Source organism: Heterodontus francisci, chromosome X (assembly GCF_036365525.1).
Source record: "Heterodontus francisci isolate sHetFra1 chromosome X, sHetFra1.hap1, whole genome shotgun sequence".
Lineage (NCBI taxonomy): Eukaryota > Metazoa > Chordata > Chondrichthyes > Heterodontiformes > Heterodontidae > Heterodontus > Heterodontus francisci.
In genome coordinates this window covers 2203376-2275464 of record NC_090421.1, presented here as the reverse complement: position 1 = coordinate 2275464, position 72089 = coordinate 2203376, and the positions used below count along the sequence as shown (strand labels likewise).

The following is a 72089-nucleotide window of genomic DNA, read 5'->3' as shown; positions in this document are numbered from 1 at the left end:
GGTTACCCTCCCCAAAAGTCTTTGAATTCCTGCTCTTTGTCTGTCCCTGTCTCCACCTCCAACCACCCCCCCCCCCCCCCCACCACTGCCCCCGTTCCCCAGGATGACAACCTGTCAGGATTGTCCTGGAGTCTCCAGGGATTAAGATTAATCTCCTGGATGCTGCTGTGAGCAACACCAGGGAGAAAAATCATCAGGACGTTAAAAGAAAAACTTTTTTTTAATTCTCTTTGAACACTTTTACTTATTAGTGACGAAAAGCATTGAAGGTGGGGAAAGGTTGAGAATCATTCAGTCAGGTAATGAGGAGCCTGCTTCTCAATTGGCTGCGAGAAGGCAGGGCACCGTGACAATGACATTTTGGTAGACCAATAATGGAGGCGGGACAGTGGAAGATCATGTGACAAAATCTCCAGGAATGTGTCCTACTACAGCTCCAATCCTAATCCGCATACTCCCAGCCTTTTTGGGAAGCTCTTTGGGATACTGGCTGCCTTAAAGGTGCAGTATCAGTGTGTTGTTCTTGTTTACAAACATGAGATTTTCTTTTCCTCCAGTTGTTTGTGTCTTCACTATATGGGCAACAAACAGCAATAATGAACGGGGTGCAAAATCAGCATTCTACCTGATCCTGTGGGTTTCCCACCTGCCAAGTTAGGTTAAAATTACCTGCAAAGTGTACATTTGTTTTTTTTTTGAGCTAAGCTCTCCCAGCTCCCCTCATGCTGGCCGCCACACTTCTGTTATAGTGGGCGAGCAGGTGGCTTGCTCCACACCCTCTTCCAATGGTGCTTTATGGGATGGTGGCATCGTCAGATTCATCCCACCCCAGCCCGTGTCTCCCTCTGATGACTCAGTTGAGATTGCGCGTTCACTTTTTTTGGGACGATCGTGGGCATTAACTGCATTCTGATGATCCTAATGTGTCCAATTGGACACCTAATGTGTTATGTCACCAAGCTGCCCTGTGACACGATTTCATTTTGAAATCACTTTACTGGGAGAGGGGGAGTGAAAGCACTTAAAAAAGTGGACTTATACAATAAAAAATAACAGATATCTGGACAGCATAGGTAAAGCAGATCTTCTAGGACATCTTTTTCTACTCTCGTTTCCCCTTCACCCAAAAACCTTCCATTGCTGTTTTTCAGTAAGAACTGCATCATCAGGGTTGTAGACTACTTTGCGCTCAACATTGATCAGATGATGGGGACTGTTCTCCACATGGAAACATGGAAAGTACTGGTCCGGTCAGATATTCCTTCTCCTGCCCCATCCCACCATGCACTGCCAACCTAAAATGTCTTGTCCAGCATTTGGTGAACTGATTAAAAACAAGATGCTGAGGCCAACATCGACTCTGGACCCCATGAAGTCTCATGGCATCAGGTCAAACATGGGCATGAAAGGTAACCTCCTACTGATTACCACCTACCGCCCTCCCTCAGCTGATGACTCAGTACTCCTCCATGTTGAACATCACTTGGAGGAAGCACTGAGGGTGGCAAGGGCCCAAAATGTACTCTGGGTGGGGGACTTCAATGTCCATCACCAAGAGTGGCTCGGTAGCACCACTACTGACCGAGCTGGCCGAGTACTAAAGGACATAGCTGCTAGACTGGGTCTGCGACAGGTGGTGGGGGAACCAACACGAGGGAAAAACATACCTGACCTCATCCTCACCAAGCTGCCTGCCGCAGATGCTTCTGTCCATGACAGTATCGGTAGGAGTGACCACCGCACATCCTTGTGGAGACGAAGTCCCGCCTTCACCTTGAGGATACCGTCCATCGTGTTGTGTGACACTATCACCGTGCTAAATGGGATAGATTTCGAACAGATCTAGCAATGCAAAACTGGGCATCCATGAGGCGCTGTGGGCCATCAGCAGCAGCAGAATTGTACTCAACCACAATCTGTAACCTCATGGCCCGGCATATCCCTCACTCTACCATTACCATCAAGCCAGGAGACCAACCCTGGTTCAATGAAGAGTGCAGGAGGGCATGCCAGGAGCAGCACCAGGCACACCTAAAAATGAGGTGTCAACCTGGTGAAGCTACAACACAGGACTACTTGCATGCCAAACAGCGTAAGCAGCATGTGACAGACAGAGCTAAGCGATCCCATAACCAACGGATCAGATCGAAGCTCTGCAGTCCTGCCACATCCAGCCGTGAGTGGTGGTGGACAATTAAACAACTAACTGGAGGAGGTGGCTCCACAAATATCCCCATCCTCAATGATGGGCGAGCCCAGCACATCAGTGCGAAAGATAAGGCTGAAGCATTTGCAACAATCTTCAGCCAGAAGTGCCAAGTTGATGATCCATCTCGGCCTCCTCCTGAAGTCCCCAGCATCACAGATGCCAGACTTCAGCCAATTTGATTCACTCTGCGTGATCTCAAGAAACGACTGAAGGCACTGGATACCGCAAAAGCTATGGGCCCTAAAAATATACCGGCAATAATACTGAAGACCTGTGCTCCAGAACTTGCCGCGCCCCTAGCCAAGCTGTTCCAGTACAGCTACAACACTGGCATCTACCCTGCAATGTGGAAAATTGCCCAGGTATGTCCTGTTCACAAAAGGCAGGACAAGTCCAACCCAGCCAATTACCGCCCCATCAGCCTACTCTCAATCATCAGTAAAGTGATGGAAGGTGTCATCAACAGTGCCATCAAGCGGCACTTGCTTAGCAATAACCTGCTCAGTGACGCTCAGTTTGGGTTCCGCCAGAGCCACTCAGCTCCTGACTTCATTACAGCCTTGGTTCAAACATGGACAAAAGAGCTGAATTCAAGAGGTGAGGTGAGAGTGACTGCCCTTGACATCAAGGCAGCATTTGACCGAGTATGGCATCAAGGAGCCCTAGCAAAACTGAGGTCAATGGGAATCAGGGGGAAAACCCTCTGCTGGCTGGAGTCATACCTAGCGCAAAGGAAGATGGTTGTGGTTGTTGGAGGTCAATCATCTGAGCTCCAGGACATCACTGCAGGAGTTCCTCAGGGTAGTGTCCTAGGCCCAACCATCAATGACCTTCCTTCAATCATAAGGTCAGAAGTGGGGATGTTCGCTGATGATTGCACAATGTTCAGCACCATTCGTGACTCCTCAGATACTGAAGCGGTCCGTGTAGAAATGCAGCAAGACCTGGACAATATCCAGGCTTGGGCTGATAAGTGGCAAGTAACATCCGCGCCACACAAGTGCCAGGCAATGACCATCTCCATCAAGAGAGAATCTAACCATCTCTCCTTGACATTCAACGGCATTACCATCACTGAATCCCCCACTATCAACATCCTAGGGGCTACCTTTGACCAGAAACTGAACTGGAGTAGCCATATAAATACCGTGGCTACAAGAGCAGGTCAGAGGCTAGGAATCCTGAGGCGAGTAACTCACCTCCTGACTCCCCAAAGCCTGTCCACCATCTACAAGGCACAAGTCAGGAGTGTGATGGAATACTCTCCACTTGCCTGGATGGGTGCAGCTCCAACAACATTCAAGAAGCTCGACACCATCCAGGGCAAAGCAGCCCGCTTGATTGGCACCCCATCTACAAACATTCACTCCCTCCACCACCGACGCACTGTGGCAGCAGTGTGTACCATCTACAAGATGCACTGCAGCAACGCACCAAGGCTCCTTAGACAGCACCTTCCAAACCCGCGACCTCTTCCAACTAGAAGGACAAGGGCAGCAAATACATGGGAACACCACCACCTGCAAGTTCCCCTCCAAGTCACACACCATCCTGACTTGGAACTATATCGCCGTTCCTTCACTGTCGCTGGGTCAAAATCCTGGAACTCCCTCCCTAACAGCACTGTGGGTGTACCTACCTCACATGGACTGCAGAGGTTCAAGAAGGCAGCTCACCACCACCTTCTCAAGGGCAATTAGGGATGGGCAATAAATGCTGGCCTGGCCAGTGACGCCTACATCCCATGAAAGAATTAAAAAAAACAAACAAGGCTGAATGCCAGTCAAGGATGGAATTAAAATATGGAGCACACCTTTGGGATGGGAATCCACCATGTGAGAGTAACAGGAACTTTCTCAGATTTTGTCACTGGAGTTGGTTTGCGTTCAGTCAACTTGCCTTGGAGAAAGTCAATTAATGTATTTTTCCTTTCCACCTGTTGGGAAATGTTCTATTCATTGTGAAATGCAAATCTACGATCACTCACCTAAGTATCAGCTCTTGACACAGAGTAAAGAAAGTGTATTTTGAGATTGAATTGGTTTTTAATGGGTGGCCGTCTCTTGAGTGCTTAAAGGACTCCTCTAGTTCTTGCACCAATGTCCTGTCCTGCTATTGTAAAGCCCCTGATTTAATAGAAAAACAAATTCATAACCAACTGCTGAACCACACACAGCAAACCACCGCACAAGTAAAATTCAAGGGTATTTTTACTGCCTTGCCAGTGGATGGATGGCGTGTTTTAGACCACACTGTGCAAGGAATGGTGATGATATGTAATTGTATATGTGCCTATCAGAGGGAGCTAATTATGAAAGAATGCTGTTATTCAGGAAAATCTTGGCTAATATGTATCAATTAAAAAGATAGAAAACACACTACTTCAGAACCAGAACATACACAGCTGAGGTTTCTTCTGATTTTGTTGGAAAAAGATATTAAGGGATATGGGGCAAAGGCAGATATATGGAGTTAGGTCGCAGATCAGCCATCATCTCATTGAATGAGGGAATAGGCTCAAAGGGCTGAATAGCCTCCTCCTGTTCCTATGTTTCTAAAACACAGCTTTAAACGCAATTATGGGGATAGAATAGCAGATGTGAATTGCCTGCTATTTGCTGCTTCTCCACAGTCTTGGTTTATGATGACTGAGTGGACCTGATTTTACCTGTGCAAGTGGATGGGTTCTGATTGATTTTAAATCTTGCCCAATAAGTCAAATTGTGTTCTTACATGGGACTTTTGGATTCTTGATGGTGTTTTGGAGTTATGTTCCATAATATTTTTGATTTTCTGTGAATACCAGTACTCGAACCGTACAAAACAATAAAGTTCTGTCCACAGTTACGTTGCCACATCAGAAGAGGTGGACTCTAATGATAGTGCAGCACTAATGGAAGGGAGTGTGGGTGTAACTTGAATCTCCTTTGCTTAATATTCCCACAAATTGTCTTGAAAGTTGTAATGGCTAATGAGTCAGACATATGAGGGCTTCTGCAGATTAAGTACATCAAAAAATGCACGTGGAGGTTTCAACAGTCAAACATTGCACCACACGCAAAAACAAGAGTGGACTTTTCAGCTAAGTCCATATTTTCAGTTGCTGTTCTCTTGCCCAGGACAGAGGTCCACATTTTCTAGTTAAATGGATCTGGAATGCATTGCCTGAAAGGGTGGTGGAAGGAGATTTAAAAGTAACTTACAAAAGGGAATGAGATATATACTGAAACAGGAAAATTTTGCAGGGCTATGGGGAAAGAGCAGGGCAGTGGGAACTAATCGGATAGCTCTTTGAGAGCTGGCACAGGCACAACAGGCCGAATGGTCTCTTTCTATGCTGTATGATTCTGTGACTTCTTGTAAACTGAAACATGACCTTATGCACAAAGTGATGTGGGAGGTTTCATGGCTGGGGTGAGCAATGAACCCCTAATGTTGCTGATAAACTCAGTGTGCTCACTATAAATAGTAAAGTTTTGAAGTCTCTTAATCTCTCTCACTGGCAGACAACAAGCATTCTCTGGTTTGGAACTACAAATCAGGTTTTATTAAGGGTTAAAACTAAACCAAAGCAAAAGCAAACTCAGCAGATTTTACGAAATTACAGTAGAAGAATATTTGAGTATTGCTGAAAAAAAGAGACATGCTCTCGAACCTTTTTGTCTTGCACTCATCAGGATAGACGCAAGAATGCCAAATTTCAAAGGGAGCAACAATTTATACTGCAAGAGAAAAGGGTGCTGATTGGTTGGCAAGTCGACTCTGATTGGTTGAATGGAGAATGCACCAGGGAACTGTTGTCCCCTACGCTTTTGTTTAATTCAAAAAAGGCGCAACACCTGGACATGTTCCTTTTGCAGGGGACTGGTCCCTGCGTATGAATATATGTAGCTTCTAGCAAGCGTAAGTGAGCCATATTGCGAGCCCGACTGATAATCTTAAATTGATTGTTAGTGTAATTCTTAGCACACTCGGGATTGTTCAGTAGGTGCTGTTCCATCATGGAATCACATCTAAAGTTAGACATTGTATTATGAGTTTTGTAAGTATGGGCTGGTGAGTATAGTCAGTACTCTGCCTATTGCGAACAGCCAAAGACTGTTGATATGATCTGCCAGTCATTGGGACGTATGGCCTAACTACTTGGCATCACACCGGCACTGGAATTCGTATACCACTTTACTCATTTGTGTGGTAGGCAGAACGTCTTTTTAGCTTGACGGTAGTTCAGGCCCATTTCAAAATAATAAACATGCAACTTCAATCATCCTCATAATTTGAAATACAGGCCTGTGAGGAAAACCTTCTACTTGAATTTGAATATTCATTGCATGGTCCCTCTAGACCCACCTTGTTTAACTTCATTCTGGAGCCCCGATAAGGCCAGCAGTTATGCATTGACATTCCAACTGAGACAAAGGAATATCAAGAGCTTTCTTTCACAATTAAATTCAGCCGACAATGAAAAATGGTTTCAAGGCACACATTCTGTCTGATAGGTTCTCCTGAAACAAAGCAGTTGTCATACAAGGAGTGACAGCTTTCCTCCTAGTAGGCTGAATAGCAATCTCAAGACAATTATCTCCGTCTCCTTTTTGTGGTGATAATATAATTTGTTTCTATCACCTGGGTGACCTTTGCATCAAACACTCATTAACCAGTCCACCTAGATGGAGATGACTCATCCATCTTTGACGTAGGAGGCTGCAAATCAGCCAGTGACATGGATTCATATAAATTCATGTGCACTTCATATGCAAACTGATCCCAGGAAGCAGGAACCAATTTAAAGTGGTCACCAGCTAACTGACTCCCAAATATCCCACGAAGAGTCTTTTAGGATTCAAAACCAGGCCGATTCTTAATCCACCGTAAATGCCACTTATAAAAATATAATAAAGGAAGGTGACACCAGGTGGCACAGTACCTGTTCACCAATAGAATCTGGTTTTGAAAGAAGCCCAGACTATTGGGGTGGATGTCTCCTCTCCACCAGCTGCAAGAGTGTGACATTTCATGAATTTCTGTCAATGCTGGGTATATTTATCCATTAGATTGTTTAGTTTTGTTTAGAGATACAGCACTGAAACAGGCCCTTCGGCCCACCGAGTCTGTGCCGACCATCAACCACCCATTTATATTAATCCTACACTAATTCCATATTTCTACCACATCCCCACCTGTCCCTATATTCCCTACCACCTACCTATACTAGGGGCAATTTATAATGGCCAATTAACCTACCAACCAGCAAGTCTTTGGCATTTGGGAGGAAACCGGAGCACCCAGAGGAAACCCACGCAGACACAGGGAGAACTTGCAAACTTCACACAGGCAACGTTGCTTCTTGGTTTCCGATTTTGATTTGTTTAATTCTCTTGACTTGTACTTCATTGGCTGTAAAGTGCTTTGGGACGTCCTGAGGTTGTGAAAGGCACTATATAATTGTAAGTATTTCTTTCTTATTGAGTTACTCAGTGGAATCTTTACATAGAAGTTGTGACATGGAAACAGGCTGTTCTCATCTCATCTCCCTTTATTCCCCTTTTCTTCAAACACCTATCTAACCTGTTCTTAAATGGTGACATGGAAGTTATTCTCCCCTTCACTGCTTGGCACTAAACTAAGGAACCAGCCTGATTTTCATTTCCATTTTGTGCTTCTGTTGCTTATTCAGTGACACCATACTGGAAAGCGGGCATGTGTGTTATGTGCGAGCAGGATTGGGATGCTCTGCAGGGTCAAAAGGTTTGCTGGCACTCACTGTTTAAATTCACCAGGAGAACAATGGCCACCCAGGAACGCTGCTGGAGAACCTCTGGTGCCCGTGGAACTGTGCTCCAACGTGACTCTGCAATCGCGTCTCCAGGTCTGGTTGGACGTATTCCTGGCGGTTCCATCACGATGTCCCACCTGCAACTGCCCCCACACTTCCGCATTGGTCACCCGACACAGCTATCCTTACAGTATTATCCAACTGGAAAGCAAACAGACTCTTACCCAATTGGATGATTCTTGAGTGTCAGTCAAACAGCCTTCTTTCCCCATTTCTAATATTTTTGTAACGAATCAACTAAAGTGTTTACAGAAAATGGGAAAAAGCACCTTTCTTCAATACCCCTATAATTTTTCTCCTGGGCTTTTGCTCGCAGTAGTGTCTTGGAGTTTAATCTTTAATTCCTGGACACAATCCTGCAGAGTTGGCGACCCTGCTCAGCACCCTCAAGAAGAGGGGACAGAAGAGAACAGTGGAGAGATAAAAGAAACATGAGATTCCAGATATTTGGTAACAGACAAATATAAATTTTCCTCTAATCCCCAAGATTACATCATTTATAAATGGTGCAAGTTGCTACTGGTGTTAAAATCATCCTGCTTCTGATCAGGAGTCTTTGAGGTCTTCAAAGCCTGAGTTCTTAATCCACATATAATGTATGTAAATCCCATTAAAGCCTTCGGTTACAACACAGTCTCATTTTGTCAGTATTTGGCTGCTGGCCTCGACAATGCTCTAAACAATCAAGTTACACACGTCGCAGAAGGAATGTAGCTAGTACCAACCTATGTTGGTTAACATTACGCTGCATGGTCCCTACTAGACGTAGGTTAGTGAGTTACAGTTTCTAAGTTCTGTTTTGCAATGCGATTTGTACATAAGGTAATTATGTATCTATTTTAGGGGATAATTGGTGATACCACTGCCCACACTCCAGTGCAGTACCGAGGGAGTGCTGCACTTTTGGAGGTGCTGACTTTCAGATGAGACATTCAAACGAGACCGTGTGTGCTCTCTCAGATGGACATAAAAGATCCCATGACACTATTGGAAGAAGAGCAGTGCAGTTCTCCTCTGTGTCCTGGCCAATATTTATCCCTCAATCAACATCGCTAAAATAAGTATATCTGGTTATTATCAAGTTCCTGTTTGTGGGAGCTTGCTGTGCACAAATTGGTTACTGTGTTTGCTATATAAGTGACTACACTTCAAAAAGTACTTAATTGGCTGTAGGTTGCTTTGGGGCGTCCTGAGGTCATGAAAGGTGCTATATAAATGCAAATCTTTCTTTCCTTAGGGCTGATTTCTCAAGCTAAATGCAGAGGAAAGGGAGCGAAGAATCATTACACTGCTCTGTGCTGCCTCCATATCTCCAGGGTTCCCCCTACCCCCACAATCAGAGATGGGCATAGTCCTTGTACATGGAGCTGGCAGAAATATTCAAAGGCCAAGCATATGAAGTGGATGTGTCATCAACAGGCTTCCTGTCTCATCTTCCTGGGTCCCTGTTTAGAGGAGGTCAAGTTAAGCTGCCCCTACAATCAGTGGGCTTTAGTCCTTGCAGACTGTCTCCTTCAAATAGGAGCTATCTCTCTGATTTTTACATTAGATTCTCCTGATCAGAGGCATTCACCATCTACTGTTTTTTGTAGCTGTGTCATTTTGACGCCTGATCCTGTCAGCCATGGCTCAGTGGATAGTACGCTTGCCTGAGTCAGAAAATTGTGGGTTCAAGCCCTACTCAAGAGAGTTGAGGTTGACACTCCCAGTGCAGTACTGAGGGAGTGCTGTATTGTCAGAGATGCTGCCTTTTGGATGAGATATTAATCTGAAGCCCTGTTCACGTGAATGTAAAAAATCCCATGGCACTATTCAAAGGAAAGGGGGGAGGTGTCCTGGCAAACACCACTAAAACAGATTAACTGGTCAAGGAGCTGAAATTCTGTCCTTGCGTTGGTCACCTCTCAGATATTGTGCTGCATGGGGAGTTGGGGAGGGGTGGGTGGAGGTAAGAAAATGGGGTGGAACCTGACTTCAGCCCATTGGAGAGGCAGACAGGAAATTCCAGTTGGGGAATTGGTGGGCAGAACTGCTGCCACCCCTTCATCCCTCCTCCTTACACAGGTGTACAGCTGGCAGAGCTCCTAGGCAGCCCCAAGATATTCCACCCAGTACATGCCCTGATAGGCTAAATGGAATCTACGCCTGCTGGGAGATGTAGCAGGCACCATTTTGGGTCTAAAATTGGTCCAAAAATGCCAAAGGAAGCAGGGTTTGATTGCCTTGAAGGGATGGCTTGATAGCTACTTTGGATGTTATGGAGTTGGGGCCCTATAAGGCCCTTCCAAGGCTGCATTTGTTGCTTTGAAGCATTGTGGAGCCACACCCACATTCCAGGCCTCAGTCAGGGCTGGTGGCACTGATGTGCCCACCTCAGCCATGCCAATGATCCGGTCCCTGCGACTTGGGACAGGATTTACGGCCTTCACTTTGGACGGATGTGAATTCTGGCTGACACAGATTGGAATAGGGCACCAAAAGACGACTGTGACCTAGTCTTGCCTGTCACTATTGAAGCATGGAGGAAAAGAATGAAAAGCCTCAGAAGAAGGAAAGTAAGAAACACAGACTTAAATTAGAGCACAAGCCATCAGCCATTCCAGGACATTCTTACAAGCTGAATATCCATCACACTGGGGAAGCGTGCATCATACTGAGGGCAGATTGCAATGATTAGTGTGCAACGCACATAATTTTCTCCAAGGGGATAGCAATCCGTTGCTCAATTCCATGCCAAAGGCTTTCCATGTCTCATTAGTTAAACAAATCGGACAATCTGTGTACTCATATTTTCCTTGTTATCTACTGGTTCTTAGCTGAATTGTGCTGTGTGCGGGAAATAATTCATTTGATGGGTTTATGAAAAATGAAGGGCATTTTACAGAATGTCTCTTATATTCCCAAAGACTGATACATTAATAAGTGATCAGACCCTAATGCCTAAGGCCATGTATATAATATGCCTAGGAGTGCCCAGCATTTTCTTGAACACGACAGCATCTCCTTCAGACACAAGCAATTCTGGAGAGAGTTCGTGACAATTGGCATGAAAACATGTTTGCCAAACCTCCTTTGTTTGTCTGAGGAAGGACAGCCAGGCACCATTTTTGGCACAATGATGTCACGCACAAGTTGCAACACGATTTACACAACTGTATTGTGCAGACAAGCAAGAGTTGCTTCACTAAGCACCGCATCATAAACAATGCCTGCCCTGTTAAATAGCAAGCATTCACCATTTTGGCAAACACTGTGCTCTGATTGGCTTTTGGGGGATCATACTCCACTAAGATCTTTCTTCGATCTTTCTCCTGGCCTCTTGAATGTCATTTTCTGCTAAATCGATGGGTGTGTTGTGTCACTGAGCATTTGCAGTATTGTAAATGAGATGAATGACGAGTTAATCTGTTATGCTGCTGTTGGTTGAAGGATAAATGGTAGCCAGTAATTCTTGCTGGTTCATTTGGGGGTTAGTTGAAATCTCCTGTGATTATTATTGGATGTCTTTTTTGCACATAAATGATGATGTGGAAATACGCTGTCCGCCATACTGATAAAAGCCAGAAAATTGTTGTGCAGTGCCCATGTCTGAAACAGGTTAGATCTTTTGCACATACTGATAAGGAGCCTAAAGCCTCTTTGAGCCCCCTCACCACTGCAAGAGTAGTTTGGCATGAGGGAGCATTCAGGAAAACCTCCCCCTTCCCATCAACCCCACCCCTGCCGATCACTGACACTCATAAGGCCATAAGAAGCTAAAATTCACCGATACTACTCTCAAATATGGAAGCTAAGCTGTTTGGAGGAAGAAGGGCAGTAAAGGCTCCAAAACATACAAATAGGAACTTACATCAAATGTCAGTTCAGTAGGTAGCACTCTCACCTTTGAGTTAGAAGGTTGTGAGTTCAAGTCCCATTTGAGCACAAAAGTCAAGGATGACACTCCCAGTGCTGCACTGTCGGAGGTGCCGTCTTTTGGGTGAGATGTTAGACTGAGGACCTGTCTGCCCTCTCAGGTTGACAAAAGTGATCCCATAGTGCTATTGGAAGAAGAGCAGGAAAGTTCTCCCTGAGGTCCTGGCCAATATTTATCCCTCAATCAACATCACACCAAACCAGATTACATGGTCATTATGACGTTGCTGTTTGTGGGAGCTTGCTGCGCACAAATAGGCTGCTGTGTTTCCTACAATACAACAGTGACTACACTTCAAAAGTACTTCATTGGCTGTAAAGTGCTTTGGGATGTCTTGTGATCGTGAAAGGCACTACATAAATGCAAGTTTTTTTCTAAAAAATCTGCATTGAAGGGAAGTCCGCTAAGTTCACTTAAGCTTGCCGAATACGATACAGCAACTTCATACTTTTTTGAAAATTATGTCTTTATACAAAATACAGACATCGCTATGATAGCACTATGATTAGATTTACTAATAAAACCAAGCTTTTGAATTAAACAGGTCACTGACTTACATTCCATGTCCTTGCACACTGTACTTTGTGTTTTGGCTACAGTACCTAGCCTGATCTGAACTTCACTATCGCCAGGCCCTGTCGTTTCTCGGGAACTATCTGACTGTGAGATTTCATCAGAACAATGTTTGGAAAGATGGGTCGCAGCTTTCGGAGAGCTAAATCTCTCTGGGGTTGAAATTGTCCAATATTGGCACATGAGCATGTTTTCAAATAAATGGGTTAAAGCCTTTGTCATAACAGCAGATCTAGGGAATTAATCCAAACCAGCAGGTTTGTTTGTAGCATTACAGCAACATGCATTTATACAGCACCTTTAACATAGGAAAAAGTCCCAAGGCACTTTATAGGAGTGTAATTAGGCTAAATCGCTAAGTCTGACACCAAGGAGCTGTTAGGAGAGGGAGCAAAAGCTTGTTCCAAGAGGTAAGTCTTAAAGGAGAGAGAAATTGCTTTAAATTTTTTTGCTAGAATAACTTGTTACATTAGCCCCCTCAGTTGTTTGGGAGGCGGGGGGGGGGGGGGGGGGAGGGGAGGGGGGCGAGCTGATAGGATTGTTGGGAGGGGGCCTGGGTAACCCCTTCTCTTCTCTTCCTCCTCTCCCACAGGCAGAGAAACACTGGGATTCCTGTGGGCATGGTGGTTGCCAGAGATGGGCCTGAAAATGGGGCAGGAGGGCACAAGCATCATACCAAGAAGGTGCTCCTACCCACTGACCCTGCAAACTCAGGCAAAGTCAGTGCAGGAAGGCAATGTTGGGTACAATTCTGACATAACCGTTGGGAGAGTAATTTTGGGACCTACCTGTCTCTTTAAGAAGCTGCCCATCAAATATAATTGAACAATAAGTGAAAGGCTGTTTACTGAGTCTTTCTGCCAGTTGTGATCACTCTCCTGGTCACAGGCAGGAAGCAGAAATCTTATGATAACCACAGAATTGATCGGTGATCTTTGGAATTGGAGCTGCACAGATTGATTCAGAGCTGTTAGTTTTCAAGATGAAAACAGATGGCCTTTTCAACATTGTAACTGAAGTTTTTAATATAGCCTTTAGTTACATGGTTTTAATTAAAATCAGTAAAGAATGTACGAGAATAATGAATGCATAGACCCCGAGGTGTAGCACTGAGGCATATCGACCAAGAAGGTTTAAGGTACTATTCCTAGTCTGCACAGAGTTAGCTTATCTCAGCCAAGTCAACACTTGGAGTGCTACTGTTGGCTTCAGTTCCTCTAAGTAAGGGAAAGGGGGGACATAAATCAGCCAGCATTCTCTTTCCTGATTAATATTCAATGACTGCTGCTGAAAGTTCTGCATACGTGGATACTGGCTAACAACAGAAGCAGGCTGAACTGTGATGCCCCCAGTGTTTGAGTACATTGGCTTGAATCATACATGAAAAATAATCAGGTATGTGTGGATTAGTAGGATAATACACACAACCAAAAGAAGCGCAAGGCTACAGTTGCATTGCCCAAAGCTGATCATGGAGTTCTACTCATGATGGAGGTTCCCCATGTTTTATGTCCCACACTGACATCCCACTCATCCAAAAAATCCAGTAGTCCAGCACTGCAACTAGCTTTTTTTTGAAAGAATTATTTTGTATTCATCTAAGTGAGGATATTAGTGCTGCCCCATTTCAGCATCAAGTACAGCCAGGTTCAGATGTAACACAGCCTGTCGCAGAGTGAAGCAACCCTCTACTCTGCCCCCAACAATGTGCCTCAGAAGAGTACCCCTCCCCACCCAACTGGGTATAAAAGCAGCCAACCTCTGGCCTTTCTGTGGTGTTGAATTAAAACGGCCTGAACTTGTCTCACATGGGAATTTCATGCCATCAGTCTGGTCTGCATTTGATTCTAGGTGGCTGAGGTGAAAGGGCAGTGTCTAAACCACGATGCCACTCAGTCTCTGGCTCCTTTTTAAAATTAAATTCTTAGACAAGTGCCTCAACAGAGTAGAGGACTTTATAATGAATAACAATGAGGGTGAGAAGTGAGGAGAAAATTGCAACTGAGTTACACAAATATACAAAAATAGCAGACAGAAGTGAAGGCAACGAAGGTCAGTAACCAGAGGACACAGATTGAAGATGATTGGCAAAAGAAACAGAGAGGAGATGAGGAGAATTTTTTAATGCGACGAGTTGTTATGACCTGGAATGTGTTGCCTGACGGAGCAGTAGATTCAATAGTAACTTTCAAAAGGGAACTGGAGATATACTTGAAATGGAAAAATATTGCAGGGCTTTGGGAAAAGAGCAGTGGAGTGGGATAACTGGATAGCTCTTTCAAAGAGCTGGTACAGGTGTGATGGGCTGAATGGCCTCCTTCTGTGCTGTATGATTCTACATGCTTAGCTTTTTCAGACTGTGTAGCAATTCTCAAATCCATAATCAGTGCTCCAGGCCTGGTCACTGAGATACATGGGAGATATTCAAACCCTGGAGGTGGTGCAGAGAAGAACGACCATGTTAATCCTGAGTCTCAGAGTAACTGAGTTAGAAAGATTGGAGAAACTTGGCCTTTTTAGTCTCGTGCCTTACTTTCTGGGATGAGCAAATAACTGTGACAGACGTCAAAATGATCCATATTTCTTTTAAATTATATTACAACCTATATGTGAAACCAGATGCCAAATTACTGCCAATTGGGAACTCAGGGTCGCAATGTGATGACAAAATGTCACTCTGATTGAGAATTAGTGCAGACTTGACAAAACTCTAATGGCTCTTTTGACAGGGAATCGCTGCCAAGCATGTAACGAGGTCAAGTTAACAAAGTAATTTCCTAATTTCACACATCGCAGACCTCCTAAGTGCATATTGCTGAACTGTGCATTCCATTCATTTTTTTAATATCTGGTGTTGATGAAGTCAATTTAATGGTGAATGTGAATGGAATATTTCCACTCTGCACAGCAGGTGGTGGTGGTGGGGGGAGACGGGGGGGCGGGGGACGTCTGTTGCTGAGTTTTTCTCATTGACTTTGAGGATGGAGAGAGTGGTCCTGGGGAGCAGGGCTCAAACTGAGACCTGCAACCTTAAGATATCAGCTTCTTCCATTTACTTTTCTTCCAGTTAAAGTCTGAGATTTGCAATTCCCAATGCTGAAAGATGTAGAAACCTAGCCACACACTTTTGAAGGAAACTAAAAATTTGTTCAGAAGAATGTATTGTTCTAACCAAGACCTTTACTCTTTTACATAGTTTTGTGTGATTCATTACTCCATTACTAGACTACAGTTCCCATTAAAAGAGTGAAATGTAGTATGTGTGCTCAAATGGAATAAGAACATAAGAAAATTCAAGGATGAGATAAAGTCATTCAGTGCATCCCCTTGGTACATTAACTCTCCCATCCTGAATGTCACATTGAATGGGAAAGAGAATCGTGTGCAAGCAAAATGGTCTACTGAATCTCTATTGGTCATTAGCATGATAATTCAAGACCAATTTCACCCACCCTCCCCCACCCCATTTCAGTTGACGAACAATTTCAGATCCCTCTCTGGCCACTGTCTCTGACTGAATCAGACTGCTCGTGATCTTGGCATCTGAAGCTTAGCTTCTCACCTCCTTTCCTCTCTATCAGTCAACTACCGACTTCCACCTCAACAACAATGCCCACCATTGCCCCTTCTGCTGAAACCCTCCATGCTTTTGCCAACTTCCAATGCTCTTCTGGCCAGCCTCACATTACCCAAGTTCCATAAACCTCAGCTTATCCAAATCTCTGTTGCCCATATCCTATCCCGCACTAAGCCCAGCTTGCCGAGCATTCCTGTCTTTCATTACCAGTCCCCAAATACGCCTCAAATTTAAGATTCTCATCCTCATATTTAAAGGCGTTCTGCCCCTTTCTATTTTTGTAACCTTGTCCAGTCTCACAAGCCTCTTCCCTCAAGCTGTCCCTTCCTCCGACTCTGGCCTCTTGCACATCCCCAACCCCTTCTTCGCCCGACCATTGGGGGCTATGCCTTCAGCTATCGAGGTCCCTAAGCGCTGTAATTCCCTCCCTCAACCAGTCCGTTTCTCTACCTCGATCTGCTTTTTAACCCACCTTTTCGTCACCCCTCCAAATGTCTCCTTTTACATTTTGGCTTTTTTTTTGGTCCGAGTACGTACCTTATTGGTATATTGGCCTTGCAGGGAGTGCAGTGTAGATTTACCAGAATGATACCTGGAATCCAAGCTGAATTCCCTTCTCCTATTCCGAATGTAACAGGCTCGAGGGGACTGAACTCCCTTCCCCTGTTCCTAATGTAACAGGCTCGAGGGGACTGAATTCCCTTCTCCTGTTCCGAATGTAACAGGCTCGAGGGGACTGAATTCCCTTCTCCTGTTCCGAATGTAACAGGCTCGAGGGGACTGAATTCCCTTCTCCTGTTCGTAATGTAACAAGCTCGAGGGGACTGAATTCCCTTCTCCTGTTCCTAATGTAACAGGCTCGAGGGGACTGAATTCCCTTCTCCTATTCCTAATGTAACAGGCTCGAGGAGACTGAATTCCCTTCTCCTATTCCTAATGCAACAGGGTCGAGGAGACTGAATTCCCTTCTCCTATTCCTAATGTAACAGGCTCGAGGGGACTGAATTCCCTTCTCCTACTCGGAATATAACAGGCTCAAGGGGATTGAATTCCCTTCTCCTGTTCCTAATGTAACAGGCTCAAGGGGACTGAATTCCCTTCTCCTGTTCCTAATGTAACAGGCTCGAGGGGACTGAATTCCCTTCTCCGACTCGGAATATAACAGGCTCAAGGGGACTGAATTCCCTTCTCCTGTTCCTAAAGTAACAGGCTCGAGGGCACTGAATTCCCTTCTCCTATTCCTAATGTAACACGCTCGAGGGGACTGAATTCCCTTCTCCTATTCCTAATGTAAAAGGCTCGAGGGGACTGAATTCCCTTCTCCTATTCCCAATGTAACAGGCTCGAGGGGACTCAATTCCCTTCTCCTACTCGGAATATAACAGGCTCGAGGGGACTGAATTCCCTTCTCCTATTCCTATTGTAACACGCTCGAGGAGACTGAATTCCCTTCTCCTATTCCTAATGTAACAGGCTCGAGGGGACTGAATTCCCTTCTCCTATTCCTAATGTAACAGGCTCGAGGGGATTGAATTCCCTTCTCCTACTCGGAATATAACAGGCTCAAGGAGACTGAATTCCCTTCTCCTGTTCCTAATGTAACAGGCTCGAGGGGACTGAATTCCCTTCTCCTACTCGGAATATAACAGGCTCAAGGGGACTGAATTCCCTTCTCCTGTTCCTAATGTAACAGGCTCAAGGGGACTGAATTCCCTTCTCCTGTTCCTAATGTAACAGGCTCGACGGGACTGAATTCCCTTCTCCTACTGGGAATATAACAGGCTCAAGGGGACTGAATTCCCTTCTCCTGTTCCTAAAGTAACAGGCTCGAGGGGACTGAATTCCCTTCTCCTCTTCCTAATGGAACACGCTCGAGGGGACTGAATTCCCTTCTCCTGTTCCTAAAGTAACAGGCTCGAGGGGATTGAATTCCCTTCTCCTGTTCCGAATGTAACAGGCTCGAGGGGACTGAATTCCCTTCTCCTGTTCCTAATGTAACAGGCTCGAGGGGACTGAATTCCCTCCTCCTATTCCTAAAGTAACAGGCTCGAGGGGACTGAATTCCCTTCTCCTGTTCCTAAAGTAACAGGCTCGAGGGGACTGAATTCCCTTCTCCTGTTCCTAAAGTAACAGGCTCGAGGGGACTGAATTCCCTCCTCCTGTTCCTAATGTAACAGGCTCGAGGGGACTGAATTCCCTTCTCCTGTTCCTAATGTAACAGGCTCGAGGGGACTGTATTCCCTCCTCCTATTCCTAAAGTAACAGGCTCGAGGGGACTGAATTCCCTTCTCCTACTCGGAATATAACAGGCTCAAGGGGACTGAATTCCCTCCTCCTGTTCCTAATGTAACAGGCTCGAGGGGACTGTATTGCCTCCTCCTGTTCCTAAAGTAACAGGCTCGAGGGGACTGAATTCCCTTCTCCTGTTCCTAAAGTAACATGCTCGAGGGGACTGAATTCCCTTCTCCTATTCCTAATGTAACAGGCTCGAGGGGACTGTATTCCCTCCTCCTATTCCTAAAGTAACAGGCTCGAGGGGACTGAATTCCCTTCTCCTACTCGGAATATAACAGGCTCAAGGGGACTGAATTCCCTCCTCCTGTTCCTAATGTAACAGGCTCGAGGGGACTGTATTGCCTCCTCCTGTTCCTAAAGTAACAGGCTCGAGGGGACTGAATTCCCTTCTCCTGTTCCTAAAGTAACATGCTCGAGGGAACTGAATTCGCTTCTCCTATTCCTAATGTAACACGCTCGAGGGGACTGAATTCCATTCTCCTGTTCCTAATGTAACAGGCTCGAGGGGACTGAATTCCCTTTCCTATTCCTAATGTAACAGGCTCGAGGGGACTGAATTCGCTCCTCCTGTTCCTAATGTAACAGGCTCGAGGGGACTGAATTCCCTTCTCCTATTCCGAATGTAACAGGCTCGAGGGGACTGAATTCCCTTCTCCTACTCGGAATATAACAGGCTCGAGGGGACTGAATTCCCTTCTCCTATTCCGAATGTAACAGGCTCGAGGGGACTGAATTCCCTTCCCCTGTTCCTTTTGTAACAGGCTCGAGGGGACTGAATTCCCTTCTCCTATTCCGAATGTAACAGGCTCGAGGGGACTGAATTCCCTTCCCCTGTTCCTTTTGTAACACGCTCGAGGGGACTGAATTCCCTTCTCCATTTCTAATGTAACAGGCGTGAGAGGCTGAATTGCCTCCTCCTATTGCTTTGAAGGGCTCCAGGAAAAGGCATTTGATAAAGTGCCACATAACTGGCTTGTCAGCAAAGTTAGATCCCATGGAATAGGGACGTTGGCAGCATGGATACAAAATTGGCTGAGTGACAAGAAACAGAGAGTCGTTGTGAACGGTTTTTCGGACTGGAGGAAGGTATCTAGTGGGGTTCCCCAGCGGTCAGTGTTAGGACCTCTGCTTTTCTTGATATATATTCATGACCTAGACTTGGGTGTACAGGGCATAATTTCAAAATTTGCAGATGACACAAACCTGAAGTATTGTGAACTGTGAGATGCATAGTGATAGACTTCAGGAGGACAGAGGCAGGCTGTGGAATGGGCAGACAAGTGGCAGATGTAATTTAATGCCGAGAAGTGTTGTAATTCATTTTGGTAGGAAGAACGTGGAGAGGCAATACAAGTTAAAGGGTATAATTCTAAAAAAAGGTGTCGGAGCAGAGGGACCTGGGGGAACATGTGCACAAATCATTGAAGGTTGCAGATCAGGTTGAGAAAGCAGTTCATTAAGCATATGGGATCCTGGGCTTTATAATTGGGTATTCGAACAGAAAAACAAGGAAGTTATGATAAACCTATATAAAACAGTGACTTGGCCTCAACTGGAGTATTGTGTCCAGTTCTGGTAACCATACTTTGGAAGAATGTTAAGACATTTGAGGAAATGCAGAGAAGATTCACAAGAATGGTTCCAGGGATGAGGAACTTCAGTTACGTGGATAGACTGGAGAAGCTGTGACTGTTCTCCTTGGAGAAGATTAAGAGGAGATTTGATAGAGGTGTTCAAAATCATGAGGAGTCTGGACAGAGTAGAGAGAAACTGTTCCCATTGGCAGAAGGATCAAGAACCAGAGGACAGCGATTTAAGGTGATTGGCAAAGAAAGCAACAGCGAAATGAGGAAAAACTTTTTACACAGCGTGTGTTTAGGATCTGGAACGCACTGCCTGAGAGTGTGGTGGAGGCAGATTCAATTGTGGTTTTCAAAAGAGAATTGGATCATTTGTGTGAAGAGAAAATATGCAGGGCTACGGGGAAAGGGCGGGGGAGTGGGACGAGCTGAATAGCTCTTCGAGAAAGTCAGCACGGACACGACGGGCCAAACGGTCTCCCTGCGTTGTCACCGTTCTATGTTGAGGACGCTATATAAATGCAAGGGGGTTGTCATGTCGCAATTTGCCCCTAGATTCTTTCAATGTTTACCTAAAAGCTCGACTTACATTGATAGCTGCTCTTCAATAATAATAAATTAGGCTGTAACACATTTTCTTTGAGTTTTGGGTAAATTCCTCAAAATCTCTGAGGTAACAACCAGTGATGATTAACTGACAGGAAAAACGCACGTGACCTGTCCGGCGCTCAGTGATGACGGTTTTTCAATGCGACGTGTTCGTGACTTCATTTTAATTTAACTTTGCTTTTTTCTCTTTCACAGAATTGGTGATCATGGCGGTATCGGCTCCTCAGAAGCGCTTCTACCGGCAGCGAGCTCATTCCAATCCTATGGCAGATCATGTCTTCGACTAGTGAGTGTGGAGGAGGGGCTGGGCGGGAGGATTCACTCACGCTTTTAAAGTTATCCCTCACCGTTTGGGGAATTTTTAATTAAAGCACCGACTTTATTATTGTAAATGAAATGTAGTTTCTTTTTAAATATTAAAATGAAAAAACTTAACTAAATATCTGAGTTTCTGACCATTTGTGCAGATTGTCTGGTTTACCCTGGGGTACTGGACATGTGGAAGGTTGGGGGGGTCACAGTGTCTGTCTGCACTGTTATACTGGGGTTACACTGCAGTCCCTGTCGTGAGACTGGTACCTTTTGCAGACCAGACCAGTGTTATACTGTGAGATGTGAATATCACTTCCCACAGGGAGAAAGTGCCATTGTGCTTTTTCTCTCTCTCTCTCACACACACACGTATCCACTATCTGTAGTGGCTCTTTTTTAATGACATGGGAGCACAGGTTTGTGCGCCCACTTTCTCAACATTAACAAGGCTCAGCAGTAAGTTATAAACGTCCCATAAAATTCTTAATTGGGTATGATTGGAATCTGAATCGCAACGCCTCAATTTAAAAATTCCCGTCCTTGTTTTCAAATCTATCTGTGGCCTCCCTCTTCCCCCTCCTTTTCTCGGTAATCTCCTCCAGCCTCACAACCCTTGAAATTTCTGTGTTCCTCCAATTCTAGTATCTCGCACATTCCCGATTGTCATCACTCCACCATTGGTGGCCCTGCCTTCAGCTACCCAGGCCCTAAGCTCTGGAATTCTCTCCCTAAACCTCTCTCCCATTGAGATGCTCCTTAAAACCTACCTATTCGACCAAGCATTTGGCTATGTTTATATAGCTAGCTAAGGGATTTACAGTGGAAAAATTGACAGAAAACTGTGACAATGGGAAGTAAAGTTTTTTTTAATCAGAAGTGTGCAGACATAAGATTTTCTTCCTTCCAGGTGCAGCTGCCAATCCCTTCTAGCCTGACCCAGGCTTCCCTCTTAATTGTCCATACTACATTGGAATAGGAGTGGGCCATTCAGCCCCTCAACTCTGTGTTTTACCATTCAGTTCGATTGTGGATGATCTATACCACATTTCCATCCACCTACCTTTGATCAATATCCCTTGATACCCTTCCCTAATAAAAATCTATTGATCTCAGACTTGAACGTTCCAATTGACCCCCAGTATCCACAGCCTTTTGGGGAAGAGAATTCTAAATTTCCACTACCCTTTGTGGGCAAAAGGTGCTTCCTGATTTCACTCCTGAATAGCTCCGCTCTAAATTCAAGATTGTACCCTCTTGTTCTGGATTCCCCCACCGGAGGAAATAGCATCTCTCTATCTAATCCATTTATCATTTTAAACACCTTGATTAAATCATCTCTCAAACATCTAAACTCAAAAGTATTACAGCACCCCGCCATCCAAATTTCAAACCTCATGGGGCATTCTCATTTTTTCTTAATCTTGGTTATTATATGATCCTTCAAAGGCCAGAGATGACAGTTCATTGTGATTGTAACTTCTGCTTATTTTTCTGCAGCCCAGTATCGCCTGAAGAAATGGATTGGTCCCAGTATTACCCCGAATACTTCAAACCATGCTCAGAAAATGACCGTCATGATGACGAGAAAGATCTCATTGATAAAACGAAATTGAAGTTTCAGGTGGAATTTGCAGACATTGGCTGTGGATATGGAGGCTTACTAGGTAAGAAAGACTTGGAGCAATCTGGGGTGCATGTGAACAACTTTCTAAATATTCCATGTTAACTTATTCTGATCTTTGTCAGACTAATCTATTCAAACCCAGACGTTGCTGTTGAAATCCTAATCTTCCCTCCATGACTCGGTTGCCTGTCTATTTTCATTTGTGAAGAGCCTTAGGCTGCCTTTTAAGTTGAAGATGCTGTATAAATGCTTGTGGTTGTCACTGAATTTGATCAGGAATAAGCAAGATCCTTTACTTTGCTGATTTAAAAAAATATATATATTTCCTTAAAGCGACACATTCAGGACACTTTTTTTTAGTATTTTTTCCCCCTCATTTTAGAATTTCGAATTTTTTTTTTTACTGTTTCTGTATTAATTCTATGGTTGTTAAGGTGAAGGACTTAAGTGCTGCGGAATGGAGCACATTTCAGGTACCCAGTGTCAACACGAAGTACCCAGGTCAGGTACATGATGAGTTAGATGCAGAATAAGCAATGCACTGATCACACAACATTCCACAAGTGCTATGGGCTGATTGGCTAGCACCTGTGCTGAAATTCTTGGAATGCAAGAAGTTTAAAAACCTTGTTAAACTTTTCATTCTTGTGCAACTACCCGGAGCTCTGCAGCAGGTACACAGTGTTCTTGAGAAGGATAGAGTCATAGAGAGATACAGCACTGAAACAGGCCCTTCGGCCCACCGAGTCTGTGCCGACCATCAACCACCTATTTATACTAATCCTACATTAATCCCATCTTCCCTACCACATCCCCACCTTCCCTCAATTCTCCTACCACCTACCTACACTAGGGGCAATTTACAATGGCCAATTTACCTATCAATCTGCAAGTCTTTGGCTGTGGGAGGAAACCGGAGCACCCGACGGAAACCCACGCGGTCACAGGGAGAACTTGCAAACTCCACACAGGCAGTACCCAGAACCAAACCCGGGTCGATGGAGCTGTGAGGCTGTGGTGCTAACCACTGTGCTGCCCTGCGGCAACTAGAAGGCCAAAGGGAGAACGATGTGAATATATCTTTAGCCACTTGGGTAAATGTTGTAATGGCTATTGAATGAGATGGGGATAAATGGTTGTTGTCAGGTTATTGTACAAGACTGAGTACAAATGTGGACCTGTCTCCAGTTCTGAACCTCCAATACTTTGTAAACTACTTTTCTAAGGTTTTAATACAAACATTTGAGAAGTTCAACTTGACATTGCCTCAAAAATGTTTCCAGGGTATTGTATTCAAACAACTGATTAATCATTGTAATCACATTATGATGTCGAATAGTTGAGGGGTTCTGCTGCATTACCCCAAATGACTCGAGAATCAGAATTATGCAACTCCATAAGTGGGTTATTTGGTGGTTTTGTGAATTGTCAAAATATTCTTACCCAAGGCATGGTGGATAGAATTGTTTAGTATTCTATTATTGCATTAATATTCTGTCACTAGATGGTGCTACTGCTTTATGTGAACAGGAGTTTCAGAATTCTTGTGCTATTGCAATGCAATGAGACACACAACTGTGCCTCCACTAGATTGTGTGACGATGAGCAATATTTTCTAGGTTCGGAAAAATATTTGCTACCATACTGATCAGTGTGCTTACTCAGGATAATAGGAGGTTACAGTGCTGGTCACTTAATAATGAGCTAAGCTTAAAGCTAGTTTTAAGGGTAAAGTATTGGGAGAACATTTATAATGGGGGAATATTTTTTATTTGAAGAGAAAAATAATATCCCATACAATGGAACATTCAGCTGGGTTTTGATTGCTCACTGAGCTTTATTGATAACATTGCAAATAATTGCTGACATCAGACATGTAGCAAACAGCATGCTGCTTGAATGCCTGCAGCTAGCGTTCACATTGTACTTCAGCTCCAACCTCATTGTTCCCCATTTCATTCTCCCTGATCTGTAAGTATCTCTGCATCTATGACTCTATTGCTCCTTTTAGTCAGGTCTTCTGCAATACATTCAAGCCAGCATTTTGGTGCCTCTTTGAGCCTATTAGCCTTAATGTAGCAGAGGTTTTGTGCTACTTTGCACCAGATAGTTAGTAAGACAGTTTTGTATCCTGTTTGGTTTAATTCAGTTTAGATTTAGCCAAATCTACATTATTCCATGAAACTAAGCACCAAAACCAGGTGGTCTTAAGCTGCACACTGCAGCCTCTACTAATGGGGCTTTTTTTTCTTTTTAACAGTTGAGTTATCTGATCTCTTTCCCAATTCATTGATTCTGGGACTAGAAATCAGACTGAAGGTATCTGACTATGTCATAGATCGCATCAAATCCCTAAGAGCTTCCAACCCAGGAAAGTACCAGAACATTGCTTGCATTAGGAGCAATGCCATGAAGTATTTACCAAACTTCTTCAAAAAAGGGCAGGTATAGTGACTGCTTTATTCAATGACTGTGATCCTAAAATACTAGAACAATTGTGCTGAAAATTTCAGAATCCTTTCAGCTGTTTAATCATCATCATCATTTACTGTTTATCCAGCACTTTTAGCACTGTCTCAAAAGTATATTATACTTTGTTTCTATTTGCAGATAAGCAAAATGTTCTTCCTCTTTCCGGATCCACATTTTAAAAAGACAAAACACAAATGGAGAATTATTAGCTCTACTTTGCTGGCTGAATATGCTTATGTACTGCGTGTGGGGGTAAGATCCTTTTCATTCCATATATGGTGTGAAGACACATGTAAGCACCTGATAACAGAGTCTTCAACTTCATTGAGACAAAGCTACAAACATATTTCTGTGTGCAGAATCGTATAGTTTTAATAATTAGTAACAGTGCTATTTCAGCAACTGCAACAGTGTCTTTCTACCCTCCCCACAATATGTAGAAGTTAAGATGCAGATTTTAGCTATCACTGGCTGAACCAGACTGCAGTCATGTTTTTTAAACTCTCAAGCAAACACGAGTCCAGGACATCTCTCTTTGGCCTCACCCCTCCCTATCTCTGTAATCTCCTCCAGCCCCTACAACCCTCAGATCCCTGCTCCTCCAATTCTGGCCTCTCGTGCATCCCGCCCCCCCCCCCCCACCCCGATTTCCATCACTCCACCATTGGCAGTCGTGACTTCAGTTGCCTGGGTCCTAAGCTCTGGATTTTCCTCCCGAAACCTCTCCACCTCTGTCTCCTAATGTTCCCTCAAGCCTAACTTTATATCATCCATCATCTCACTCACTTTACCTGTTCAAACACTCATAGATTCAGGGCTTCCTTGCTCGCAGTTTAGATATGGAAGCTAGAAATCTTATACCAAAGTGTTCATGTTTGTGTTTTTGGAAACAAACTATACTCGTATTTCTAAAAGCAAGATACTGCAGAGGCTGGAAATCTAAATAAAACAGAAAATGCTGGAAATACTCAGCAGATCTGTAGCTTTAATGGAGAGAGAAACATAGTTAATGGGCTGGATTTTACCATAGGCGGATGGGACTTCGCCACTAAAGTAAAAGTCAGTGGTGAACCCGCTTCCGCCTAGCCCGGGGATCCGACCTGCATTTTACGGGTCCCCAGGCTTTAATTGTCCCGAGGTGGGAGTTCCACCCGCTTAAGGGAGGAGGTCCCGCCTCAGTGAGCTGCCGGCCAATCAGTGGGCTGGCAGCTCTTAGTCCCAGCAGCGCTACCGGGAGTGGTGGCCACTGCTGGGACTACAGCCCAGCTGACGACATGGAGCCAGGACCTCAGGTAAGTTGGGCTTGCCTCGCTGGGGGGTTATCGGTTGTGGTGGCGAGGCAAGGGTAGTCGTTAGTGGGGGATGGGGTGTCTTGGGTCCCGGGGGTGGGTTGGGAGGCAGGGGCGGCCCTCAATCTGGCACCCTGTGCCCGGCTGCCATGGCAACCCACCCCCTGGTGCGCGGAAAGGCCAGCAGCTGTCGTAAATTGCCCGTGGAGGCGGGCGAGGGCCGTTAAGTGGCCTTGGGCGGGAGGCCGTTTCCCGCTGACCGCCATAAAGTTGGCCGGAGGCGGGAAGGCCTCCCGGAGCCTCCCGCTCAATTTTACGCTGCCCCCCCACGCTACCATCCGACCTTCTGGGGCGGCGTAAAATTCAGCTCAATGTTTCAGGTTGATGATCTTTCATCAGAACTATACTCCCATTTAGTTTTATGAAGTAACAGTGTTTTTTTGGGTAATAAGGGCAGTATTTAAACCATTTTTCTCTGTTGTTTTAACTATATATTTGCATTTTTTTTCTCAGGGTTTGGTCTATACTATTACTGATGTGCAGGAAGTACATGAGTGGATGGTCAAACACTTCACAGAACACCCATTGTTTGAACATGTCCAACTAGAGGAACTGGTGAGAATGATACATGCATATACATAGACATTACAACACGGCAACACGTATTGTACAACATTGACTACACTTCAAAAGTACTTCATTGGCTGAAAAGTGCTTTGAGACGTCTAATGGGCGTGAAAAGCGCTATATAAATGAAAGTCTTTCTTATAAAGCAAAAAATGCATTTAGAATCCTTTGTGCAGGAGTTTTACCAAAATTCTCCTCTTTTTCATGCCAATTTTGCCAGGGTACAATTCCATGGGTGTTAGCAGTCCTTCGACTTCTCTCCATAGAACCATAGAAAAATTACGGAACAGAAGGAGGCCATTCAGCCCATTGTGGCCGTGCCGGACAAAAAAAAACTAGCTGCCTAATCTAATCTCACCTTCAAGCACTTGGTCCATAGCCTTGCAGGTTACAGCACTTCAGGTGCATGTCCAGGTACCCGGCAGTGAATTCCAGACACCCACCACCCACGGGTGAACAAGTTTTTCCTCATGTTCCCTGTAATCCTTCTACCAATGATCATAAATCTGTGCCCCCTGGTAATTGACCTCTCCGCTAGGGGAAACAGGTCCTTCCTGTCTACTCTATCTAGGCCCCTCATAATTTTGTACACCTCTATTAAGTCACCCCTCAGCCGCCTCTGTTCTAAGGAAAACAACCCTAGCCTATCCAATCTTTCCTCACAGCTGCAACTTTTGAGCTTGGCAACATTCTTGTAAATCTCCTCTGTCCTCTCTCCAGAGCAATTATGTCTTTCCTGTAATGTGGTGACCAGAACTGTACGCAATACTCCAGCTGTGGCCTAACCAGTGTTTTATACAGTTCCAGCATTACATCCCTGCTTTTGTATTCTATACCTCGGCCAATAAAGGAAAGCATTCCATATGCCTTCTTCACTCTATCTACCTGCCCTGCCACCTTCAGGGACCTATGGACATGCACTCCAAGGTCTCTCACCACTTCTACCCCTCTCAATTTCCTTCCATTTATTGTGTATTCGCTCACTTTATTTTCTCTCCCCAAATGCATTACCTCACACTTCTCTGGATTGAACTCCATCTGACACTTTATCCTGTCCCTCAGAATTGATTCTAATAATTTACCCATCACCGAGGTCAGACTGACCGGCCTATAATTATTTGGCCTATCCCTCGCACCCTTTTTAAACAATGGTACAACATTTGCAGACCTCCAATCATCTGGTACCTCGCCTGTATCTAATGAGGTTTTGAAGATGATCCTCAGCGCATCTGCTGTTACCTCCCTGGCTTCCTTTAACAACCTGGGATACAATCCATCCAGCCCTGGTGATTTACCAACTTTCAAGGATGCCAGACCTCTAGTTCCTCTCTTATTATGCTTATCGTATCTAATATTTCACACTCCTCCTCTTTTACTACAATGTCTGCATCAACCTTCTCCTTTGTGAAGGCAGAGACAAAAAACTCATTCAAAACCCACCTCTTCTGCATCCACGCACAAGTTCCCTTGTACATCTCTGATCGGCCCTATCCTTTCCTTAGTTATCCCCCTGCTCTTAATGTACTGATAAAACATCTTTGGGTTTTCCTTGATTTTACCTGCCAATAATTTTTCATGCCCTCTCTTTGCTTTTCTAATTTCCTTTTTTACTTTGCCCCTGCACTTTCTATACTCCTCTAGGCTTTCTAAAGTATTAAGACTTTTGTGATTGTCATAAGCTTTCTTTTTCTGCTTTAACTTACTCTGTAAGCTTCTAGATAACCAAGGGGCTCTAGATTTGACCGTACCACCCTTTATCTCCCAACTTGCTATTCTTCATGTTTGAAACTAAACAGTGAATTTCCGCAACAAAAACAAAATGTACTGGAAATACTCAGCAGGTCTGGCAGCATCTGTGGAAAGAGAAGCAAAGTTAACGTTTCAGGCCTGTGACCTTTCATCTGAACCTGCTGAGTATTTCCAGCACTTCTTGTCTGCAGTATTTTGCTTTTATTTTAGTTAATTTCTACAGCCCGTTTAACCTTGCTCGTCCCTGATCCTGTTGTTGCCCGTTGTTCACATCAGTACACTTTCCAGCTGGAACCTGAAAACCCAGCTGGGTTTTATTTTCCCTGCCCTAACCCAGGGATACTGAGCTACTTGGGCACAATAAAAGACTAGTATTTTATACTTAAATAAGGGCAATTATGAGGGCATGAAAACAGAGCTAGCTAAAGTGAACTGGCAAAGTAGGTTAAGGGATAGGTCAATTGTGATGCAGTGGCAGACATTTAAGGGGATATTTCAGAATATACAGAATAGATACATTTCAACGAGAAAGAAAAATTCCACGGAGAAGACTCAACATCCATGGTTAACTAAAACAGTTAAATATAGTATCAAAATTTAAAGAAAAAGCATATAATTGCACAAAGATGGGTGGCAGGTCAGAAGATTGGACAGAATATAAAACAAAAAAGCAAAGAATGACTAAAAGAGTAATAAGGAGGGAAAAATTAGAGTACGAGAGAAAGCTAGCTAGAAATATAAAAACAGATAGTAAGAGTTTCTATAGGTATTTTAAAAAAGAAGAGTTAACAAAGTGAGCGTTAGTCCTATAGAAAGTGAGTTTGGGGAGTTAATAATGGAAAATAAGGAAATGGCAGATGAATTGAACAGGTATTTTTGCATCGATCTTCACTATTGAGGATACAAGTAACATCCTAGAAATAGCTGTAAATCAGGAAATGGAAGGGAGGGAGGAACTCCAGAAAATTACAATTACCAGGGAAGTGGTACTGAACAAATTATTGGAGCTGCGGCTGACAAGTCCCTGGGGCCTGATGGACTTCATCCTCGGGTGTTAAAAGAAGTGGCTAGTGAGATAGTTGATGCGTTGGATTTAATTTTCCAAAATTCCCTAGATCCGGGGAAGGTTCCATTAAATTGGAACATAGCTGATGTAACTCCTTTATTCAAAAAGGGAGGGAGACAGAAAGCAGGAAACTGCCAGTTGACTTAATATCTGTCATAGGAAAAATTTTAGAAGCTATTATTAAAGATGTTATAGCAGGGCATTTAGAAAAATTCAAGGTAATTAGGCAGAGTCAACATGGTTTTGTGAAAGGGAAATCATGTTTAATCAATTTATTGGAGTTCTTTGAAGAAATAACATGTGCTGTGGATAAAGGGGAACCAGTGGTGGTACTGTACTTAGATTTCCAGAAGGCATTTGCTAAGGTGCCACATCAAAGGTTATTGCAGAAAATAAAAGCTCATGGTGTAGGGGGTAACATATTGGCATTGGTAGAAGATTGGTTAGCTAACAGGAAACAGAGTAGGTATAAATGGGTCATTTTATGTTTGGCAAGATATAACGAGTGGTGTGTTACAGGGATCAGTGCTGGGGACTCAACTTTGTACAATTTATATTATAATCTAATGACTTGGATTAAGGGACTGAAGGTATGGTTGCTAAATTTGCTGATGACACAATGATACGAAAATAAGTTGTGAAGAGGACATAAGGAGGCTACAAAGGGATATAGATAGGTTAAGTGAGTGGGCAAAGACCTGGCAAATGGAGTATAATGTGGGAAAATGTGAAACTGTCCATTTTGGCAGAAAGAATAAAAAAGCATACTATCTAAATGGTGAGAGATTGCAGAGCTCTGAGATGCAGAGGGATCTGAGTGTCCTAGTGCATGAATCGCAAAAGGTTAATAAGCAGGTACAGCAAATAATTAGGAAAACTAATAGAATGTTATCATTTATTGCGAGAGGAGTTGAATACGAACATACGTACTAACGTACGAATTAGGAGCAGACGTAGGTCATTCGGTCCCTCTAGCCTGCTCCGTCATTCAATAAGATCATGGCTGATCTGTTTGTGTCTCAAATTCCACACTCTCATCTACTCCTGATAACCTCTGATTCCCTTGCCTAACAAGAATCTATCTACACCCGCCTTAAAATTATTCAATGACCCGGCCTCCATCACCTTGTAAGGCAGAGAGTTCCAAAGTCACACAACCCTCTGAGGGAAAAAAACTTTTCCTCACCTCTGTCCTAAAAGGGTGCCCCCTAATTTTAAAACCATGCCCCCTAGTTCTGGACTCACCCACAAGAGGAAACATCCTTTCCACATCCACCTTGTCAAGACTGTCCAGGATCTTATATACTTCAATCACGTCTCCCCTCACTCTTCTGAACTCCAGTGAATATAAGCCCAGTCTGTCCAACCTTTCCTCACAAGACAACTTGCTCATTCCAGGTATCAATCTAGTAAACCTCCTCTGAACCGCCTCCAATGCATTCACATCCTTCCTTAAATAAGGAGACCAAAACTGCACGCCATATTCGAGATGTGGTCTCACCAATGACCTGTGTAACTGAAGCATAATATCCTTACTTTTACTTTCAATTCCTCAATTCCTACAAAAGTAGGGAGGTTATGCTTCAGTTATATAGGGCATTGGTGAGACCACATCTGGAGTACTGTGTACAGTATTGGTCTCCTTATTTAAGGAAGGATGTAAATGCATTGGAAGCAGTTTAGAGAAGGTTTATTAGATCAATATCTGGAATGGGCGGATTGTCTTATGAGGAAAGATTGGATAGGCTAGGCTTGTATCCTCTGGAGTTTAGAAGAGTAAGAGGCAACTTGATTGAAACATAGAAGATCCTGAGGGGGTATTGACAGGGTGGATGTGGGAAGGATGTTTCCCCTTGTGGGAGAATCTGGAACTAGGGGTCACTGTTTAAAAATAACGAGTCGCCCATTTAAGACAGAGGAGAAATTTTTTCTCTGAGGGTTGTGAGTCTTTGGAATTCTTTTCCTCAAAAGGCGGTGGAAGCAGCAGAGTCTTTGAATATTTTTAAGGCAGAGGTAGATAGATTCTTGATAAGCAAGGGAGTGAAAGGTTATCGGGGGTAGGCGGGAACGTGGAGTCGAGATTACAATCAGATCAGCCGTGATCTTGTTGAATGGCGGAGCAGGCTCAAAGGGCCAAGTGGCCTATTTGTATGTTCGTATGTATCAGCTGGCAACTAACGCCAAAGGAGTCAGCATATTTGGGCAGGGGGAAAAGTGGCATGAACATTTTGAACTGGTCATGTCTAGTACCAACTTGGATTTTTAGAAAAAAGCACAAAGATTCTGTAATGAGGATTCCTTCTGAGTCTAATGAACTGGAAATTTTTTAGTAAGAAGGTACATAAATGCCAAATTGACTGTTTAGCTTCAATTTGAAGTTGGCTTTCTGTCTCTGTCTCATCTCAGGTTATGGGGCTTTCCTCAGATCTCTTTCCCTTTTTCCTGTCAAAAGTATATATTGTTGCAAGATAGTCTGTTATTTTGCGTTCCTTCACTCTGTTTGGAGGATAAGAAATGAGAGTTGTCCCTGTGCTACTGTTAATGCACCTTCTAGTTCGCCATTCAGAGTACGTCCATGAGGTAGTTGTCCATTCTCTTTTAGCCATTGGTGGAGTTGGAGACTTCTTTTCAAAGAAATGGAGGATACTTTTCTGATGCCTATTTTATTTATTTAAACCAGAAGGAGGATGTCATCATTGACCGTCTTGGCGTATGCACAGAAGAAGGTAAGAAAGTATTAAGGAATGGAGGACAGAATTTTACTGCAGTGTTCCGACGTGTTGAGGATAAAAAACAGAGGCTGAAAATCGAAGAGGAAAAGTCCTGAGAGGTGCACTGCTTGATTTGACTTTACAGAGGAAAATGACTATTGGAAGGCACGTGGCTGAATTGGAACATACTGGACCCACTCTCTTATGGCAGCAGCAACGGGAGTAACTGCATTGAAGCTAGAGTGCCACACATTTAAAAAAATGTATAAATAAACAGAGAATAACCTCAACTTCTGCCTTCAAATACATGGGAAGTGTTGACCACTATACATTCTTGCATGGTGGGTAGGTATTTTGGCATATCAACAGTAGGGTAGAGGGTTTGAAAATCTGTTTCCTAGTGGCATTTTACAAGTGTGTTTATTTTTTAAAGATTATCTAGAACATGAAATAAGGAATATAGCATTGTAAATTATTACCCAATATAGGAAATCCTACTGATAAATTTGTACATCACAAGTTTTCACAGTGACTGCTTTTTATTTTAGCAAGTTCATATCCTTGCTGTGATGGAGAATTGTGTTATCACAGGCCTGATTTTTAGGCCCTGCCAGAGCCAGGAACAGAGCTGGTGCTTAAAAATAGCACCACTGGCCTGCATGCCAGTTCCCCAGCTCCATCCCACCCAGGCCATTTTCCCGGAAGCAGGATGGGGCTTCAGGGCTATCTGCACACCCACGTGCAGCGGATAGTTGATTAAAATAATTAACAGCCTATTGAGGCCTGTTAATGGAGGCCAACTGGGATTTTCCAGTTGGCCTCCAGGTTCCCGGAGGCAGTGGGGGCCAATTTAGAGGCCCTCCCTGCCTGCCTGGGCACAGCAGCAGCCGCAGACCGCCCTGTCAAGGGGTATCCCCTCCCGCCTCAGTGGTGGCCTGGCTGCAAAAGCCATTTTTTATTTTAGATTAGATTAGATTAGAGATACAGCACTGAAACAGGCCCTTCGGCCCACTGAGTCTGTGCCGAACATCAACCACCCATTTATACTAATCCTACACTAATCCCATATTCCTACCAAACATCCCCACCTGTCCCTATATTTCCTTACCACCTACCTATACTAGTGACAGAGCCCTTTCCTATCCTGAGTGGTGTGAAACAGGGCTGTGTTCTCGCACCCACACTTTTTGGGATTTTCTTCTCCCTGCTGCTTTCACATGCGTTCAAATCCTCTGAAGAAGGAATTTTCCTCCACACAAGATCAGGGGGCAGGTTGTTCAACCTTGCCCGTCTAAGAGCGAAGTCCAAAGTACGGAAAGTCCTCATCAGAGAACTCCTCTTTGCTGACGATGCTGCTTTAACATCTCACACTGAAGAATGCCTGCAGAGTCTCATCGACAGGTTTGCGTCTGCCTGCAATGAATTTGGCCTAACCATCAGCCTCAAGAAAACGAACATCATGGGGCAGGATGTCAGAAATGCTCCATCCATCAATATTGGCGACCACGCTCTGGAAGTGGTTCAAGAGTTCACCTACCTAGGCTCAACTATCACCAGTAACCTGTCTCTAGATGCAGAAATCAACAAGCGCATGGGTAAGGCTTCCACTGCTATGTCCAGACTGGCCAAGAGAGTGTGGGAAAATGGCGCACTGACACGGAACACAAAAGTCCGAGTGTATCAGGCCTGTGTCCTCAGTACCTTGCTCTACGGCAGCGAGGCCTGGACAACGTATGCCAGCCAAGAGCGATGTCTCAATTCATTCCATCTTCGCTGCCTTCGGAGAATACTTGGCATCAGGTGGCAGGACTATATCTCCAACACAGAAGTCCTTGAAGCGGCCAACACCCCCAGCTTATACACACTACTGAGTCAGCGGCGCTTGAGATGGCTTGGCCATGTGAGCCGCATGGAAGATGGCAGGATCCCCAAAGACACATTGTACAGCGAGCTCGCCACTGGTATCAGACCCACCAGCCGTCCATGTCTCCGTTATAAAGACGTCTGCAAACGCGACATGAAATCGTGTGACATTGATCACAAGTCGTGGGAGTCAGTTGCCAGCATTCGCCAGAGCTGGCGGGCAGCCATAAAGACAGGGCTAAATTGTGGCGAGTCGAAGAGACTTAGTAGTTGGCAGGAAAAAAGACAGAGGCGCAAGGGGAGAGCCAACTGTGCAACAGCCCCGACAAACAAATTTCTCTGCAGCACCTGTGGAAGAGCCTGTCACTCCAGAATTGGCCTTTATAGCCACTCCAGGCGCTGCTTCACAAACCACTGACCACCTCCAGGCGCGTATCCATTGTCTCTCGAGATAAGGAGGCCCAAAAGAAAAAAGAAAGAATACTAGTGACAATTTATAATGGCCAATTTACCTATCAACCTGCAAGTCTTTTACACTTTTAAAAAAAGTTGGAGAGAGGCTGCCTCCATTTTGAAGCGCCCTCTCCCTCATTTACCTACCCTTGGATCCTGCTGCTGCTTTCTAGCTGGAAGGCCTCTGCCCATCGTCCTTAATTGGACGGGCAAGCCCACCCTCTGGCCGTTAATTGGCCACTCCAGGGCAAGTCACAATGACTGTTTCCCACACAGTGCGGGCTTCTGACCCCCATTTGAGCCCAACGGCGGAGTTCAGAAGCCTGCAGGGAAAATCCAGCCCCACGTGTCAGTTTTGAGACACTTGCTTATACCCATAGCCTCAACACTGCTACCTACACTACAACAGTGACGACACTCCAAAAAGTACTTCACTGGTTTTGGAGGTTTCCTGAGGCCATGAAAGGCGCTATAGAAATGCGTCTGTTTTTACACCAAAGAGGATTTAGCGAGCAGGCTCAATGCTGTGTTACTAACCCTAAATAGTGTCTTTCGCTTACTTAATACCTTGAGTGTCATCCTATTTCAGTAGGTAGCACCACTGAGTCAGAAGGTTGTGGGTTCAAGTCGCACTTTAGAGACTTGAGCTCATAATCTAGGCTGACACTCCAGTGCAATACTGAGGGAGTGCTGGACTTTCAGAGGTTCCCTCTTGCAGATGAGACGATAAACCCCTGTCTTTGTTTAATTAAATATCGTCCATTCAAAGAATTCTCCAAGCATCCTGGTCAATGTTTCTCACTTGACAATGTCACCATAAATGGATGAACTGGTCATTCATTTCTTTTCTTTTGTTTGTAGGGTATTATTGTGAATAACAGTGACTACATTTCAAAAGTAATTCTTTGAATCTGTAACAGTTTGGGACAGCCTGAATATTATAATGAGGCATTATAAAACAAATTAACATTTATTCCATGGTTAGTTTTCCTTTTAGTTTCATCCCATAGCCAAAAATAATAAAATTGGCTGGTTGACTGTGGTCACTTGGGGACAACTCATTACTAAATTAAAATTAGCTTTGTTTCATATGCGACAGATATAACCTTGGATCTTCATCCAATTGGTAATGAAAACAGACTATTATTGATCCTTTACTTTTTAAGAGGTTTATGTTCATTATTCTTATCTAACTACCTTATGAGAAGACATTTTAATTTTAAATGCTGGGCTGCTGGAACTGACCCAGTATTCTGAAACACACACACACACGCTTCCATTTCACAAAAGTTCCCCCAAATATTTTTAATTCTCCCATTCCCAAGAAATTACCTTTTTTTTTTAAATGAAAATGAGCAAAATCCAAGTTCATTCTGATTTACCATTGATTGGAACTTTATATAATATTGCCAGGGTAGCAGTAGGTACTAATATCAGACTGGTTAATTCCCTATATAGGTATTGGAACTGTCCCACAACAGGTCCCAGGTTCATTGTAACACCACTACCAACCTGATCAGAAGGTTTACAATCCCATATTGTTTCTAGTAGACTTTGATAATGGATTGGATTGAATGAGATCATGTATACTTTGACACTGGTTACAGATCAAGTTAAGTGTACCATCTGTCTTAGACATAGACTAAGTCTTTGGCTATTTGCATCAAAGCTGCTGTGTTTTCAGGTGAGAAGGTCAGTAATTACAGCACAGGGCTTGTAAAAGAAAGGCAATAATTAACTGAAAGGGTCACATGAGTTGGAGACGTAAAGAATCAAATACATATCAAGCATTTCAAACTTTTGACCCAGAATATGTTGGAGTCAATCCGATATGTATTTTTTCTGGGTGGAGGGAGGCTAGTCATATGCTTCCTTACAAATGATAAAGACTGTTTCAAAATGATTCCCTGAAATCTGCCCTGGTTTAGCAGAAACTCTATTAGCCCCAGTTTTGTTCATTATTGTCTTGAGTTGGGAAACTACTGCCTCTTTGCATTTTATAAATGTGTCTTTATTTCTTCCATTCAAAATTAAAAACTACAGATTTATGTTCATCAGGGTTTGTGTGTATTCTGTAAATGGTTTTCATTGTGACCACTCTGAAAGTACAGCCACTTCTGATACAATAAAATGATGCCTTGTGTATGAGGGCATTGAGAACCATGCTTGTGTTTTACTGGGTATTGTAGTGGATGTTTGTACGGATATATTTCTATGCCCACATAAAGTGGCACCCAAATAGCCTTCACTGTAATATTTCAACATTGTGGATTTAAATTGATTCAAATTTGCAACCTACTCTTAAAACGTTCCTTTCCTATCTACTATGAATAAGCATAGAGCCTTTCTACAATAGATTACAAATGGCCTGATCCTACATGGAGATGTCATAATGCACAATCGTAAAATGCTGTGTCCTTCTTGGCTGGAGCCTGAAACTGACCAGCATATTCCAAGTTACAAAGTTCCTTGACCAAACAGCAACTTAAGGCACTTCACAGGAGCATTATCAGATAAATATTTGATACGAGCCACATAGAGAGAGAGTAAGACTGAAAGAGGTAAGTTTTAAGGAGGTTCTGTAAAGGAGGAGAGAGAATTAGAGAGGCAGAGAGGTATATGGAGGGAATGCCAGAGCTTGGGGCTGAGGCAGCTGAAGTTCAATGGTGGAGCGATGGACAAAAGGCCAGAATTGGAGGATCATGGAGTTCGCAGCAGGCTTTAGGGCTGGCGTCAAGAATATGTGGAAATATTTCCATAGCTTGGAAAAATTCTTGGAAAAGAGAATCCTTTTTGGGGGGGGGACTTTAGCATATTCAGTGGTTTGACCTGTTTGGTCACCAAGATTACAGTGCAGGATTGACATCTATTGATTTTGATGGGTTGTGTTTATATATAAAACAAAACACAGATGGAAAGCTTTGCCCTGACTCTCTGCCCAGGTCGTAACAATTAAATGTGTCAAGATAAGGAAAAAGTACAAAGTAATAAAACAAGGACCCCTGGGTCATTCGGTTTGTTCTGTTTGTACAGATTTAGTCATTAGAAATGGGCAAAGATACATTCATGACCTCAACATACACTGTGCAAAAGATCTCTTCACTAAATGCACAGTTTAGGAACAGGCGTAGGCCATTCAGCCCATTGAGCCTGCTCCACCATTCAGTATGATCATGGTCGATCATCCACTTCAATGCCTTTTTCCCCACACTATCCCCATATCCCTTTATGTCATCGGTATTTAGAAATCTATCAATCTCTGCTTTAAACATATTCAATGACTGAGCTTCCACAGCCCTCTGGGGTACAGTTTCTTTTAATTCACTTGTGTGTATTTAGGACAAATTATTGAACATACGAATTAGGAGCAGAAGTAGGCCATTTGGCCCCTCTAGCCTGCTCTGTCATTCAATAAGATCATGGCTGATCTGTTAGTGTCTCAAATTCCACACTCCTATCTACCCCCAAAAACCTTTGATGCCCTTGCCTAACAAGAATCTATCTACCCCAGCCTTAAAATTATTCAATGACACTGCCTCCACCACTTTCTGAGGCAGAGTTCCAAAGTTGCAAAACCCTCAGAAAAAATTTCTCCTCATCTCTGTCTGAAAATAACTGGGGGAGGGAATTGGTAAAAACTTGAAATACATAAATGTGGCTAAACATGCAGCTTGGAACATCAACAAAGATTTATAAATCAGCCACACTATTTGAACCACAGGGGAGTTCTCCCTGGTGTCCTCACCAATATTTATTCCTCAATCAACATCACTAAAAACAGATTATTTGGTCATTATCGTATTGCTCTTTGTGGGATCTTGCTATGCGCAAATTGGCTGCTGTGTTTCCTGCGTTACAACAGTGACGACACTTCACTGTAAAGCACGTTGGCATGTCCTGAGGTTGTGAAAGGTGCTATAGAAATGCAAGTCTTTCTTACAATTTTTCTAGAAGTACTGAGCAAAGGAATGTTTGATAAATACATTAACCACTTAGTGACCAGAACAATTATTCTTCACCCCCACTACCCGGCCTCCCATAGTTAGCACTGTCATCTGAAATCTTTCATGGTTTATCACTTTCTAAACTGACCTTTTATATTTACATATATTACATTTTCAGTCTTGTAGATGTCCTCTTGTTCTGCTAAGTACCCTGGAGTGGGAAAGTGTGGAGAAGTTGAGCATTTTTGCAGATAGTATTGGGCAGAAAGTAGTCTCGCTTGCAGCCCTAGCTTTGCTAGGAAAATAGGAACAGAAATAAGCATTCAGCCCCTCAGGCCTGCTCCACCATTCAATTAGATCATGGCTGAACTGCACCCCAACTCCATTTTTCTGCCTTTGCTCTGCATTTGGTCCACCTTCATTGTGGAAGGCTACAGAAGTGTGCCCCCCTTCATCTCCCCCTCAAAGATGACAGACCTGTGGGGAAATCTGGACTCTCAAGATGTGGGATCATTTAGGAAAAAAACACAGGTCTTCATTTGCTGATTTGGAAATCAGGTACAGGATGTCACTGAAGAGGATTCTGTTGTAATATGTGTACTACTCCCATGGAACAATATCCCACTGCATGTTGCAAGACCCTGTGCAATCAAATGTATTCATCTTGTAGTTTTCCATTTGTTTCATTGCCCCATCGCTGTTGCTGCTGTGCACCCTGTCCAGTTGAACACGACCGTTACCAGAGGCAAACCACTGCAGGATGAGAAAGGCTGAATCACTGATAGATAAGATGGTTAATAGCACATACACTCCTTATTAAGAGCTTTATTTCGAGCTCTCTAAATATCCTTTAGACCTTAATCTTTCCCTGTTGATCCGGCTCACATCTTACTGCACCCCCCCCCCCCCCCCCAACCCCACCCGATCGATCTCCGATTTCCTGAAATTCGACCAGCCCAATGTTTCTTTGTGCCCTCACCTTTAAGAAAGTCACCAGTATGATTTTGACTCTTTAAATTTAGCTGCCTGTAACTGAAAGCAGGGTAACGCTATATCCCTATCACAAACTGTGAGCGGCTCGCCAAATATTTGCATTCTCGCTGTATTAAACAGAGTTGGAGGGATTTCCCTGTTTGATGTTGCCACTTCCCAATCTCGTTACTGGGGTTGGGGGGGAGGCGGGATCAACCGTTTCTAAACTTTTAAAAGTGAAAACATTTCTTATAAAACATGAATAATAACCAAGTCTGGGTGAAATTGGAAATCATTCAGGTAGAAGTGCTATCGTTTAAATATATTTATTATTTACCAGAAGTTTAACGCAGGCCTGCCAACCTTTACTCCATGAGTTTTCTTGTACTTTAGGAGTTCTGCCTGTTGCCTTGTGTCATCTCTGGGAAAATATGCAGATTTGCTGTTCACAAATTACTTTTATTTTGGCCTGAAAGTTGTCTTAGCCCCCTAACTCCCAAAACAATAATTTTCATAGAGTCATTTGTGGCACAGGAGGGCGTTCAGCCCATTGAGTCCATGTCGGCTCTCCATGGAGCTACTCAGTCAGTCCCACTCTCCTGCTCGATCCCTGTAGCCCTGCAAGTCTATTTCCTTCAAGTGGCCATCCAATTTCCTTTTGAAGTTATTGATTGTTTCTGCTTCCACCACTCTTGTGGGCAGTGAGTTCCAGGTCATTACCGCCCGCAGCGTAAAAAAGTTCTTCCTCATATTGCCCCTGCATCTCTCGCCCAAAACCTTCAATCTGTGTCCCCTAATCCTAGTACCATTTATTAATGAGAACAGTTTTTCCTTGTCTAATTTATCTAAGTCGGTCATAATCTTGTACATTTCTATTAAATCTTCCCTCAATCGCCCTTGTTCAAAGAACAACCCCAGCTTTTCCAACCTAGTAACTAAAATCCCCCATCCCTGGGATTATTCTGATAAATCTCCTCTGCACCCTGTTTTGCAAGTTGGCAGATCTTTTAGCCTTAAATTTTAAAAAAAACAGAAAATGCAGACTTTACATGTTTTTTTTCTGCGATTTCCAATTCCAATATACATTTCCTTGACCCTATTCCTCTTGCTCAGAGGTCACGACTTAGCCCCTGACCTCTTGCTGGGATTCCTTTAGTGTCTGTTTAAATATCTGAACAAGTTATTCGGATCAACCAAACCTGTTTGACACTTCTGATTGGCTTGACGAGTTTTTAAATACACATGTTCAGCTCCCGATTGGCCGAGCATGCTGTCAGTCAGGGGGCCTTTCCCTGCCGCCAAACTTGGTTGAGCAGCCAATGTTGTCGCAATATAAAACCATCAGAATGAAGGAGAGGATGATTGTATTGCTTTATTTACAGAATGACTGCAATATCATTACTCCGACAGGTGGCCAACCGATTCCCTGTGTATTGCAGGTACGTTGCAGAGATGGTGAGATCTACCCTATCCAAGAAACAGAAGAAAAAAAGCTTGAGAACTGTGGCTGAGATGCCGGGTCCTAGCGCTGTACGGTTTGCGTATGATCTCTTCTTTCATCAAGGGCTGGCCAGATTACATGAGCTGCAGGTAAGGACAACGTGTGAAATTTTGCTGTAAGACATTTTTAAATCTGGAATCTGCTTGTAGATCCAGGACTTGACAGTCGTACTATGAATATTGGAATTTGGATGGAGAGATATAAAGGATGAAAATTCCTGTTTATGACTCCAGCCCCTCTTTTAAAAAGTTGAATAGAGGCAGAAATTCGACTCAATCAACGGTAGTAATCTCAGTTTTTTGTAACTTTACAGTGCATTTTGAAAAAATGTTTTCATTAATGTCTATTTATTTTAATAATGGTGAAATCTTTTAAGAAAGATGTATTTGAATATCTATCATTATAGTTTGCTGATACAGACTTTTTAAAAATGTCCCTAAGTGACTGAATTTAAGTGCCTTTCTGTGGATAATTTCACCAACTTCAAACATGATATTGCAGTCTTGGCTGAGATGCCAGGTCATAGTGCTACATTTCACAAGGAAATAGCAGTCTATTCCCTAATAGTGGTCAACTAAGCCTAACAGTCACAGCGCTCATAGAATCATATAGTACAGAAGGCTATTCAGCCCATCATGCCTGTGCTGGCTCCTTTTAAAGAGCTGTTCAATTAGTCCCACCACCCTGCTGTTTCCCCGTAACCCTGCAAATATTTCCTTTTTCAAGTATTTATCCAATTCCCCCTTTTGAAAGTTACTATTGAATCTGCTTCCACAGCCCTTTCAGGCAGCGCGTTCCAGATCACAACAACTCGCTGCGTAAAAAATAAATTCTCATCTCCCTTCTGGGTTTTTTTTGCCAATTGTGTTAAGTCTGTGTCCTCTGGTTACTAACCTTCCTGCCAGTGGAAACAGTTTCTCCGTAACTATCAAAACACCTCATAATTTTTAAATATGCAAGTAACTTGTTGTGTGAATTGCTTTGAGATGTTTTTGTGACCTAATAAGGTGCTATATAAGTGCAAGTCTTTTGTACTCTTGTATATGATTGTACTGGCTCCCTGTGTGTGATTTCATTGCCTTCCTGTGTCTGATTCTATGAATGTGGATGAAGTGGAGCTGATCTCACCATCTCTTATGCAAGTGACTCAGTGATTATGATCTTACCCAGGAGTACAGGATCTCTCATTGTACAAAGTTAAATGAAAGCTGAACTATAATTTACACAGGAAAGGTCTTTTCTAAATTTAAAAGTAAAGTTGTCAAGCACATAATGCAAATCACATTGTTGCATCACTTGCCTGTAAGACTGTGGCAAATGGGGGATAGTTCTTTTCTATTGCTTCTGTGTCGTCAGACTGCTTGTCCGACATCCAGTCTGACATTTTCTCCAATTAAACATTGGGAAGACCAAAGCCATTGTCTTCAGCCCCTGCCACACACTCCATTCCCTTGCCACCAATTCAATCCTGCTCCCTTGTAACTGTCTCAGGGAAAATCAGGCTCTTTGCAATCTTGGTGTGTCAGCTGTGGGTAATACACTCACCTGAGTCACAAGGTTGTGGGTTCAAGTCCCACTCCAGATACGGGAGCACAAAATCTGCGCTAACACTCCAGTGCAGTACTAAGGGAGCGCCACACTGTCAGAGTTGCCGTCTCTCGGTTGAGGCGTTAACCAATTCTCTCACCCTCTCACCCCCTACTATGGCTCTCGGTTGCAAAAGATCCCATGGCACTATATCAAAAAGGAGCAGAGGAGTTCTCCCTGGTGTCCTGGCCAATATTTATCCCTCAACCAACATCATTAAAAACATAGTTAACGTTTCAGGTCTATAGTCATCTGATGAAAGATCATAGACCTGAAACATTAACTCTGCTTTTCTATCCACCAATGCTGCCTGACCTGCTGACTATTTCCAGCACTTTCTGTTTTTATTTCAGATTTCCAGCATCTGCAGTATTTTGCTATCATTAAAAACATATGTGGTCATTTATCACATTGCTGTTTGTGGGACCTTGCTGTGCACAAATTGGCTGCTGCATTTCCTACATTACAATGACTACACTTCAAAAGTACTTCATTGGCTGTAAAGCACCTTTGGCTGTCCTGAGGTAGTAACAGGTGCTATATAAATGCAAGTCTTTCTTGGTCTTCCATTGGACTCTGAGCTGAGCTGCTGACCCCATACCCTCTCTATCACAAAAACTGGCTACTTTCACCTCTGTAACAACGTCTGTCCCCACCCCTGCCTCAGTCCATCTGCTGTTGAAAACCTTATCAATACTTTTGTTACCTCCATACTCAACCACTCCAATGCACTCCTGGCTGCCACCCTCCATAAACTTCAGCTCATCCAAAGCTCTGCTGCCTGCATCCTAACCTTAAAGTTAAATAGTAAAAGCCTATTTAAAGTTATGCCCCGTTGTTCTGTATTCTCCCACCAAAGAAAACAGTTTCTATCTGACCTATTAGATCCTTTCATCATTTTTAACACCTCAGTTTGATCATCCTTCAATCTTCTAAATTCAAGGAAACAGAAGCTTTTTTAAATTTGTTCTTGGGTTGTGAGCATTGTTGGCAAGGCCATGATTTATTGCCCATCCCTAATTGCCCTTGAACAGGTGGTGGTGAGCCACCTACAATTGAATGGCTTGCTAGGCAATTTCAGAGGGCAGTTAAAAGTCAACAACATTGCTGTGGGTTTGGAGTCACATGTCAGCCAGACCAGGTAAGGGCAGCAGACTTCCTTCCCTGAAGGACATTAGTGAACCAGATTGGTTTTTACGACAATCTGGTAGTTTCATGATCATTAGTAGCAAGACGAGCATTTTACAGGGAGTCAAGGGTTATGGGGTTCAGGCAGGAAAGTGGAGTTAAGGCCACAATAAGATCAGCCATGATCTTATTGAATGATGGAGCAGGCTCGAGGGGGCGAATAGCCTACTCCTGCTCCTTTTACTTATGATCTTATGAACCTGCACCATCCCATTCACCCATCGACCCTATGCTTGCTGACCTACAATAGCTCTCGGACCAGCAACACCTCGAATTTAAAATTCTCATCCTCGTGTTCAAATCCCTCCATAGCCTCAACCCCTCCCTATCTCAGTAACCTTCTCCTGCCCTACAACCCTCTGAGATCTCTGTGTTCCTCCAATTCTGGCCTCTCACACATCCCCCTGATTTCCATCGTTCCACCATTGGTGGCCGTGCCTTCAGCTGCCTGGGCCCTAAGCTCTGGAATTCCCTCCCTGAACCTCTCTGCCTCGCTATCCTACCTCTTTGACCAAGCATTTGGTTCTACTGTCTCCTTATGCATCAAACTTTGTCTGAAAATGTTCTGTGAAGTGCCTTGGGACGTACTTCTAGGTTAAAAAGGCGCAATATAAATGTAAGTTGTTGTTTCACTAAAGCTAAACAGTGTATAACGAGGCTAAGCTTGGAGAGTCCCTGGCCTGTTTAACATGATGGATAAGGCCACTGCTACCCATGCTGAAGGAACAGAGCTCTGTGTAGGTGTGTAATCCACAATATAAATCCAGTGTTGCCCTGCTCTGCTTCATGTTCTATAAATGTCAGTCTTCGGGCCATCGTGCTGTATAACTGATGTCTTGGAATCGCTGTAATTGTTTGTCTTTACAGGATGGAGAATTAGAATTCCTTGCAATAAATAAGAACATTGGGGGTTTATTTTTGAGCCGGAGTTGTACCTGTACAAATGTTTGACCTGCTTGTGTTAAATTCCTCTTCAAATGCCTACATCAGAATAGTATACAGAAGGATCTAGGATGTCCACACTTAGTATTTTTGTGAGAACAATGCTAGTTGGAAAATATACCCTTTAATGTGTAAAATCAATCCTCCAATTATTCTGTCACGAATGCCCTAGCAAACTACCCTTCAATCTCTTATTTTAAGCAACACTATGTTCCTTCCCTTATCTTTTGAGTAAATAAAATCCACAATCTTTACCCCTTAACACCCCCTCTCAACAGACAGCAGTCCAGTTCCTTTTTTAAAGACGTCAGTTGACCCCAAGTCAGCTGCTTACACTGGGAATCTATTCCACATGGCCACTGCTCTGTAAGGCTGGGAGCTGCTCCTAATGCAATGAACCCTGCTGTGGTGTTGAAGTCAGTTTGTTTTGTGGCCCTTTTGAAATGACTCAGTCTTCAAAATCCTCCAACTTTTATTGAACTAGGAACTGAAGGGTTAAAAGATTGAACTAACAATGTCTTCAGCCACTTTATGTTCTTGCTTGTTAGCTAGAGGGAAGGGCTAAGTATGGCCCTATGTGGAAGGCACGTTTCGGGTCTATCCTGACCGTACACATTGCAGATCCAGCACTAATAGAACAAGTCTTGCGACAGGAAGGGAAGCATCCAATCCGTTCTGATTTATCATCTTGGAAAGATTACAGACAATACAGAGGACACGCTTACGGGCTCCTCACTGCGTGAGTAGAACCAAATCAACTTTGAGGTTACAGCTGACTTAAAAGAAACTTGTGTGTGTACATTTTTATGTGAAACAGCCACTGAATACGACTGAGAGCTGGAGAATGTAGTTCGTGATCTGCTTGGGTGAGGTGTTAAACCAAAGTCCTGAATGCCTATCCCATTGGTTCAGATTTCTCGGCACAAAATTTGAAGAAGAGCAGGGAGTTCTCCTGGTATCCTGACCAACATTCCTTATTGAACAGACACCACCACTAATCCCTCGTGTGGGTTGTGGGATCTTGCTGTGCGCAAAATGGCTCCTGCATTGGCCTACATAATGGTCACTATAGTTCAAAGTAATTCCTTGTTTGTTCCAACAGAAAACCAACAACCGATTTACTTCAGAAAAGAATGATCTGCCAACAGTCAGAAAAACAGCCACCACTCGTGAGGGGGGAGAGACCAAAACTAGGGGGCCATCAATATAAGACAGTCACCAATAAATTCAATAAGAGAATTCAGGAGAAACTTCTTAACCCAGAGTGGTGAGAATGTGGAACTCGCTACCACAGGGAGTGATTGAGGCAAATGGCGTAGATGCATTTAAGATGGAAGCTGGATAAACAGATGAGGGTGAAAGGAATAGATTGATATGCTGACAGGGTGAGATGAGGCTCATGTGGCATGGACCCAGTGGGCCGAATGGCCTGTTTCTGTGCTGTAAATATTTTGTAATAAGCTTTTCTCCAAAACTATTTGAAACAAACCATTCAAAAAAATGTCAGTTTCACATCAGGATCTTGAGCTGAAACTGACCAAATCTTTCACTGATCTTATCACCAGAAGAATGAAGGGTGAAGATTGCAGACACTTTTTCCACAGAGGATGTTATTAGAACATGGAATGCTTTACCACAAGAGGCAGAGACTACAGGGTAAATTGGCCAATCTCACCCTCCCTTCAGGGAGTTCGGCTCAAAGGGAAAAGAGGTCAGATAATTGATGCCACCATATTGTAGTCCCATCTCCAATGCCTGCTCCCTTTTAGTATAGCTTCCTACTGAGAGCCCAGCATCAGTGAATTTGCCTTTCGAGATGAGGTGTTAAACCAAGACCCCATTGGCTTTGTCAGGTGGGTGTAAAAGATCCCACGGCCACTATTTTAAAGAAGAGCAGGGGGAATTCTCCCCAGTGTCCTGGGGCCAATTTTTATCCTTCAAGCAACATCGCTAAAACAGATGATCTGGTTATTATCATATTGCTGTTTGTGGGATCTTGCTGTGCATGTATTGGCTGCTGTATTTCCTACATTACAACAGTGATTGCACTTCAAAAGTACTTCATTGGCTGTAAAGCACTTTGGGACATCCTGAGGCTGTGAAAGGCGCTATAGAAATGCAAGTCCTTTCTTTTTCTTTCCTGTCATAACATCACTCTAAAGTGAATTAGATAGGTATTTTTAAAGGATGAATATAAAAAAATGCAGTAAAAGACCAGGAAAATGGAATTAGATTAGAGAGGCCCATTTGAAAAGCTAACGCCAGCATAGGAGGCATGAGTCAAGTGGCCTCTCTCCTGTTGACCTGACTGTATTGGAACTGTCAGTGGCCCCTTACCCTGCAAAAGATAATGATGGTTAATGTATATAAAGCACCTTGTGGCCCTCTGGCCTTGTGACCTTGTGAGCAGCGAGCTGTTGCTCATTGCTGTTATTTCTGGTGTGTTATGGGGATTTCTTTCTTGCAGGGAGGGAGAGGAGTGGCAGAAGCTGCGCAGCACACTCAGCAAACACATGCTGAAACCAAAGGAAGTGGAGGCGTACAGTGGTGTCCTCAATGAGGTCGTCACTGACCTGATCTTTAGGCTCCGGCACCAACAGACCAAGAATGACCATGTCCTGGTGAAGGACCTGGCAGGAGAGTTCTACAAGTTTGGATTAGAAGGTGAGGTTTGCAAATGGAAAGAGGGCCAAAAGACAGAAGGAAGGAAATCCCCCAACATATACTTATGTCCTTGAGTTGATTTCCTATCCAACCTGACTCTCGGGGTAAATTTTCACCCAACATACCAGGCGGGAAGCCTACAGGATCGGGTGGAACATGGGTTTTACACCCCGGCCAATATTGTTCTCCATAACTTCACTGAAGAATAAAATCTGGGCAGAGTATAAAACCAGCCTATCCTGTGGGCTTCCTGCCAAGTGTTGGGTTATAATTTCCCCCACAGAGAATCCTGTTCATCCTGATAATAACCAGGTGTTCTAGTCAAAGGCCCCCTTCTTGTGAATTGTAGAACTTGAGCTTTGAAATGAAAATCGATGAGTGATGTCCAGTTACACCTCCCGTGTAACAATATCACTAAAACCCCCTCAACCAATATTACTAAAACTGATATAAAAACAAGAAATGCTGGAACCACTCAGCCGGTCTGGCAGCATCTGTGGAAAGATTTTTGATTTAGAGATACAGCACTGAAACAGGTCCTTCGGCCCACCGAGTCTGTGCCGACCATTAACCACCCATTTATACTAATCCTACACTAATCCCATATTCCTACCACATCCTCACCTGTCCCTATATTTCCCTACCACCTACCTATACTAGTGACAATTTATAATGGCCAATTTACCTACCAACCTGCAAGTCTTTTGGCTGTGGGAGGAAACCGGAGCACCCGGAGGAAACCCACGCAGACACAGGGAGAACTTGCAAACTCCACCCAGAATTGAACCTGGGTCGCTGGAGCTGTGAGGCTGCAGTGCTAATCACTGTGCCGCCCCAAGAGAAGCAGAGTTAACGTTTCGGGTCAGTGACCCTTCTTCGGAACTTTGCTTTTATCACTAAAACTGATGATCTGGTCATTATCACATGTAATAGGTTTAAGAAATGCAGAGACAGGGAAAGGGGGGAGGGGGGAAAGAACAAAAGGGAAGGTCTGTGATAGGTTGGAAGGCAGGAGAGATTACATGACAAAAGGGATGATGGTGCAAAGCAAAAGAGAGTGATAATGGGACAAGTAAAGAAACAAAAGATGGGTCTAGAAGAGGTGTAAATGAGAATAGCAGAATCATCACCAGCATCTAATCAATAGGAGCAGTGGTTATGATCTGAAATTGTTGAACTCCGTATTGAGTCTGGAAGGCTGTAAAGTGCTCAGTCAAAAGATGAGATGCTGTTCCTTAAGCTTACATTGAGCTTCATTGGAACAGTGTAGGAGACCGAGGACAGAGAGGTGAGAGTCAGAGTGGGGCAGAAAATTAAAATGACAAAATGTAAAGTTGGCCTGTGGATACCAAGAACCAATGGACCTAAGCAGGAGAGAGCATGGAGTTCACATTCCTGAAAGTGGAACAAAATCAAAGGACCTTCTGTCAGTTGTGGCTAAATAGAGACCCCAACACTAACAGAATAACGTGCTAAACCATTCACTCCCAAATAATACTGTGTGATGACTGAGGTAGTTTTTAATTTTCACAAGCAGTAATCTTTGTCCACGTCTGCTAATTCTTCCAGGTATCTCTTCAGTGCTCTTTGAGACACGGATTGGCTGCCTCAAGGCTGATGTTCCCAAAGAAACGGAAGATTTTATCCAGTCGATTAACACCATGTTTCAAATGACGCTCATCACCATGGCGATGCCAAAGTTTCTGCACAAAATCTACCCAGAACCCTGGCGGAAATTCATTGCCTGCTGGGATTACATGTTTGCTTTTGGTAAGTGAGATGCCTTGTTGATGTGGAGTGATGCCCTGTACAAGATGTTGAGGCTGAGGAAGTGGGGAGTGATGGAGGAGGAATGTTGTTCAGCTTTCACCACAAGGGGCAGAGACTGTAACATTACCTCTATTGCTACTATGACCTCTTTATAATTGGGAGTGGGAGGGCAGGGGAGCGGATGGCAGTCCCACAGCGGAAGGCACAAAGGTTGATGATTAAGCAGCTGTTAAAATCAAAGAATCATACAATATAACAGCACAGGAGGAGTCCATTCGGCCCATCGTGCCTGTGCCGGCTCTTTGAAAGATCTATCCAATTAGGCCCCACTCCCTTTGCTCTTTCTCCCACATCCCTGCAAATTTTTCCCCTTCCAGTATTTATCCAATTCCCCTTTTGAAAGTTACTATTGAATCTGCTTCCACCGCCCTTTCAGGCAGCGTGTTCCAGATCACAACAACTCGCTCCATGAAAAAAAACTCGTCTCCCCTGGTTCTTAAATCTTCAGCTGCAACAAAAAAAAAACAAGAAAAATCTAGTGCTGATACTCTGGTATTGAGTTTCCTGGTCCTGTTAGTCCCTCAGAATGAGAACTATAAGGTCCAGGTGAGGAGGGATCAGGCCTGGAAGTGACACCACCCTGCTACCGAGATCAGGCACTCGCTGTGCAGGGAATTTCTGTGTCAGGAGCAGTGATGTGTTGTGCTCCTCTAGGTTGCTGTTCCAATAGGGGTTAACTGCGGTTAGTGCTGGTCAGGGAAAGTGATGCTATGCCTGGTTTTATCCTTGAACTTACTTTGCAATTATTTTGCAGCTAAAGGACACATAGACCGAAGGATGGCTGAAATTCAACAGAAGTTAGCGAGAAGGGAACCAATCGAGGGGAAGTACCTGACCTACTTCCTGTCATCCCAGAATCTCCCCATGAGAACCATTTATGGCAACGTCACAGAGTTGTTACTCGCTGGTGTGGACACAGTAAGTGCTTGTCACCATTAGTTCTTGCGGTTTTCAGATCCTGTAAAATGCAGCAGGGGTAGTTTTAACCAAACTCACTGGGCAGGAAACTTGTGGGAGCCGGAGCAACACTCGTTGTACACCCTACCAAATAATACTGTCCGTCAACATTAATGTTGGCAGGCTATTCCACCACAGAGGCATCACATCCAAGTCCAGTCCTGTTCTCTGCCAATGGTGACACACATACCCATTATCCAATGAGGGTCATTGGTAAATGGCTTCCCACACAGACTAAGGATATTTAAGGCATTTGCAACACCCTAGTTGAGAACTAACAGCAGAGACTGAGAGTTGACCGCCTTATCTGTATTGCTCAATACTACGCTAAGTGGTTGTTCTTCCCTTCAGTGCCAGTATTACGCTGATCCGTGTTCCCTCTCTTTCCTGTAGATTTCCAGCACAATGTCGTGGACACTATATGAGTTGTCCAGGCACCCAGACATTCAGGCAGCCCTGCACCGAGAAATAAAAGAGACAGTTGGAGACAAGCCCGTCCCCTCAGCCGCTGACGTAACAAAGATGCCCCTAATGAAAGCTGTTGTGAAGGAAGCACTGAGGTGAGGTTAAAGAGTGAGTGTTGCTATTCTGTAAATGTGGGTGTCTCTTTTATATGATCTTACCCATTGCAGCATCCAAGGATTTCTGTCTGGAAGACTGCAGCCACAAATTCCGACCTGAAAATTAATTGCAAAATTGTGTTTTATTTGTTTTTTAACGGAGTGAACAACTTATCAAAAATTAGTGGAGGTGGTCATCCAATGAGGAAGGGGTGGAGGGCCTGAAAGCTCACTGACCTTTCACCTGTAGAGAATGAGCTTGAATGTATCCTGGACTGACAGGATGGTAGCCTCCCCTCTCTGCTGGTCTTGAGGGCCTAGAGTGAAATAAGTTTGGGTCATCTCAATCCAAGCCCAGCAGATGTGAGCCCACCATTCAAACGTGTCCCTTTGACAAGCTGCTGGATTTTCAGACGAATGAGCTACAATCCAAGCTCTCAGCAGTAAGCGCTTCCTGACTGAAGCCTATTCAAATGAAAGGGCTTAGAAAAATTAGAAAAATTGGGTCAGCCCAAAGTGGGGGGTGGGTAGAGGCCTATGTGGAGTATAAACGCTGACATAGTCCAGTCATGCCGAATGGTCTGTTTCCGTGCTGTAAATTCAGCATTAAATTTCACAAAATTGGCAGTCTTACTCAGAGATTCTTCTCACCTTTCCCTTGATCTGTAATGAGCTCACAGACTTCCTACGTGTTGGGAGCTCCTCTAGAACTTTCACTTCTTTTTGGCATGATTGGTGTGGGAAATGGGCAAATGACCGTGGGGGCGTTGTTCTGAGGTTGGAACAGAGGCACATTGATGGCACAGAATAAAGGGAGCTGGATGTTTTGTTACCCAGCTGGGCAGTGCCTAATGCTGATGTTGATCGAAAGCAGAGAAAGTATTCAACTGCCAAGCAGGGACATCCATCATCAGAAACCTAAAACAGCAGTGAGAGAAATGACCATGAACATCAGGAATACACAAGAGAATTCTGATTGAGACATACATATTATATACCATTTTTCCATCTTCCAGGCTTTATCCTGTAATCCCGGGTAACGCTCGTGTGATTCCAGATAAAGATATCCAAATCGGAGAATACATCATTCCCCAAAAAGTAAGCGCGTAGAGATTTGTGATTTTTTTAAAAATCCAATGGGTGTGGGCATTCCTAACTGCCATGTGGGCGTTCCCAACTGCTGCATCCTTAAGCTTTGGAATTCCCTCCCTAAACCTCTCTGCCTCTCTCCCTATTGGATTCCCTATTGGATTTATTATATTTATGGCCCCTTAGTTTTGGACTCCTGCACAAGTGGAAACATCTTCTGTCTACCCTATTGAAACCCCTTCATAATCAAAAATGGGGCTTTTACCGTATCACATCCTTTATCAAGATCTCTAGTATGAATGTCAAATAATATATAAAATAGCGAATTAAATAAGATCACACAAGTGGTTCTTACACTGAGCAGCAAAATCAGTTTTAACCAACACCCTGAGGTGGCAGATCATTTTTTTTAAAAAAAGCTTCCATAAGCATCCAACAAATCGAGATTTGTTCTTTCATTAATCTTGAAGGTGTGACCTACCAGCCTGTCTGCACTTGATGTAGAGTGCATGGGAATACTCCTGCACCCTCCTGGTAGCCGTGTGTTCTGATAGCTGATCATTGTTCTGATGGTGCTCTGATGATTGTGAATGGTCTTCATTCTTCTATACAGACCCTGATTACTCTGTGTCACTATGCAACCTCACGAGACCAGGAGGTCTTCCCCAACCCTGATTGTTTTCAGCCCAAGCGATGGTTTCGCAAGGATGAGAATTTTCATCCCTATGCATCCATCCCATTTGGATTTGGGAAGCGGAGCTGCATTGGAAGAAGAATTGCAGAGTTAGAGATCTACCTGGCACTGGCTCGAGTAAGTTAGGGAATTTAAGCTCTGCTGGGTACAGTAGCAAATGGGTTTATTGTTTTATGGCCATGATACTTAGATGCACATGGAATAGTTGCAGCATTAGCCAACTCAGCAGTGCACATGTATGATCTGAACTGACTGCTGACTAGTTAACCATTTCTAGATGGTGGTTTTATCAATAACTAGGAACAGCAGGAGGCCATTCAGCCCCTTGAGGCTGCTCCACCATTCAGTCAGTTCATGGCTGATCTGGACCTATCTCAACTCCATTTTCCCACCTTTGCTCCATAACCCTTGGTACGTTACCGAACAAAAATCTATCCACCTCGGTCTTGACTGCTCCAATTGTCCACCAGCAACATCAGCTTTATTTTTGCGGGAGTAAGTTTCAGATTTTCACAACCCTCTCAGCGGGATTTTCGGGCCACACTGATGTTGGGAATGGAGGCAGTTGGGGCCTGAAAATACTGGTCGTGGTCAGCATGCTGGTTTCCTGATTCTGTTCCCGGCATTGCCCATTTTTGCCGACAGGTTCGGGACCAGCAGGGCTGCCTGTCCCCACGAGGCGGGCTGCCAATTAAGCTTATTTAAGATAAAAGCAGAAAGTGCTGGAAAAACTCAGCAGGTCTGGCAGCATCTGTGGAGAGAGAAGCAGAGTTAACGTTTCAGGTCTGTGACCCTTCATCAGAACTTCTGAAGAAGGGTCACTGACCTGAAACGTTAACTCTGCTTCTCTCTCCACAGATGCTGCCAGACCTGCTGAGTTTTTCCAGCACTTTCTGCTTTTATTTCAGATTTCCAGCATCTGCAGTATTTTGCTTTTATTATAGGCTTATGTAAGAGCCTTGTTAAGGGCAGTTAAGACGGCCACCAATTTTCCGATGAGATGGGGGGCAGTTCAATTGCCTGAAGGCCAGGCACCCAGCGTTAAGCCGGGGTGCCAGTGCTCCAGGCAGGCCTACAGGTCCTCCTTGCCTGCCTGGGTAGAGGAATTCACTCCCCGCCCCCCCCCCCCACCCCCCAAAATCCCCATCCCCCCTCAACCCCAGTGGTGGTCTGGCTGCTTTTTCTGTTTTTTAATTACATTTTTTAAAATGTTGCTGACAGGGCGCCTTCATGTTGCAGCACCCTCTCAATTACTTACCCTTTACTGTAGCCTGCTGCTCCTCTGAAACTGGAAGGCTTCTGATTGGCCCTCCAGCTTTGAGAGCCTGCCTACTGCCCTTAATTGGACAGGGGACCTGTCTCCATGCCAATTAAGGGGACACCCCGTTCAAAATCCCAATGAGTGACTGTTTCCTCCCAGGTGTGGGTTCAGGACCCGGAAACAGTCCCAGTTCCTGTTTCCCACACCCAAAGTAACAATTCAGCCCTTTGTGTGAAGAGGTACTTCCTAATTTCCCTCTTCGCCAGCCTGGCTCTAATTTTAAGATTATGCTGCTTTGTTTTGGATTCCCCCACCACAGGAAATAGGGTAGATAGGGAGAAACTATCAACTTCTTTTAATATTTGAAACATTTGATCAGATCACGCACAAACTTTGAAACTCGACCAAAAACACCTGGTACCCATAATTTAACCCTTTAAGCCCTGTTATCAGTCTGATGAATGTAATGTCCTCTGGTGGAATGTGTGTATAATTTCAATGATTTTTCTGCAGTGAAGAAGCATTTTCTGTGGTGGTGCATTTTACGTGTGTCTTTTGTTTTCAGATTCTGACCCACTTTGAGGTAAGACCAGAGTTTAAGGACAGCATCGTAAAACCAATGACTAGAACTCTGCTGGTGCCAGAGCAGTTGATCAATCTACAGTTTATTGACAGATGACCACATCCACTGTGAACACTTTGAACAGCATGATGAAAGAATGCAAGGCCTTTGATTCCAAACCTCTGAAGCTCCACAGGACTACTTTAGTAATTAAACTTCAGAAAAGAAACTTGCCAGAACAGGCTATATCTTACATCCAGAACTTTTGTTATTCTGGAGGAACGATGGGGAACTTTGAGTCGGCCACTGTCAAGTACTGCAGAGGCCATTGCTGCTTGTCTCGATGCTAAACCCATGAATATGACTGATGTGGCCCAACAGCTAGGCTTCTTTGAGGACCACGAGGCCTATCAGCTCTTGGTAAATGGAGGAAAGAGTAAGAATCGAATTTACACAGCACCTTACCACGTCTCGGAGAAATCTCAGGGCGTTTCGCATTCAACTATTTTGAAATGCTTTCTCATTTCCAGACAAAACCGCAATATCTCACGAATACCAAAGATACAGGGACAATATTTATTGTCTGAAATATGAAGGGCAGGCCAGGTGGAAAAGATTCGAGTTTATTTTGAGTCTAGTTTTAGTATTGGGTTACAGTCCTAAGGGCATTGATGCATTGGCAAGGAAATACATTTAGCTGATTTTTAATAAGCCCCTCTTGCTAGGTGGTGAAGTCCATACCTTTAGAGTGTTTGTACAGACAATTTAACTTGCAGCTCAGCATATTATACAATTTGTTGCAAATACGTTATTTACGATAATGAAAGCATTTTTTAAATACCACCCCCTCTCCCAATCCTGGTATATAGAAGAACTTGAATTCAGGGATTTACTAACTGCTGAGGTGGTGACCTTGAAAGAGCAGTGCCTGATACATTGCTTTGCCAGAAACTTTATTTGAAATCAAGAAGGTGAATAACACCACTGAATCTGTTGGTACAAATAGTTTTTTCTAAAGTTCCAGAAGTGATTTGTTACAGCAGTTCAACCAGTGGCTGAAACTTACTCCAACAGACAACCACGTCCCCCCGCACCCCCCACCCTGCCAAAATATGCTACCAATACCCATTTAATGTGAGTGTGAGGAACTTAGGAACATAGGAGCAGGAGTAGGCCATTCAGCCCATCAAACCTGCCCCGCCATTCAATACGATCATGGCTGATCATCCACTTCAATGTCTTTTTTTCCCACACTATCCTCATATCCCCTTATGTCATTGGTATTTAGAAATCTGTCAATCTCTGCTTCAAACATACTCAATGACTGAGCTTCCATAGCCCTCTGGGGTAGAGAATTCCAAAGATTCACAACCCTCTGAGTAAAGAAATTTCTCCTTATCTCTGTCCTAAGTGGCTTCCCTCTTATTTTGAAATTGTGTCCCCTGATTCGAGATTCCCCAACCAGGGGAAACATCTTAGCTGCATTTACCCTGTCTATCCCTTTAAGTATTTTGTAGGTTTCAATGAGATCACCTCTCATTCTTCGAAACTCTGGAGAATACAGGCCCAGTTTCCCCAAACTCTTTTCATAGGACAGTCCTGCCATCCTGGGAATATGTCTGGTGAACCTTCATTGCACTCCCTCCATGGCAATAATATCCTTCCTAAGGTAAGGGGACCAAAACTGCACACAGTACTCCAGGTGCGATCTAACCAAGGTTCTATACAATTGAAGCAAGACTTTGCTACTCCTGCACTCAAATCCTCTTGCGATAAAGGCTAACATACCATTAGCCTTCTTATTGCTTGCTGCACCTGCATGTTAGCTTTCAGTTACCTATTGACAAGGACACTTAGGTCCCTTTGTACATATACACTTTCTTATCTCTTACCATTGAAGAAATACTCTGCACGTCTATTCCTCCTACCAAAGTGGATAACCTCACATTTTTCCACATTATATTCCATCTGCCACATTCTTGCCCACTCATTAATTCTATTCAAATCCCCTTGAAGCTACTTTGCATCCTCCTCCTTCAATATTGGTGTGCTGACAACTGCCAATTCCATTCAAAACTGTGTATCATTCCTTTTTTAATTTAAGGTCTTAATTTATCTTTTAACATTTGGGGATTTCTATTCATTTTGCATCTAAGACACGAGTATCAGTCTGCACTGTGATAAATTGTGCATTTGTGTGACCATCAGTGTAACTATGTACATTATTTTGAAATGATGCTTTTTTTGGTTCAAGCATATTGCATTGATAATATGAATAAAAATGATTCAGAATTTAGATTTTTGAATCTTTGTCTGTTTGGAGTGAGATTATCCAGTTATGCATCAAAACTGATCCCCTTGTACCTTCCATTATCTGTTGCAGCCCAGACTGGGACACAGGTTAACACCAGTCGCTACATCCTCCCCCAAACCCACCAACAATATATAAATTCATAAACATGCACCACCCTCAGTACTTCTCCCGAGAGGCAGAGGAGCTTCACTCCGCTCTACTGTACGGTTCTCAAACTTTTCCATGTGGAAGACCCCCAGTAAATACTGACACAATCCCCGGAGACCCCCAGTAAATACTGACACAATCCCCGGAGACCCCCTGTAAATACTGACACACTCCCCGGAGACCCCCTGTAAATACTGACACAATCCCCGGAGACCCCCTGTAAATACTGACACACTCCCTGGAGACCCCCTGCAAATACTGACACACTCCCCGGAGACCCCCTGTAAATACTGACACAATCCCCGGAGACCCCCTGTAAATACTGACACACTCCCCGGAGACCCCCCTGTAAATACTGACACAATCCCCGGAGACCCCCTGTAAATACTGACACAATCCCCGGAGACCCCCTGTAAATACTGACACACTCCCCGGAGACCCCCTGCAAATACTGACACACTCCCCGGAGACCCCCCTGTAAATAATGAGGCACTCCCGGAGACCCCCTGCAAATACTGACACACTCCCCGGGGACCCCCTGTAAATACTGACACAATCCCCGGAGACCCCCTGCAAATACTGACACACTCCCCGGAGACCCCCCTGTAAATAATGAGGCACTCCCGGAGACCCCCTGTAAATACTGACACACTCCCCGGAGACCCCCCTGTAACTACTGACACAATCCCCGGAGACCCCCTGTAAATACTGACACAATCCCCGGAGACCCCCTGTAAATACTGACACACTCCCCGGAGACCCCCTGTAAATACTGACAAAATCCCCGGAGACCCCCTGTAAATACTGACACACTCCCCGGAGACCCCCTGTAAATACTGACACACTCCCCGGAGACCCCCTGTAAATACTGACACACTCCCCGGAGACCCCCTGCAAATACTGACACACTCCCCGAAGAACCCCTGTAAATACTGACAAATTCCCTGGAGACCCCCTGTAAATACTGACACAATCCCCGGAGACCCCCTGTAAATACTGACACAATCCCCGGAGACCCCCTGCAAATACTGACACACTCCCCGGGGACCCCCTGTAAATAATGAGGCACTCCCAGAGACCCCCTGTAAATACTGACACACTCCCCGGGGACCCCCTGTAAATACTGACACAATCCCCTGGGACCCCCTGTAAATAATGAGGCACTCCCGGGGACCCCCTGCAAATACTGACACACTCCCCGGGGACCCCCTGTAAATACTGACACACTTCCCGGAGACCCCCTGCAAATACTGACACACTCCCCGGAGACGCCCTGCAAATACTGACACACTCCCCGGGGACCCCCTGTAAATAATGAGGCACTCCCGGAGACCCCCTGTAAATACTGACACACTCCCCGGGGACGCCCTGTAAATACTGACACACTCCCCGGGGACGCCCTGCAAATACTGACACACTCCCCGGAGACGCCCTGCAAATACTGACACACTCCCCGGGGACCCCCTGTAAATAATGAGGCACTCCCGGAGACCCCCTGTAAATACTGACACACTCCCCGGGGACGCCCTGTAAATACTGACACACTCCCCGGAGTGCCCCTGTAAATACTGACAAATTCGCCAGAGAACCCCTGTAAATACTGACACACTCCTCGGAGACCCCCTGTAAATACTGACACACTCCGCGGAGACCCCCTGTCAATACTGACACATTCCCCGGGGACTCCCTGTAAATACTGACACACACCCCGGAGACCCTCTGTAAATACTGACACACTACCCGGAGACCCTCTGTAAATACTGACACATTCCCCGGAGACCCCCTGCAAATACTGACACACTCCCTGGCGATCCCCTGTAAACACTGACACGCTCCCCGGAGACCCCCTGTAAATACTGACACACTCCCCGGAGACCCCCTGTAAATACTGACACACTCCCCGGAGACCCCCTGCAAATACTGACACACTCCCCGAAGAACCCCTGTAAATACTGACAAATTCCCCGGAGACCCCCTGTAAATACTGACACACTCCCCGGGGACCCCCCTGTAAATACTGACACACTCCGCGGAGACCAACTGTAAATACTGACACACTGCCCGGGGACACCCTGTAAATACTGACACACTCCACGGAGACCCCCCGTAAATACTGACACACTTCCCGGAGACCCCCTGTAAATACTGACACACTACCCGGAGACCCTCTGTAAATACTGACACATTCCCCGGAGACCCCCTGTAAATACTGACACACTCCCCGGAGACCCCCTGCAAATACTGACACACTCCCCGAAGAACCCCTGTAAATACTGACAAATTCCCCGGAGACCCCCTGTAAATACTGACACACTCCCCGGGGACCCCCCTGTAAATACTGACATACTCCGCGGAGACCAACTGTAAATACTGACACACTGTCCGGGGACACCCTGTAAATACTGACACACTCCATGGAGACCCCCCGTAAATACTGACACACTTCCCGGAGAGCCCCTGTAAATACTGACACACTCCTCGGAGACCCTCTGTAAATACTGACACATTCCCCGGAGACCCCCTGTAAATACTGACAAATTCCCCGGAGACCCCCTGTAAATACTGACACACTCCGCGGAGACCCCCTGTAAATACTGACACACTCCAAGGAGACCCCTTGTAAATACTGACACACTCCCTGGAGACCGCCTGTAAATACTGACACACTCCCCGGAGACCCCCTGTAAGTACTGACACACCGCCCGGATACCCCCTGGAAATACTGACACACAGCCCAGGTACCCCCTGTAAATACTGACACACTCCCCGGTGACGCCCTGTACATACTGACACACTCCCCGGAGACCCCCTGTAAATACTGACACACTCCCCGGAGACCGCCTGTAAATACTGACACACTCCAAGGAGACCCCTTGTAAATACTGACACACTCCCCGGAGACCCCCTGTAAATACTGACACACTCCCCGGAGACCGCCTGTAAATACTGACACACTCCCCGGAGACCCCCTGTAAATACTGACACACTCCCCGGAGACCGCCTGTAAATACTGACACACTCCCCGGAGACCGCCTGTAAATACTGACACACTCCAAGGAGACCCCTTGTAAATACTGACACACTCCCTGGAGACCGCCTGTAAATACTGACACACTCCCCGGGGAACCCCTGTAAATAAGGACACAATCCCCGGAGACCCCCTGTAAATACTGACACACTCCTCGGGGACCCCCTGTAAATACTGACACACTCCCCGGGGAGCCACCATAAATACTGACACACTCACCGGGGACCCCCTGTAAATACTGACACACTCCCCGGGGAGCCACCATAAATACTGACACACTCACCGGGGACCCCCTGTAAATACTGACACACTCCCCGGGGAGCCACCATAAATACTGACACACTCACCGGGGACCCCCTGTAAATACTGACACAATCCCCGGGGACCCACTGTAAATACTGACACAATCCCCGGGGACCCCCTGTAAATACTGACACACTGTCCAGGGACCCCCCGTAAATACTGACACAATCCCCAGGGACCCCCCCGTACATACTGACACAATCCCCGGGGACCCCTGTAAATACTGACACACTCCCCGGGGACCCCTGTAAATACGGACACACTCCCTGGGGAACCCCTGTAAAAATTGACACACTGCTCGGGGACCCCCTGTAAATACTGACACACTCCCCGAGGACCCCTGTAAATACGGACACACTCCCCGGGGAACCCCTGTAAAAATTGACAAAACCCTCCGGGATCTCCTGTAAATACTGGCACAGTCCCCGGGGACCCCCTGTAAATACTGACACACCCCCTGTCAATACTGACACACTCCCCGGGGACCCCCTGTAAATACTGACACACCCCCTGTAAATACTGACACACTCCCCGGGGACCCCCTGTAAATATGGACACACTCCCCGGAGACCCCCTGTAAATACTGATACACTCCCCGGGGACCCCCTGTAAATACTGACACACTCCCCAGGGACTCCTGTAAATAATGACACAATCCCCGGGGACCCCCTGTAAATACTAACACAATCCCCGGGGACCCCCTGTAAATACTAACACAATCCCCGGGGACCCCCTGTAAATACTAACACAATCCCCGGGGACCCCTCTGTCAATACTGACACACTCCCCGGAGACCCCCTGTAAATACTGACACACTCCTCGGGGACCCCCTGTAAATACTGGCACACTCCCTGGGGACTCCCTGTAAATACTGACATAATCCCCGGGGACCCCCTGTAAATACTGGTACACTCCCTGGGGACCCCCTGTAAATATGGACACACTCCCCAGAGACCCCCTGTAAATACTGATACACTCCCAGGGGACCCCCCTGTAAATACTGACACAATACCCAGGGACTCCTGTAAATACTGACACAATACCCAGGGACTCCTGTAAATACAGACACACTCCCCGGGGACCCCCTGTAAATACTGACACACTCCTCAGGGACCCCCTGTAAATACTGACACACTCCCAGGAGACCCCCTGTTAATACTGATACACTCCCCGGGGACCCCCCTGTAAATACTGACACAATCCACAGGGACCGCCTGTAAATACTGACACAATCCCCAGGGACTCCTGCAAATAGTGACACAATCCCCGGGGACCCCCTATAAATACTGACACACTCCCCGGGGACCCCCTGTAAATACTGACACACTCCTCGGGGACCCCCTGTAAATACTGACACACTCCCTATGGACCCCCTGTAAATACTGACACACTCCCCGGGGACCCCCTGTAAATACTGATACACTCCCCGGGGACCCCCCTGTAAATACTGACACAATCCCCGGGGACCCCCTGTAAATACTGACACAATCCCCGGGGACCCCCCTGTAAATAGTGACACACTCCCCGGGGACCCCCTGTAAATAGTGACACAATCCCCGGGGACCCCCTGTAAATACTGACACACTCCCTGGAGACCCGGTAAATACGAACACACTCCCCGGGGAACCCCTGTAAAAATTGACACACTCCTCGGGGACCCCCTGTAAATACTGGCACACTCCCCGGGGACCCCTGTAAACAGTGACACACTCCCCGGGGACCCCCTGTAAATACTGACACACTCCCCGGAGACCCCCTGTAAATACTGACACACTCCCCGGAGACCCCCTGTAAATACTGACACACTCCCAGGAGACCCCCTGTTAATACTGATACACTCCCCGGGGACCCCCCTGTAAATACTGACACAATCCACAGGGACCGCCTGTAAATACTGACACAATCCCCAGGGACTCCTGCAAATAGTGACACAATCCCCGGGGACCCCCTATAAATACTGACACACTCCCCGGGGACCCCCTGTAAATACTGACACACTCCTCGGGGACCCCCTGTAAATACTGACACACTCCCTATGGACCCCCTGTAAATACTGACACACTCCCCGGGGACCCCCTGTAAATACTGATACACTCCCCGGGGACCCCCCTGTAAATACTGACACAATCCCCGGGGACCCCCTGTAAATACTGACACAATCCCCGGGGACCCCCCTGTAAATAGTGACACACTCCCCGGGGACCCCCTGTAAATAGTGACACAATCCCCGGGGACCCCCTGTAAATACTGACACACTCCCTGGAGACCCGGTAAATACGAACACACTCCCCGGGGAACCCCTGTAAAAATTGACACACTCCTCGGGGACCCCCTGTAAATACTGGCACACTCCCCGGGGACCCCTGTAAACAGTGACACACTCCCCGGGGACCCCCTGTAAATACTGACACACTCCCCGGAGACCCCCTGTAAATACTGACACACTCCCAGGAGACCCCCTGTTAATACTGATACACTCCCCGGGGACCCCCCTGTAAATACTGACACAATCCACAGGGACCGCCTGTAAATACTGACACAATCCCCAGGGACTCCTGCAAATAGTGACACAATCCCCGGGGACCCCCTATAAATACTGACACACTCCCCGGGGACCCCCTGTAAATACTGACACACTCCTCGGGGACCCCTTGTAAATACTGACACACTCCCTATGGACCCCCTGTAAATACTGACACACTCCCCGGGGACCCCCTGTAAATACTGATACACTCCCCGGGGACCCCCCTGTAAATACTGACACAATCCCCGGGGACCCCCTGTAAATACTGACACAATCCCCGGGGACCCCCCTGTAAATAGTGACACACTCCCCGGGGACCCCCTGTAAATAGTGACACAATCCCCGGGGACCCCCTGTAAATACTGACACACTCCCTGGAGACCCGGTAAATACGAACACACTCCCCGGGGAACCCCTGTAAAAATTGACACACTCCTCGGGGACCCCCTGTAAATACTGGCACACTCCCCGGGGACCCCTGTAAACAGTGACACACTCCCCGGGGACCCCCTGTAAATACTGACACACTCCCCGGAGACCCCCTGTAAATACTGACACACTCCCCGGAGACCCCCTGTAAATACTGACACACTCCCCGGGGACCTCCTGTAAATACTGACACACTCCCCAGGGACCCACCATAAATACTGACACACTCCCCAAGGCCCTGCTGTAAAAACTGACACACTCCCCGAGGATCCCTAGAATAGTGACACACTCCCTGGGCGATCCCTGTGAATAGTGACACACTCCCCCGGGATCCCGGTGAATAGTGACACACTCCCTGGGCGATCCCTGTGAATAGTGACACACTCCCCCGGGATCCCGGTGAATAGTGACACACTCCCTGGGGGATCCCTGTGAATAGTGACACACTCCCCCGGGATCCCTGTGAATAGTGACACACTCCCCCGGGATCCCGGTGAACAGAGACACACTCCCTGGGGGATCCCTGTGAATAGTGACACACTCCCCCGGGATCCCGGTGAATAGTGACACACTCCCTGGGGGATCCCTGTGAATAGTGACACACTCCCCCGGGATCCCGGTGAATAGTGACACACTCCCTGGGGGATCCCGGTGAATAGTGACACACTCCCTGTGAATAGTGACACACTCCCCCGGGATCCCTGTGAATAGTGACACACTCCCCCGGAATCCCTGTGAATAGTGACACACTCCCCCGGGATCCCTGTGAATAGTGACACACTCCCCCGGAATCCCTGTGAATAGTGACACACTCCCTGGGGGATCCCTGTGAATAGTGACACACTCCCCTGGGATCCCGGTGAATAGTGACACACTCCCCCGGGATCCCTGTGAATAGTGACACACTCCCCGGGGGATCCCTGTGAATAGTGACACACTCCCCCGGGATCCCTGTGAATGGTGACACACTCCCCCGGGATCCCTGTGAATAGTGACACACTCCCCCGGGATCCCGGTGAATAGTGACACACTCCCCCGGGATCCCTGTGAATAGTGACACACTCCCCCGGGATCCCTGTGAATGGTGACACACTCCCCCGGGATCCCTGTGAATAGTGACACACTCCCCCGGGATCCCGGTGAATAGTGACACACTCCCCCGGGATCCCTGTGAATAGTGACACACTCCCCCGGGATCCCGGTGAATAGTGACACACTCCCCCGGGATCCCTGTGAATAGTGACACACTCCCCCGGGATCCCGGTGAATAGTGACACACTCCCCCGGGATCCCTGTGAATAGTGACACAATCCCCGGGATCCCTGTGAATAGTGACACACTCCCCCGGGATCCCGGTGAATAGTGACACACTCCCCCGGGATCCCTGTGAATAGTGACACAATCCCCGGGATCCCGGTGAATAGTGACACCCATGCTTTTAAAATTCTCATTCTTGTTTTCAAATCGCTCCATGGTCTCACCTACCCCATGCACCCCGCCAAGCCCGCCCCCCACCACGCACCCCCGCACCCCATCTCTGTAACCTCCTCTGGCCCCTAAGACTCTCCAAGATCTCTGCGTTTCTCCAATTCTGTCTTTTTGAGCATCCACCGCTGTCCATCGCTCCACCATTGGCCACTCGTGCCTTCAGCTGCCTGGGCCCTAATCTCTGGAAACCTCTCCACCTCTCTTTCCTCCTTTAAGACATTCCTTTATACCTACTTTTTTAACCAAGCTTTTGGTCACCTGATCTCATATCTCCTTGTGTGACTTGGTGTCATATTTTGTTTTATAATGCTCCTGTGAAGCATCTTGGGATGTTTGATTACATTATAGGCACTATATAAATGTAAAGTGTTGTTGTTAATTCCTACCTCTTTGACAATCTTTTTGGTCATCATCTTATGGAGCCCAGTATCAAATTTCTGTTTTACAATGCTCCTGTGAAGCGCCTTGGGATAGTTTACTACGTTAAGGTGCGATCTAAATACTCGTTGTTATGACCATTTTGATCCTGTTCTACAGGATTAATGTTTCTGGAATGAAACTACTCCTGATACTGGACTGTATTTTATGACTGTAATGTTCGTGTTCATTTCAGAATCAGAGTGTCCAGCCCAGGACAATGGCTATTCCTCTGGATCTGTAATGGTTAATGTGATAAATAATGCACCTTGTTCCACTTAAAGTGTTCAGGATTCTTGCATTATGCAAACTGATGAGCGATGCATAAATCCAGCTCCCTCGTCCAATAGCTTTCATAGAAATGAATAACTGAGATAATAGTCTCGAAATAACTGTGTTCCTTAATGCTTTCATGTGAAACTTTGCACTGTTTGATGTTTTAACAGAAGCACTAATCCCTTCAAAATAAAAGATATTGCAACAAGATAGAAAATGGTAAAGGTCAAGATTCATCTTCAGAAGTGACGGGCAAAGGTACTGAGGTAAGCTGTTAAATAGCAGCAATAGCAGTCTTGCTGATGTTGAATGCGCAGGGCAAGCCTCCTAAAACTAGCTAATGAGCCACCAAAACCAGTTACTTTTTAAATTCTCTTTAAGGACTAAACATAAGAAACCTTGTACCTGTTTAATACACTCCGCAGACATCTTTTTGATATGCCTATAGCAAATCTCTGTCAGTCCCTGGCCTGAGATAACTCAACTCCGCTGAGGTAATGGTAAGGGATTCTACAATCAGTCTCTGAATATCCACTTCTTACTTCTGTTCGCTATTCAGCCATGCCTGCTGGATAGTGTATGGGGAGGATGTGAGGTAAAGAGAGGATCCACCCTGCTCTTCAGTGATGAATAGCCTGCCAACACTCACTTTGGCATAGTGCAGAGGACAACTTGTGCCTGTGAAAGAAAATGAAGACTTGCATTTATACAGCATCTTGCACAACCTCAGGATGTCCCAAAATGGTTAACAGCCATAAGAACATAAGAAGTACTTTTTTTTGAAGTGTAGTCACTGTTGTAATGTAGGAAATGCAGCAGCCAATTTGTGAACAGCAAGCTCCCACAAACAGCATTGTGATAATGACCGGATCATCTGTTTTTTAGTGATGTTGGTTGAGGGATAAATATTGGCCCCAGGACACCAGGGAGAACTCCCCACTCTTCTTTAAAATAGTGGCCGTTGGGTCTTTTGCATCCACCTGAGAGGGCCAATGGAGTCTCAGTTTAACATCTCATCTGAAAGATGGCACCTCCAACAGTGCAGCACTCCTTCAGTATGCCTCTCCAACAGTGCAGCACACTCTCATTGTTGCCCCTCTGACAGTGCAGCGCTCTCTCTCAATACTGCACTTCTGACAGTTCTCCCTGTGTCTGTGTGGGTTTCCGCCGGGTGCTCTGGTTTCCTCCCACAGCCAAAGACTTGCAGGTGATAGGTAAATTGGCCGTTGTAAATTGCCCCTAGTGTAGGTAGGTGGTAGGGAATATGCGATTACTGTAGGGTTAGTATAAATGTGTGGTTGTTGGTCGGCACAGACTCGGTGGGCCGAAGGGCCTGTTTCAGTGCTGTATCTCTAAATAAATAAAATAAAATAAAAATAAAACAGTGCGGTGCTCCCTCAGTACTGACCCTCCGACAGTGCAGCACTCCCTCAGTATTGACCCTCCGACAGTGCGGTGCTCCCTCAGCACTGACCCTCCGACAGTGCGGCACTCCCTCAGTACTGCCCCTCCGACAGTGCGGCACTCCCTCAGTACTGCCCCTCCGACAGTGCGGCACTCCCTCAGTACTGCCCCTCCGACAGTGCGGCACTCCCTCAGTACTGACCCTCCGACAGTGCGGTGCTCCCTCAGCACTGACCCTCTGACAGTGCGGCACTCCCTCAGTACTGCCCCTCCGACAGTGCGGCACTCCCTCAGTACTGACCCTCCGACAGTGCGGTGCTCCCTCAGCACTGACCCTCTGACAGTGCGGCACTCCCTCAGTACTGCCCCTCCGACAGTGCGGCACTCCCTCAGTACTGCCCCTCCGACAGTGCGGTACTCCCTCAGTACTGCCCCTCCGACAGTGCGGCACTCCCTCAGTACTGCCCCTCCGACAGTGCGGCACTCCCTCAGTACCGACCCTCCAACAGTGTGGCACTCCCTCGTTACAGACCCTCCAACAGTGTGGCACTCTCTCAGTAGTGACCCTCTGACAGTGCAGTGCTCCCTCAGTACTGCCCCTCCGACAGTGCGGCACTCTCTCAGTAGTGACCCTCTGACAGTGCAGTGCTCCCTCAGTACTGCCCCTACGACAGTGCGGCACTCCCTCAGTAGTGACCTTCTGACAGTGCAGTGCTCCCTCAGTACTGCAATGGGAGTGTCAGCTTGGATTATGTGCTCAAGTCTCTGTAGTGGGACTTAATACCACAACCTTCTGACTTGGGGTGGTGGGGGGGGGGGGGGGGGGGTGAGAGAGCCACAGCAAGTGATCACTGTCTTCAGTGCAGAAAGGAAGAAGATGAGAGTGGGGGAAAAGAAATAGAATTCATGCGGCAATCAGTGCTGACTAATGTCAGTGGCAGAGCAACCACTCCATGGCCTTCCTCAGACAGAATTACAGCAGTAAGCTAGACTGCTGTCTACAAATGGAACTACCTCCAACTCATAAACTGCACTCTTTATTGCTTACAGAATATTGGGTCAGGGCCAGAGCTAGATGGGACAAGGAGCATGCAGGTTAGAGCATTCATAAGGCTCGTGTTCACATGCAAATATAACAGAGTGTAATATTTGTTGAGGTGATGTATCAATGTAGCAATGTACTGTGTTCTGTGCAGAAGCAGGTAGCTAAAAGACCCATGCCAGTTCCTGCTGTTTGTTTTCCCTTTGACACATGGACTGAGCTTGTTTTTTTATTGGTTTTGTTCTGTTTTCGTCTGTGGGTAAACAGAACCAAGGCCTGAGCTAAGTCATGGAGCCTGGTTTCAGAGCAAGTTGTGGGCCAGCCAGCTGCGCTGTGCAGTTAAGGAAAATGTTCCTTTCAGCCAAACAAGTATCTTACTTATTTAGAGATACAGCACTGAAACAGGCCCTTCGGCCCACCGAGTCTGTGCCGACCAACAACCACCCATTTATACTAATCCTATATTAACCCCATATTCCCTACCACATCCCCACCTCTCCTACCACCTACCTACACTAGGGGAAATTTATAATGGCCAATTTACCTCGCAACCTGCAAGTCTTTGGCTGTGGGAGGAAACCGGAGCACCCGGAGGAAACCCACGCAGACACAGGGAGAACTTGCAAACTCCTCACAGGCAGTACCCAGAATTGAACCCGGGTCGCTGGAGCTGTGAGGCTGCAGTGCTAACCACTGCGCCACTGTGCCGCCCGTCTTCTTTCCCCTGTTCTTGTGTTGCTGCACAGTAGTACCAGAAATAGCAGGAAAATCAGCAGAGGCAGTAAACAATAATGATTGTGCCAGAAAATCTGTGCATTTGCCCTGGGTGCGGTCACTCCTTTTCACCTGATTACCTGCAGTCTTCTGAAGGCATCGCCTTGTGCTGGGCTATAGTTATATACTGTCCTCCTGTACGTCATTCAAGCAGCCCTACTTCATGTGTGAACCTCGACAGTGTTGGCCAGCTATTTTACCGCAAGGGCATCACAGCCAAGCTTTCATGTGATGTCCACATGCACAGCTCACCACCATCAACGCTCCCCCTGCCCCCCGCAACCTCCCCCACCTATAAGGATAAGGGCAGCAGGTGCATGGTGTTCCCATGCAAAACCTGCAAGTTCCCCTCAAGTCTCACAAACCATCTCTGACTTGGAAATATATTGACTGTTCCTTCATTGTTGCTGGGTCAAAATCCTGGAACTCCCGACCACACCAACTGCAGTGGTTCAAGACCCACCACCACCTTCTCAAGGGCAACCAGAAGAATGGGAAATAAATGCCTGCTTTGCCAGTGATGCCCACATTCCAACAATGAATTACAAAAAAAACTCCATACTAATGCATGTTTTCCAGCGGAGATCACTGGATAGCACTCAGGAGTAGGAGCCCTGGCTGATTTTCCCCTAGCAAAGGCAGGAGGGTAAAAAGGGTGCAATGGGGTCATACAAGAGATTTGTACATTGCACTTTCAGCTCTGGAGTTCAGGCTGGAATCCCACCCACAACAACAGGAACAAAGTCCACTCTCTCTGACCATACATGAAACAAGCTTCGGGTACTCTCAATGGACGCCCTGTGGGAATTGGGTCCAGGGCAACAAACTGCCCCTAATTTGGTATGAAACTGGCAGTCTCACTTTGAGGTGCCATGAGGAAGGTCAGGATGGGAAACGCAAATGGCACACCCAGGCTTTATTGAGATTGCAATTAAGGTGTATGGTCAAGGCTCAGTAGAGGTCTGCACGGAATCTCCTCAAAGCCCTACAGGAAAAGACGATGGTGGATCCTGTTGGATGGTTCCCCGAGCAGACTGCCAAAGTCATTTGGCAGAATGCCTCATCACCAGAACTTTCAAACAAGCTTGAAGACATAGCTTGGCTGGTGGTGAGAAGAGCCCTCCCCGTCAGATCCTTCCTGCACGCCCAGAGTCTCACCGCCTGCGCATGCTACACTCGAGGTGGCTGTGGTGGGGAAGAGACGGTTGCCCACCTCCTTCGGGAATTTGCCTTTGCAAAGCAGGTGTGGAAAGAGATGCAGTGGTTTTTGTCTAGGTTCATTCCGATTAGCTCAGTAACACAGGACTCTGTGCTCGACACTCTCTTCCCAGGGATGTATACCAAGATAAACATCAACTGCTGCTGGAGGACCATCAACTCGGTGAAAGACGCCCTTTGGTCTGCCCGAAACTTGCTGGTCTTCCAGTGCAAAGAGTTGTCCACGACCAAGTCATAGAGTTTTACAGCACAGAAACAGGCCCTTCAGCCCAACGAACCTGCGCCGACCAACAAGCACCTGTCCAAAACTAATCCCATTTCCCCGCAGTTGACCCGTAAACTTGTATGTTACGGCGTTTCAAGTGCTCATCTAAATACTTCTTAAATGTCATGAGTGTTCCTGCCTCTACCACCCCTTCAGGCAGTGTGTTTCAGATTCCAACCACCCTCTGGGTGAAAAATATTTTCCTCAACTCCCCTCTAAACCTCCTGCCCCTTACCTTAAATCTATGCCCCCTAGTTATTGACCCCTCCGCTAAGGGAAAACGTTTCTTCCTATCTACCCTATCTATGCCCCTCATAATTTTGTACACCTCAAACAGGTCTCCCCTCAGCCTTCTCCGCTCCAAGGAAAACAACCCTAGCCTATCCAGTCTCTCTTCATAACTGAAATGCTCCAGCCCAGGCAACATCCTGGTGAATCTCCTCCGCACCCTCTCCAGTGCAATCACATCCTTCCTATAATGTGGTGATCAGAACTGTACACAGTACTCCAGCTGTGGCCGAACCAGCGTTTTATACAGCTCCATCATAACCTTCCTGCTTACATTCTATGCCTCGGCTAATAAAGGCAAGTATCCCATATGCCTTCCTAACCACCTTATTGACCTGTGCTGCTGCCTTTAGTGATCTATGGACAAGCACCCCAAGGTCCGTCTGACCCTCCGTACTCCCTCGGGTCCTAACATTGTATTAAAAACAAGAAATGCTGGAACCACTCAGCAGGTCTGGCAGCATCTGTGGAAAGAGAAGCAGAGTTAACGTTTCAGGTCAGTGACCCTTCTTCGGAACTTAATTAATAAGGTGTTAACGGACTGAATATTGAACAGTGCAAACATGAGAAAAACAGTGGATAAGCAAACTGAACAAACTAAGATGAAATGAAATAAGTGCAAAAAAAAATTGTAAAAAATGTATAAAAGAAAAAACAACTAAAAATGAAAGTAAAATGGGGGGCTGTCATGCTCTGAAATTATTGAACTCAATGTTCAGTCCGGCAGGCTGTAGTGTGCCTAATCGGTAAATGAGATGCTGTTCCTCGAGCTTGCGTTGATGTTCACTGGAACACTACAGCAATCCCAGGACAGAGATGTCAGCATGAGAGCAGGGGGGAGTGTTGACATTGTATATTCCCTTGCCTTGTTAGTCCTCCCAAAGTGCATCACCTCACACTTCTCAGCATTAAATTCCATTTGCCACTGCTCTGCCCATCTTACCATCCCATCTATATCGTCCTGTAATCTAAGACTTTCCTCCTCACTATTTACGACACCACCAATTTACGTGTCGTCTGCAAACGTACTGATCATACCTCCTATATTCACGTCTAAATCATTAATGTACACTACAAACAGTAAGGGTCCCAACACCAATCCCTGCGGTACCCCACTGGTCACAGGCCTTCATTCGCAAAAACAACCATCACCCTCTGCCTCCTGCCACTAAGCCAATTTTGGATTCAATTTGCCAAATTACTCTGGATCCCATGGGCTCTTACTTTCTTAACCAATCTCCCATGCGGGACCTTATCAAAAGCCTTACTAAAGTCCATGTAGACGACATCAACTGCTTTACCCTCATATACAGCTCTAGTCACCTCCTCGAAAAATTCAATCAAATATGTTAGACACAATCTCCCCCTGACAAAGCCATGCTGACTATCCCTAATTAATTCCTGCCTCTCCATGTGGAGATTAATCCTGTCTCTCAGAATTTTTACCAATAATTTCCCTACCGCTGACGTTAGACTCACAGGCCTATAATTACCTGGTTTATCCCTGCTACCCTTCTTGAATAATGGTACCACATTCACTGTCCTCCAGTCCTCTGAGTGTTGCAGACTGTCACATTCCAAGGTCCAGGACTACATGCTGAGGGACGCACTAAAGCTTAGGGCAGCCACTGCAAAGGCTCAATGGGGAAAGACCACTGTG

General features: G+C 45.4%; 2 protein-coding genes across 3 annotated transcripts; both read left to right on the top strand.

The window, feature by feature from the left end:
- Positions 1–20731: 20731 nt before the first annotated feature.
- Positions 20732–32735, top strand: mettl1 (methyltransferase 1, tRNA methylguanosine). Its single transcript, XM_068024846.1, has 6 exons — positions 20732–20881; positions 22405–22571; positions 24792–24976; positions 25142–25255; positions 26806–26907; positions 32415–32735. Exons 1-6 carry the CDS (start codon positions 20802–20804, stop codon positions 32559–32561), a joined length of 795 nt encoding a protein of 264 aa, XP_067880947.1. The 5' UTR covers positions 20732–20801; the 3' UTR covers positions 32562–32735.
- Positions 32736–40993: 8258 nt separating this feature from the next.
- On the top strand, positions 40994–56787 carry cyp27b1 (cytochrome P450, family 27, subfamily B, polypeptide 1). 2 transcript variants are annotated; one of them, XM_068024945.1, is made up of 9 exons: positions 40994–41267; positions 45444–45634; positions 47363–47559; positions 49129–49329; positions 50144–50307; positions 50740–50906; positions 51923–52004; positions 52609–52806; positions 54516–56787. In XM_068024945.1, the coding sequence occupies exons 1-9, from the start codon at positions 41061–41063 to the stop codon at positions 54627–54629; spliced, it is 1521 nt and encodes a 506-aa protein (XP_067881046.1). In that variant the 5' UTR covers positions 40994–41060; the 3' UTR covers positions 54630–56787. The 2 variants fall into 2 exon arrangements, with proteins under 2 accessions (XP_067881046.1, XP_067881047.1); XM_068024946.1 differs by lacking the exon at positions 52609–52806 and having other exon boundaries at positions 54516–56786.
- The last annotated feature ends 15302 nt before the right edge of the window (positions 56788–72089 follow it).

Bases quoted from the DNA above. Each gene is read 5' to 3' on its own strand.
- mettl1 (XM_068024846.1), top strand. From the start codon at position 20,802: ATGGCGGTATCGGCTCCTCAGAAGCGCTTCTACCGGCAGCGAGCTCAT. The intron at 20,882-22,404 runs GTGAGTGTGGAG...ATTTTTCTGCAG, and splicing joins GCAGATCATGTCTTCGACTA to CCCAGTATCGCCTGAAGAAA. The intron at 22,572-24,791 runs GTAAGAAAGACT...TCTTTTTAACAG, and splicing joins TGGATATGGAGGCTTACTAG to TTGAGTTATCTGATCTCTTT.
- cyp27b1 (XM_068024945.1), top strand. From the start codon at position 41,061: ATGACTGCAATATCATTACTCCGACAGGTGGCCAACCGATTCCCTGTG. The intron at 41,268-45,443 runs GTAAGGACAACG...CTTGCTTGTTAG, and splicing joins CCAGATTACATGAGCTGCAG to CTAGAGGGAAGGGCTAAGTA. The intron at 50,907-51,922 runs GTGAGGTTAAAG...TCCATCTTCCAG, and splicing joins GTTGTGAAGGAAGCACTGAG to GCTTTATCCTGTAATCCCGG.